Genomic DNA, 72,089 nt, shown 5'->3' with positions numbered 1-72,089 from the left:
CCTTTCATCCAGCTAACAACTTCGGCCATACAGACATTGAACTTGTTTCTTGTGCTGGGGGTTTCATCCAAAAGGGAGAGTATGAGTTGCATGTTGTTGGAGTAGGAGAGGATGTTGATGTTGTGTTCACAGATGACATTCCCCAGGGGAACCATGTATATGTTGAAGAGGGTAGGGCTGAGCAATTAACCTTGAGGCACTCCACAGATGAGTCTGTGGGCTTCTGAGGGGGAAAGTGCCATGATGACAGCCTGTGTTCTATATAATAAAAAAGAGCACATCTAGTGGAGAGTGGGACCTTGGATTCCAATCTCAGGCACCTGATGATGAATGGAGTGTGTGGCTCTGTCATATACTGCCAAGAGGTCCAGGAGAAAGAGGGTTGCTGTTTCTCCTCTGACAAGGATCACGAATATGTCATCTGTGACTGTAATGCGTGCTAGTAATGTACTGCGGTTGTGCCTGAATCCGGACAGCATGGCAGCAAGGAGCTGCTAGTTGCCGAAGTGGTGGTTGAGTCATCTTTGATTAGTTTCTCTAAGACCTTTGTCGGGCATGGATTGAGATGGCTCTGTAGTTGGAAAGCCTTGCTGGGTTACCCGGACCTTTTGATCTAACAAAATTATAGGTATAATACAGTCATCTAATGGGGCTTTCAGCCAGCCATCTTCATCAATTGGTCTGTTAATGTATCATTCACATTTTTGTTCTGCCTGCAACAGCATGAGGCAATAGGTCAGCCCACTTCAGCCATTGCATAACTTGACTGTGAGTGACTGCATTCTACCCTTTCACAAGAAGCACATTCTCAAAGAAGATAGTTCTCACAGTGCCAGGGACTACTATGGCAATTAGTGCTTTTTGAGACAAAAAATACTTTTGCACTTACCCAAGTTTTTTTAGAATAACAAGGGCCCATCATTCTCCTGAACAAAAAATGTTTTGCAAAACTATGACAAAAAAAAACAGGTATTGACAAAGCCAAAATTCTGGCATTCAAACCTGATATGCTGGCTTTGCCAATGCTTCTTCATTCTTGGGGGGCTTAAAATATAAATATATATCATTCTAAATATGTCAAACAATCAGTCATAAAGGTGTGTGTCACAACGCATGGAGATGGAACATAATAAACAGCAAAGACCTGACACAGAGGATCAGGTGGCCTGAGCCTCCCAGTGGGCATGACATTCAAAAGATTGAGATTCCAACCAATCCACATTCCAATTACCTAATAACAACAATAGATGAGCTAATTGGTACCTATTCTGATGTATGCTTTCCTGTTTTCAACTCTTTTTAGATAAGGTTTTGCAAGTTACTTCAAATGAAGTCTGCATATTTGATGGCCTGGGAGGAGTTGACAAAGTTCCACTCCACGGAATTCTGCATAGTTGATAAAAAACTCTGTGGAATTCTGCAGAGGTGGAGTTCCATGTGCCGCAGAGTGGCACCCTCTCCAAATGTGCCAAATCTTGGAAGCACTGAGTAGGGTCACCCCTGCTTAGCTCTTCAGAGATCAGGCACATTCAGGAGAGGGCTGTAGGCAGTGAAAGCTGCCATTTTAGGCCTCTTGTGCACCGACTTGTCCCGTATGCTCTGCACATAGTGCAGGCTGGTGCACAAGAGGGCTGAAACAGCACCTTTCTTTTGCTGCCTCTGACCCTGGCATGAATTCAGGCCAGGACTGTAGGCAGTGAAAGCTGCCAGTGCAGACCACTTGTGCCCCGGCCTTCCCAGTGTAGCTCCACTGGTGTTGCTAGTGGAGATTTTGGGCGAATTCCACACTCCAAGCAGAGCGTGGAGTGCCCACAACTGCATTAGCGCTTCAATGCTCACGCCGGAATGCGCTCTACAAAAATAACTCAATACAATACAATACAATTAGCCATGCCAGCGGAGCAGAGCTCGCCGCCCACACCTACTAAAGACAGGGAGGGAGAAGCAGATAAAGGATTCAGACAGAAAGAAGGAGCTCCGTAAAGAGAAAAAGAGATACAACGGTGGAGGGTACGGAGGAAAATAAATTGAGGCTAAGGGCAATAACCAAGTAGAGAGACTGACAGACATATTGACAGATAGACTCACATGTAAATAGATATGCAGACATGCAGGTAAGGCATGCAATGTAGATAGATAGATAGATAGATAGATAGATAGATAGATAGATAGATAGATAGATAGATAGATAGATAGATAGATAGATAGATCTTCAAAATCCACACCGTTCTACATTCTAGAAATAACTCTAGCTCTGGAACTCCTGCTAATGTTCCACATCAGTAGCCATGCTCTCAGTTACCACACATCTTCCCCTTTAACAAACTAATCCACAAAAAAATATGAATATATCATATAAACATAACATAATCAGATGATGCACAGCATGAAATTACCTATAACAAATTGTTGGCAAACTGCAATATTATTACATCCTAATAATGACATATACCTACTCCATTCATGTTCCACACATTCCCATCTTCTGTTTTGATGGCATACTTGATGGCATACTTGAGTAATTGGATCACCTGCAAAGGTGATGAAAATCTTGCCATATTTCCTACAGGTAATTTAGGTATAGCTACCGCTTTAGTACATCATACAATAATTTCCTTTACATACTTTATTCATTCACTCGTTCACTTAATTTTCTAGGGTTCCATACCATACATTTGTTTTTTCCATTTCTTAGTCATCTTGTTGAATATTTCTAATCAGACTGTCTTCCCCTCTGTATGCCACTAATAAATTCATAAATTATTCTTGCACCCTTGACTAATTAAATCATTTCTATGATGGATGTTATCATAACGATGTTCAGAAGGCCACAGTGCATGCAGGGGCTACTGAAGCCAATGGGGGGGATTTAGGCCTTTTAATCCCGCAGCCAAGTACCCCCTCTACACTTGACTCTCAATGATAATCATGGTTGAGAAGTCCCAGGCTACCTTAGGGGGAGATGTGGATTCAAAATACTGGACACGAACTCCCAACTCAAAATGCGCATGGCAGCAGCAATAAATCAATGTCCAACCAAATACTAATTTATGTGAAAAAATCATTTTATTTATATTGCTACCCATACTAATTTTACAAACAATCATGCAGTCTTCCTTTGAAGTATGGGCTCTAGTGTCTGCTGCTGAGACCCACTCAGTCCTCGTGGTAACTCTCATGGTTATTCCCCATTCACTATTAGTAACATTCCAGGTATTTCCCATTAGTAGACTCTAACTTAAAGTCAATAGAGTTCCATCTCTACCACACATCAACTAGCAGCAAGTTTCCCCGGGAAAAATAGTTTTGAAACAGACTTACCCTTACCGGCAGGAGACAAGCATTCTGAGTTCCTGAATGTGCCCATCCATAGGCACTCACAGTGGCTTCAACCCAGTTCAGAGAAGTCAGAGACACGTAGATTAAGTGGCTGCACTCAGCAGGTGTAGGATATCTTCCTCATGGTGTGCTCCTGCAGTGACCAGAGGTATTGTGTGGCTTCTCCTGTGGGGTAAGTGTTTGTTCACTTCCAATGAGGGGTGGCTACGACAATCCTGTCCTGGGTCCCACGCTTGGGTGACGGTGCTCCCCAGGCATCCTCATGGCTTCCAATAGGGTAGAGCAAGCCGCAGTCCTTGGTACTCCTGATACCCTCCTCCAACATATGGAGTCATCACAACTCACTATCCATGGGCTTCAACCCAGTCAGCATGGTGAAGTTTTCTGCGGTGGCCCATCGTGGCATAAGGGGTCACCACACTGCTACCACATAAGTCTTCAACCCATACTGCACAGCAGTCTTTTGCATAGCTGCCCCTCCTGGCATATGGGGTCTGCATCGCTACCTCCCAAGGCTTCAACTCTCACCACATGACAGTCTTTCACATGGCTATCTTAATGGCAGCCCTCTGCCGGCATTTTAGGGCCACTGACTCAGGCCTGTTCACAGGCAAACACCCGATTGGTCCATCTGCCATTTCCTCACAACTCACACAGAGAGTCCACTCAACAGGGCTGCCCACTGGAGCTCGCTCCCTTCAACACTCTCATCTTCACAGGGCACACTGGTCTTGGCAAGCATGCTCCCGGTTCCAGGGCAGGTGATCTTGAATTTCCTGGGAAATGTCCTGTTACCCAGCAGGGAGACTAGCAGGCCTTGTCCCCCAGTTCTGGTCACAGGAAAGAGTTTTGAAAAGCTTCTCTGCCTCACACAGCCCGTCTGGCTGCTTTGCAGCTGACAATTGTTGGGGTTTCAAAGTCTCCTTCTTATAGTCCATTGCAAAACACCAAATATGATTTAGGGTCTGAGCCTTTAAAGTTTTATGTTGGGTTCTGCTTCTTTTGAAGTGCCTACTCCTCAACTCCCTTTTCCTCTTAAAAAAACAGTCTGTCACATAAGGATTGCCTCTGAAGTTGATGATCCCACAACACAGGCCATAGGAGTGACTAGATTTCACACCTGGATGTCAGCCACAGTGATTTGTGCCTAAGATCAGCAGCCTAGGACTCCAAAGCTGACTTTTTATTATTCTCTTATCAGCCCCATTACCACCCTGTGATGTGCCTAGGTCCCTTCCTTGTGACCTCTCTCTGAATCAAAGAGCATCCTTTGATGTGTGTAGGGGAGGCCTGGCCCCCCCCTCCCCAGTGTGTGTCCCACCAAGCTTACAGGAATACATCAATACATAAATCAGCCTGAGAGATCTCTCTACCTCCTCTCCATGTTTCAACATGCAGGCCTGGGTCTCCCAAAAAGGAACCCAGGTCCCGCACACACACACATACTGCACGGTACTGTATCCTTGATATACTGTACTCACAGGCACACATACATCCAGCACTTGCATTTAATATGCACTCACTGCCCAGCACTGTATCCTTCATGTAGTGTACCACTCAAAGGCACATGCACCTCCTGCACATGCATACACCATGCATGCACTACTCAGTACTGCATTATTCAAGTGTTTCACCCTTCCTATGCACACATACACCCAGCACAGATACACCACTTCTGCGCTGCACAGCACTTCACATCATTCTTATGTACCTGAAGTTGAGATAAACACACAGCAGCGGAGTTTATAAAAAGTGAATTAGCCCATAGGTCTCACTCCAGTGAGACAGGTTTAAAAAGCAGATGTTCACTCCTACCTATCAGTACAATGTATCCTGACCCCACCATGCTCATGCTGCTTAATTCCTGGGGAAGGCAGAAGCCTTCCACCACTATGAGGGTAGCGCTGCCTAACTCGTGGTGAAGGCATTAGCCTTCCAATAACATGAGGGTAGCTCTTAGGTCACCCTATCCAGTCCCGCAATCCATGAGACAGGACTATGTCATGGTGCATGCGCATAATCTGTGTTTTCCTAAAAAAAAAAACATCAGCATTATACATCTAGACATCAGTACAGTTGGGCACTCAGGAAAGGGGTGCATGTCAGTTACCATACAGAGGACTTTTAAATCCCATGTATTCAATCTTTCTAATGCACTATTGGTCTCTGGGTGATGAAGAGCATATTTGTTGTGAAAGATTCCCCTCAACAATAAAAACTATTCCATGGCTTTTGATACTAGTTGCGGACCATTGTCCATGAGAACGGTGCATGGTAAGATGGTTAGATTCTATATTATCAACTTATTTATGTCTGCCCATTTTGAGAAAAAATCCATTAGTATTAAAATATCCCCTTGTGATCCTCATCCATATGAAGGTCAAACTGTGTCTAGAGCTAAATTTTACCATGGTGAACTAGTAACATTAGTGCACATCATCAGAGAAGTCCTCTCTTTCCAAATAATTTCACTTACTGAGCATTCAGCACTCTGGCAAATGATGATTTCAACATGCGTATCCATATTGCATTGCATTTGTTTACCTTATAAGACTGTCTAACTATTCAGTTTCACTATTTTTTTTCATTTTTTTTTCAGTTTTATTGTTAGCTCATTCAATTCTAAAATCTTCAACACTTCTTTGAATCTGTTATCATTTTCTTCTTCAAATCTTCCACATATTAAACTTTCATCCTGATAACATGCACACCACATATCTTATTTAGTCATTTACACATTGGGTTATATTAATACTTTGTTTGCACTGAATTTGCGTCATTTTTATTTACGTAAATTCATTGCAAAATTAACTCCATATTTACATTTTGACACCAGATCCGTCTAGAGTCAAAATATTGGAGTTAAAGCCATTTTTTGGATGTGTGAAACCACCTTGCATCAATGCAATGCAAGGTAGGCGTCCCTGTCCAAAAATGTCTCAAAGCCCCTAGCGCCTTATTTATCCTCCCATGCAAAAACGGTGCACGGGTGGAGGCGGGCCTAAATAACGGCCCTATGCCTGCTTAGCACCATTATTTAACGCCTGGGTCAAGGCAGGCGATAGGGTACCTGTGGACTCATTTCCATGGTCAGACACCATGGAAAGAGCCAACAGGTTTCCATCCCAAACCCCAGGAACACCCCCACCAACACCAGAGGATGAGGGCCCATCCCAGGTAAGTAGAGGTAAGTACTTTGAAAATGTTTTTAAAGTGCCATTGGGGGCCCTGAAATGGTCCGCCCTACATGGCAGTGGGTGCAATGGGCATGTCCAGGGAACCCTTGTCTCCTGTGCTGTCCATTGGGGTGGTTGGCACGACTCTTGTCTTTTATAAGACAGGAGTCATGTGGTATGGATGGTTTTGGGTCAGGAAATGACGCTAGGCTGGTTAAAGGCATTTCTTTTGCCTCTAACCAGCCTAGCGTCTTTTTTTGGTGCAAACCCCCGTTCCCCCATGCCGCCACCCCCACCCGGCTAATGTAATTTTCCCTGACGCTTGCCTTCCATTTGCTCCGGCTTGTGGGATTCCATAAATTTTGGGCCCGGCTGGCTCTCTGGAATGACACAAGCCAGTGCTATACTTTTTGATGCAAAACTGCATTCGCGCAGTTTTGAGTCAAAGAAATATGGGCCATCATTTGTTGAGAGGCTGATGAAAGTGAGACTAAGCCAAAAGGCATTTCTGAAAATTCATGAGAACCAAATGTTGTGATGAAATCAGTTCAACTTTTTGGATACATCATGTAGTCTCACCTCATCGTATGCTGATGCAAGATCTAATGTTGCATCAGAGAGGATATCATCTCAGTAATATTGGTTAATGGTAGGTGATCAACGACTACACATTTATTCAAAGCTCTTAAATCTATATATAATCTCAGGTCACGAAAGGGTCTATGAACCATTACTTATAGTGGGTAACCATTCCTTGCACCATTATACCTTCTTTACACATCTAATTAATCCTTCACACCCTCCTTCACACAAACAAAATACTTCAGGTATAGCATCTGTTTTAAGTTGAATTCTGTGTGAAAACCTTGGAAAATAGTTTAATAAACTTAATTCTTTGTTACTTACCTTGTTCTCAGAACAAAAGTTCACTTTACAAACATTATCACTTTCCATAATCAGATTAGGCTATCTTGTATCAAGTAAAATGAGGCCAAATAAGCACATGTTCTCTGTTTTGTGGAACGTTAACCTTCCAATTACATGTGGATCCATGGAAATCTATTTCTGTATTAGAGTACTCCATTAATTGAATTTGCTTTCCACTGTATCCCCTTGGCATTGCATGGTGTGTTAGCAGTTTTACAGAATATTGAAATGTAACTAATAAACTTTAAGAAACATTAATGTTACATATGCCCTGAAATATATCAGTACTGACACAGATATGCCATTTACTGTAGTAATGTCTTTAAGATGTTTTCTTTTGCCTTGATATTCACTGTGTACTTGAACGCCTTCACCACTACTTACTTATTTCTGTAACATTGAAATCCTTAGTGATGGATCTGCAACATTGTTTTTCTTTTTTCCTGTTTCCACAATATACATGCAATTTTAATTGTTGACCAATCTTCAAAATTAGCATAGTGCCCTTGAGTTACACATCTAAAGCATACTCATTTTGATTATTTTTAATGTAGTTCCCGTCTTCTTCTTTAGTCTTTAGTACTAATTGCAGTATTTGGTTTAAAGTCAAGGAATTCTTCATGAGTTGTCCTGCACAGTTTAACAAATGTTCATTCTTTTAGCTATCTCAGTGACTTCTGTGAGTGGCTGATCATACTTTAGCTAAATCTCTTCACAATTTGTATCTAAATTACAGTGGAGCATAAATTGATATCAAATATACATGATCTCAAAGTTATATGAAGAATCCAGCTTTCTTAGAGATGCCATATACTGCTCTACTGACTCGAAATCTTGTTGAGTATGTTTGTCAAATTGATAATGTTTTATAAAATACTATACCATTTTCGGGAAATAGTGGTAGTCTATTTTTATACATATGCCAAATTAATGTAAATCAGTGGCTTGATTTGCTGTTAAATCTAGTACATTTTAAAAAGTTTCTTGCCCATCAGGGTGGAAACAGTTCACTAGGAAAATTTTCTTTGCAATCAATGAATTATTTCTGCATACTTTGGAGTAATGATCAAAAACATTTTTTCATTATGCTCATTTTATAGGCAGTTCACAAGAGTAGGACAATCAAAAAACAAAGGAGTAGTGGAAGTGTGTATTTTGTTTTATTCCTATTTAATATACCACAGCATAAGTACTACAAAAGTATGAGTAGCACTAAGTAGTTTTGCACAAAACCTAACATTTAATATAGTTTTCCATATTTAAGGTATTTGTGTTACTGTTGCATAACATGCTTGAATAAATAAATATTTGATTATTGCTGGCACTTGAGGCATTAAAATAATGTGTTGAAGCAGGAGGGAGATGCACCCAAAGCACAAAATGTAAAGTGCTGCAGGCTTATTTCAATTTCTATTTATTGATTTGTATTTTATGTTATTGATTTGAGGACTTAACGGTATCAGAGTGCTGTACAAAAGTAAACAAACCACATATTAACTGGAAAAATGTGAGTTATGTATCAAACAAATAAATCAAACATGAAAAGAGAACAAATTCAACTAAGAATAAACAACACCACTACAGTGTCATCTAACTTGCTGCCTGGTCAATTCCAGCATCAAAGTATTCATAGGGAGAGGCTCAGTTGAAAAGACTAAAAGTGGCTATTGATGGAATCTGTTCAACAGAAAAAAAAATTCTACTTTTGCAAAGGAGGTAGATGAGGGGTTGGATCTGATTTCCAAAGGCATTGTGTTACATATTCTTGGGGCTAGACCAGAAAAGGAACGGTTGTAAGTTTTCTTTTTGTTGAATTTCTGTTGTTTCAGCAGTAGGGAGTTATTCTTAAGAAATAACAGGCATCAGACAGTTCGAGCTTATTGGCCAAGTAGTTGGGCATGTTATGGTGAAGAGCCTTGTGAATCATGCAGGGTTTCTTCAGCTGGATCCTTGTTTCAAGCGATAACCATCTTAAAAGTTTTATGTCAGGTGTAATGTGGTCGGGTGTTCTTGATCACGTGATGAGCCTGGCAGCTGAGGTCAAAGCAGCCCTAAGTGGTGGCAATCTTGCTTTAGGGTGACCTGCAAGAGTATCACTTCCATAGTCTGGAAGTGACTAGGGATTGATCTGTCAACTGAAAGTCAACAGATGGTAAGAAGGGTGTGATTTTCCTAAGAGTGCGCAGAAGATAGTTAGTTCCCTTGGGAGTAGACTTGATATGATCTAGTATATTCAGGTGTTTATCCATTGTTATGCCAAGTGCTTTAGTAGAGTCAATAACACAAGGGCACAATTGAAAGCTGTAAGTTGTTTTAGCCATTCTTCTATGGGGGCAGAGTGATTGAGAGGGGCAATCAAGTGGAATTCCGCTTTGAGTGTGTTGCACATCAGGTGGTTGTTGGTTAACTATTGTTGGGTTTTCAGTAAGGTGGAATTGAGAGGTGTGTTATCTTTGGGAGAGGAGCTTTTTCATTTACAATTGTGTATCATCAGCATACATGTGGTATTGAATGTTGGAAAGCTTCAGAATTTCGGTAAAGGGTTCCATGAACAAGTTGAATAGCGTGGGTGGCAGTGTGGAACCTTGAGGGATGCTTATTGAAACCAGAGTGGTGTCAGAGAGGGTACGGTTGGTTTTTAATCTATGAGCTCTATTGTGTAGGAATGAGGCAAACCAGTTTAGGATGGGGCCAGATAGGTCCATCCTATTCTCCAGGAAGCTGATAAAATTTTCATGTTTGACCATATCAAACGCAGATGAACGATCCAGAAAAATAAGCAGTCAAGGTTTGTTCTGATCAAACAATCTAAGAGTGTCATCCATAATGTGAGTTATGGCCATTCCAGTGCTGTGTCCCATTCTGAAACCTGACTTACAGTGGTCAAGGAGATGAAACTCCTCAAGGTGTTTGCAGAGTTGCAGGTGCACTCATTTCTCTAGTAACTTTGCAGGGGTCCGGATGTTGGTAATTGGGTGGAAATTTAATAAGATCGGAAAAGCCTGCATTAGGTTTTTTTAGTATTGGGGTGACTTGTCCTATCAGGAAATAAGCCATGGGAGAGAGATGCATTAACAATCTTAGTCCAAACTGGGAGAATGGAAGATCTAAGCTCCTCAGTGAGATTGGCGGGCAGCGGATCATTAAAGTGATAAGACAGTTTTATTGAAATTATTGTTTTGAGTATATCAGCTTCAACAAGAAGTTTAAAGGTATTCCAAGAAGCATTATTTTTTGTAATAAGCTCAGTTTGACTGGAGCTCACCAGATGCTGTGTTTGGGGGAAACTGGGCTGCACCTGACTATGTAGCTGCTAGAAAGCAAGTTGCAAGTCTAATTCAAAAGTCTTAGTTTTTTTCAGTTAAAAATGTGGAGACTTCATATCCATTAGGCAGTGACCCATAATCCAGTGATTGGTGGTTAGATTTGCGGACAGATTGTTTTTTAATGACTTCGAAAAGTTTTTATTGGCATTGTCAAGTTGGGTCCTTCAGTAGTCTGATTTTGAGCTTTTGATGTGCTTGTTGTAAGTACTTCTTAGTGACCTCATGTGCTTGAGATGAGCAATGGAGAGAGAACTTCTCCATGTTCTCTCAGCAAGTCTAAAGCTGTGCCTTTCCTCATTGAGGTTGCCATTGAACCAGGGATTGGAATGTCTACTAGGTATTATTTTATCTGTTTCAGAGCAATTGTGTCAAGAATGTTAGACATAGGTTGGAAGTAATGATCAGCAAGATCTTTCACATTTGTCAAGTTTGTAGGAGGTTGTTACTCATAGAGGTCAAGTTGGTTAGATTAATATTTCTCATGTGTCTAGACCATTGACTGGGTTTTTGAGGTTGGCCCTGCTTAATCAACACCTTTTTCAAGATCAGGAATGAGATTGGGTGGTGATCTGACCAATCACAGGGTGTTATGGAATCCAATTGTATGACATGAATCTTGGTGATGATTAGGTCGAGGGTGGAACCTCTAGTGTATTTAGGGCCATTACATGACTGGATCAGGCTGAGGTCAGAATGGAAATCTTTGAAGGTGTTCAGTAAGATGTCATTTAAGCCATTCCAGTGAATGTTGAAATTCCTAAGGAAGATCTGGCTGTAGTGTTGGTCAGAGATAGAAGAGATGGTCTCCATACATTGTTCTATGAAAGGCATTAATTTCCAGGGAGGTGATAAATAGTGTGGATTTTGCATACAATCTTGTCATTATTCCATAATTCAAAATTTAGGTATTCACAAGACAGTATTTGCTCAGTTTGTGCTTGTTTCAGGGTGAGCAAAGAGCGCTACATGCATGTTGCCCCTCCCCTGCCTCCTCCAGATCTATCCAATCATAGTTGAAAAGGACTAGGATGTCCAGAATGGGTGATGAGGTGTCATTAAGTTAAGTTTCAGTTAAGATTAGGAGGCCATGGATGAGATTGATGATGTCCTTTGCATGTTTTACTGCTGACCTGAAATTAAGAAGCATAGACTTGGTATGAGATTTGGTTACTAGTGCCTCTTAGTGTGTAGTGGGGACCTGTTATAGATTGAGCTTATTTATGGTTCTATAGATGTGACTGAGTTCTCTGAACGGGTTGGAGTGAATGGTCTGGATAGGGACAGATAAAGGTGATGAATTCTTATAAGTGGTGGAGTATGGTAACCGAAGGGAGTGAATATCTGCATCAGATAAGTGATCTGAAAACTTCTGGCCTCTACAGGAGGGATTGTGATGGGATCAAGCTCTCCAATGTAAGATAGGTGAGCTCTCTTTTAACAATGTCACATGCCCTGAAAAATTGGACGTTCCCCTTAAGGAAGGATTATAATATTTAGAGATTGAGGTACTGTTACTCCAAGCTGCCCAGTTAGGAACCTTGAGTTTCTGGAGTTTTGAGGTGATGTGTAAATGTATCTGGATATCAGCTTTAACTAACTGAAGGTCTTGTTTAAGGTCAGTGTGTTTATCCTTGAGGTGAGGAGGGTCAGTAGTACAGATAGGGTGTAGTGTAACCTGGGGACAGATGCTGTGTGAGGTCCCTCGTGGCTGACTTTGTTCGCAAACCAGAAGTGTTGTAGATGGTGGAGGATATAATAGGAGAAATGGTTGGGCTGTGAGGGCAAGTAACGGGTAGGCTAGAGGAGAAGGGTGCAAGAGGGGTCAAAAGAGTTCTCCTTGATGCACCAGCAATGGCCCTCGTGTCTTGTTGTGAGGTCATTGTTAGATGGATAGGGGTCAATGTGGTTGAGAGAGATGCCCCTAGGGCCGCAGGTAGGGAAGGAGAGGTGGGGCCATTGATCAAGAGAGGACGATTAGAGATGCTGGGGACCTCTGGGATGAGGCTGTTAGTTCTCAGACACTGAGTGTTAGCGTCCAATCTACTATGCGCTAGGGGAATGTGCAGATCGGGAGAGAGGATAATAGGGAAAGGGCAAATAACATCACTAGGAAGAGATGGAGTGGGGCCATCAACAACAGATCTAGTGTTGGGATATGGAGCATTGTCATGAGGAGAGCTAGGTGATAGGATAGAGATAGGATTGGATCATTCCTGTATTTCAATAGCTAAACAAGAGGAGCAACAGTGGATTCTAGAGGTAGAAGGGGCATTGTTCAACACCATATTTTTAATCCTAACAAAGATGTTATCAAACTGCTCATGATTCTGGTCAGAGGATTGGATGAGAACATTCCCATTGTTGTAAAGGGAGATTGTTGCATCTGCCTTGAAGACAGGTGAAAGTATTATGGATAAGTGTAACCCATGTGGTATTTTCTTAGTTGATCTGGAGCAAAGAGGCTATGGCTCTCCTCCATTTGGCTCTTCTGTTGCTAAAGAAGATTTGTTCTTTAACCATGGCTCCTTTTTAACACAAAGGTCTAAATCAGAAATTAGTGTTTCATAGTGTCTTTTGATAAGGTTGTGAAGTTCTTGGCTGCATTCTTAGATAGGTTAGAGGACTAGTTAATCTTGAAATGGTAATAGGTGGTAGCAAGTATAGTGATGTGCCAAAGTCAGAGAGACTAGTAGTTGTGAAAAATCCCAGTTATATGGTTAACAGCATTAATCCTGAGGCATCCTGCTCTCCTAGCACTGATTTGATTCCAGCATTAACCAATAGATTATTGCCAGGAAAATAGGGATTAACCTGCAGTAACAAATGAGCCACTGCCAGAATTATATGTATATATTCTGAAACAGCAGTCAATACTTTTTGATTGAGAATATTATTAAAGTAAAGTTGAGGTTTCCTAGAGAGTAAAAACTGCCTTAATAGAACTGGCAGAGTCCAGCAGTTCAATAATGGTAGACCCTGGACCCATTGTAGGATGACCGCCCCCTTAGACTTACTATCATGACTATGAGCATCAGGGGCCTTGTTTAAAAATAAAGTCCTTCTTCAGTTTCCAATTTATAGCGTGAGATAAAGGTCTGATGTCACTTGATGACTGTCATTTTGACGACAAAGGCCTTCATCTGAGAGAGGGAGAACCCCAAATGGAGGTCTAGACAATGGCATAGGAACAGGAGAGCCTGCAATAGTAAGGATGCAACCTAGTCTGCACAACCAAGGGGGTGCAGGGAGATGAGGATGCAGCCACAACAAAACCGCTGCAAGGGGACAAGTCTGCAACAAAAGCAGGCGTACCTAGGCAGCAGTCAAGATGAAGGGCTCCATGCGCAAATTCTAGATTCCCATTCTGGTCCGGAGAAATCAAGGGGACATTGGGATCATCACCATCGGCGTGACCACCACGAGAACAATGGCTGCTGTGCACAGGACAGGACGAAGCTGACCAAAGTCAGGCAAGACACCAGACAGCACGCCGGGTGCTGGTCGCTGGTGCATTTGAATGTGCAGATTGGGACTCCCACCACCATGCAAGAAAGTTGATATGTTGTAGGCCAGTCAGGGGCAACGGACACCGAAGGAGTCACACCACGGAGACAATCGAGGTCAGGGACAACCATGAAGGGCCCCTGCAGGAGAAGGTTGCGGGATAATCTGGAACTGCAGCACCAGGTGCCTCAAGTTTTAACTGGTCTGTGCACCACCAAGAAAATCTTTTTGTGTACTTATTCTCAGCATGCACAGTGTAGTACTGATACCATCTGAGTTCTTGAAGATTTCTTTTTTCAACAATCAATGGTGTAGGTTTATTGGTGTGCGCATCACTGCAAGGTAAATTAACGTCCCTGACTAAATACTGATAATTTGTGTCAACAAGATAAAATGTAATTATCCTAAACTAAAATGACATGTTTGCGTAAAATGGCACTCTTACGTTGTTACCCTGTTTGAAATAAAATAGGGCTTGAAGCCTTGGAGTACAGAGAACAATTGACAAGGTAATGGCACTCCAAATGGATAAAGGATCAGGCATAGTGCCTGAAACAAAGAACAAGTATATTTCACATGGATGATGATGACACTGAAGTGGTGGTTCATTTCATACATGCTATGCAACCGGGGGACACCCCCGAAAACGAATCCCAAAATGCAGTGTGTAACCTGCTGGTCACCAGGTGCCAGCGTTGATTGACACTGGAGCATCCCTTAACATCATGGCACAGTCAGTAATGCAGACACTTCCTGTGCTGCCCAGCCTGAGACCCCCTCCATGCAGGTATTTGCATATGGATCTACAAATCCACTCCCATTAGCCCGTGTGTTCACAACGGAGATTACTCATGAGTCTCACTCCACTTGTGCCAAAGTGTATGTCACAACAGGGGGTTCAGGAATGTTATTAAGTTGTCAGAAGGTAGAGTGTCTTCAACTGTTCGCCTTTGTCTTCAATGTGCACCAGGAAAGTGTGGATGATCTGGTTGGAGAGTTTGCACCTCTGCTTGAAGGCATAGGGTGCCTAAAAGATTGTTTGATAAAGCCCCATGCTGACAACATAATAAAATGCGTGGCACTAAAACACAGCAGAGTGGCTTTCCACCTGAGACCAAAAGTGGAAGAGGAACTGAACAAGTTGGAACAGGCTGATATCATTGAGAAAGTTGACTGTCCAACTCCATGAGTGTCCCCAATTGTGGTAGTGTGCAAACCCAAACAACCCGGAGAGGTGTGGATTTGCATCAGAATGCACCTACCTAGTTTGGCCATTAAGCAGGAACATCATTTAACGCCCACCGAGGATAACATTGTGGCAAAATGAGTGGATCCAAGCTTTCCTCCAAGATGAATTTGTGAGCCGGATACCACCAGCTGATGCTACAACCAAAGTCTCGAGCCATCACTACGTTTTCCACCCATATGGGCATAAGAAAATACAAGCACCTCATTTTTGAAGTTTCCAGTACAACTTAGGCATTTCAGGACACTATCATGAGCATGCTGGCTGACCTTGAGGGGGTCTCAATGTCAGTGATGACATACTAGTACATGCCCCCATGCTGAAGATCATATTGATAGCCTGAGAGCCACGCTCCAACAACTGTGTGACAATGGTCTCAAGCTTCACAAAGAAAAGTGTGATTTCCTCCAGAAGGAAATACATTCTCTGGCTATCGATTCTCCCAGAATGGAGTACTACCCGACCCAGTAAAAGTCCAAGACATCCAGTCAGCACCGGCACCCATTACAGTTATGGGAGTGAGAAGATTCCAGGCATGGTCACATATTGTGGACAATTCATTTGAAACCCGACTGACATCACAGCACCACTGAGAGAACTATCAAAGGCCAATACAGTCTGTAACTGGGGACCTGGCCTTCCAAGTGATGAAACTAGCATTGTCCTCTGACACCACCCTAATGTATTTTGATCCTGCCAGAGAATCGGAACTATCCATGGATGCAAGTCCTACTGGCCTGGGGGTGGTGTTATCACAAAGACAGAACAATGGGGAATGGGCTCCTGTGGCATATGCCAGCTGTGCGCTGACAGAGAATGAACGTGCAATATTTCCACATTGAAAAGGAGGCCATTGCATTACACTGGTGCTGTCGCCATTTCCACCTATACATATATGGCCAGCCTTTTTTTATGGGTATGGATCACAAACCCCTAATCAATTCTATTGTTCATGAGGTCATCCTCAAAACCCCTGCCAAGGATTGAAAAATGGATTCTGCAGGAATAGCATTTCACAGTTGTCTATCATCCTGGAACCCAGAATCCAGCAGATTATCTGTCATGTCATGCATGACCGGCTACAAAAAAGAAAGAGTTGGACGTGGAAGAAGTGGAAGTATATGTGCCGCTGGTTGTAGAATGTTCCAGACCACTAACCATCTCTCTAACCGAGATTGTCAAGGCCATAGCTGCTGATGATTGTCTCCAGTTGGCCGTGTTGGCTGTAACTTCAGGAAGATGGGGCACCCTCATCAACAAAACGTCCCACTGCATGGAAGAAACAAGGTTGACATTAAACTCCCTACATAACGTCCACACAGAACGGGTGGTGTCTCCTAAAGGCTACCTTATGAGAGGCTCTTGTCATTCCCAGGCCCTAACTGTAATGAGTAGTTGACATTGCTGATTTGGCTCATCAAGGAATTGTCAAACCAAAGTCCCAGCTGAGATGCAAGGTCTGGTTTCCTAGTTTAGGCACTTTGGTTGAATGCATAGTTTGTCAGTGCCCACCATGCCAAGCTACTGGCCTGGCGAAACCGCTGACACCCATCATCACAGAGATTTCACTGTCCCCGTGCCAGAAAGCCAGTGCAGATTTTGGAAGCCTTCCCAGTAGTAGGAATATGTTAGTTGTCATAGATGACTTTTAAAAATATCCAGAAGTTGAGGTTATGGACTTGATGCCCGCAAGTCAAACCATACCCAGGTTGGAGAAGATAATGGCCACCTATGGGCTCCTTAAAGAACTGCGCACAGACAATGACCATCCATTTTCAAGCCAGGAGTTAACAGAATATCTGCAGTCCCAGGGCATTCATTACCAGAAGTTCACAGCATGCAGGCCACAGGCAAATAGAGAAGCAGAACGTTTTATGCACACTGTAAACAAAATGCTCAGAATTGCGTTAGCCAATGAACAAAATATGGAATGTGCTCTCTATGCTAAGGAAATACCACATAACCCATCACTCGATAACACAAGTTATTCCCAACACCCTCAGTTCGAATTGACCAGTGGGTCATGTCTTTCCCCAGATTGAGGGGCTGTCAGCGATACAGAAACAAGTTACTCAAACACTGCAACAGTGCCGAATACAGAATGACCACATGTCGAGAGTCAGCAGAGTGAAACGAAATCCCATCACTGTTGCCAGAGTAAGTTTATGATGCCTTTTGAGATTGAGCCTTGGAAGGTACATTCAATAAGAGAGACAATGATCACTGCTCAAAAGTCTAGAGAGACTATCACATGGAATGTATCCTTTTTCAACCACTCCTGATTGCCTCTGAGCAGCCCCACAATGGATCCCTCCACAATCTTAGGAAATGGAATGGAGAACGATGATGAAGCTCCCCAAACCACCAGAATTGTTTATAACTGTGAGTTTCCCCTAGCAACGAGGAGGTGCTCTTTCTTGGAGCAGGATCCAGATGTGCTGTCCAACTCCAGTAAACACCAAAGGGTGGCGAGGCCAGACAAGATGATGGAAGAAGCCACTCGCCAAGGAACTGAGAAATATTGTCTCTGACCTTGTCCCATGAAATCTTCTCGTCTGAAGGATTTTGTATTAAATTGAATCGTTGTTGTTTTCTTGCATACACTGAAAATATCCATCCTATCTGATTTGTCACTATATTTTATATCTATTTGGGGTAAAAGAGGAATGTTATGTGTTGCCTGTGGGTATATTTTATATCTATTTGGGGTAAAAGAGGAATGTTATGTGGTGCCTGTGGGTGAGCCCGCTGTGCAGTGAGTGGGAGGGGGAGCATGACTTGCCAGCCTTTCGAATATGCACCCCATGGTGCAGGCCATGACATGAGGAGGGAAAAGTAATAAAATTGCCCGGGTCACGCTCCTCGTGGCTTTTTTGTCAATCACCCAACAGCCTGTGAGTCATTTATTTATTGTGCCCCTCCGCACATAATTTAGGGCCCAGATTAGCCCATACAGGAACACAGTCAATTTAACATAATTCTAACAAGGCGATACTTGCTAAAGTGCTAGACTGCTTTATTTCTCAAAACAAAATAAAAAAATAAACAAAAACCTCTGGGGCAATATACTGCAAAACACACAAATAAACCAAAGAGCTTTGCTACTGTTTGACAGCAGGCCCTGCCATGCCTTACGTGGTGCATTCAACTGCTTTTTGGAGCAGGAGGAACATTGCTTCTCATAATCTCGTTTCTGTAAAGCAGCCATAATAGCCACGTTGCTAATAAAAAAAGGCAAGCTTTTTTTTTTAATTGCAAAATGTTACATGAAGTATAGCAAATAGCGCTGTGTGAGATGACAATTAAGTAACTTAAAAGGAAATTTAAAAAATGACTTGTAGGTTGAAAAACAATATATTATGAATTATTAAAGAGTAAAATACTTTTCTGAAGTGAATAATTTTAAGCATTGTCTTCTATATGTAGTTTTCAGCTCTGCCCCTTACCTGCAAAGTTGGGGCATACTGCTATGTGGAATTAGGTGGCTGAAGGATTTTTTCCCAGGCACTTTTTCCTTATGGAAGACGATTTTTAAAGCCTCCAGTGTACATTATGGGAAAAAATGAATAGGTTGCTCAGCTCTGAGTGCCTCTTGTGGAGACACTCTGAGTTGGAAAATGGCCCTTTAAGCTTTCAGTCTTTGCCTCACATGCAGCACTCAGATCATGAAAGCAGCTGCATATTGTCAAAAAGGGAATCATTTTAATTTTCACAAAGTTGGTACTCTTTGACCAGGCTCTTTTTGCAGGGTTATCCCCAAACGGTTTGCCTTCTTCCTCCTATTTTTTTCTGACCCGTTTTTGGTGGCTTTAGGACTCTGTGCACTTTACCCACATGAGTAGCCCTGCAAACAAGCCTCAGGCCTGCCATTACAGAATCTATGTATGCCATTTTAAACTGTCGTTTCAACCTGGTAAGTGCACCCACTTGCCTGGCCCAACCCTTCCCTTTTACTACATGTAAGTCACCCCTAAAGTAGGCCCAAAGCAGTCACAAGGGCAGGGTGCAGTGTATTTGAAAGGTAGGATAAGGCTTGATGGTGAAATACTGCTAAATTCGTTTTTCACTATTGGAAGGCCTATCTCTGCCTTAGGGTAGCATGGGGATTACCTTGAAGTATCTCTTAAGTGTAATATATAATTGTGAGCAGATTGAGATATGTAGTTTGGGTCTCTGAACTCACAATTTAAAAATGCATCTTTTGGTGAAGTTGTTTTTTCTGAACTGTGAGTTTGAAAACACCACTTTTAGAAAGTGGGCATTTTCTTACTTAACCAATCTGTTCCTCTGCCTGTCTGCTGAATACACGTCTGGTTCAGGATGACAGTTGGACTGTTTGTGGATTCACTCTAGACTGAAACACAGAAGGAGCTGATGGGTATCCTTTATGTCCTGATGGCCCATCGTGAGGCTGATGGGTCTTCCTGAGGTATAGTGGTGGGAGGAGCTGACACTTGTACTTGAATAGGGCTGTGCCTGTCCTCAAACAAAGCTGTCTGTAACCCCATTGAGTGTCTCTGGGGCTTAGGCAGGAAAAGGCAGGGTCTTGTGCACTGCCAAGACATCTCTTTGAAGTTTGTCTACTTCAAAGACAGAAATGGGTATATCTACTGGACCTCTGACACTACATAGCTAGAATTCTTCTGCACTGAGGAAATTCTGCTAGGTAGAAGAGCTGGATCCTGTAGGAGGCACTGCCACTCTACCTGTTACTTTGGTGAACTGGCCTACTGCTTTCTGCTTCTGTCCTGGAAGTGAAAGGACTGGACTTGTGTTTCTATATCCTGCTTACAAACATTCTCCAAGGGCCTGGACTGAGCTTGCCTCCTGTTAGGAAGTCTCAGGGACATCAATGCCTTTACGTGGCAGTGCCTGGGCTCTCTTGCTGAGAGTTCAGACTTGCCAAGTGATGCCTAAACCAGCTCCTGGGCCCCTGGGAGTGAGTTCTGGTGCAACATGGAAGAAACTAGTTACATCAACTTCCAGAACACCTTTGGAACCGGCGTCGCTCTCTGAATTCATGCCGCTGCCTGCACCAGAGCTGTGGTCCCGCACTGAGTGCAACAACCCTGACTTACAATGCAGGCCCAACACCACTGCAGCACCTCTGAAGTCGCACCACAGAATGATTCCAGAGTGATGTATCACCGATGTCCATGGCACCCGACTCCGCCGCAGCACCTGTGGCCCCATGGTGTGATCTTGACACTGCAAAGTTGATCCATTGTGACCCGACCTGCAGGATTCATCGATTCCCACCTTGTCGTAAGGAAGCAATGACATGCCACTAATGCCACATCATTTCCCCCTGCAGACGTAAGGAACTGATGCCTCCCCGCCCCTGCCTAGCAGTAAGAAACCAATGCCTCACTTCCCCGGTGTCAGTAAGGAACCAATGCTGCAACAGCTCCAGCAACGTCTCACCTCCCTGACTCCGTGCAATGTCTTTGTTTCCTCATAATTTTCCAAGACACTGGAACCAGTGTGTACACAAATTTGTGGCCGTGCTCTCTTGCTGGTGACACCAGAATGTCAGAAGCGACTTCAAGCCATTTTCATAGCCCAAGTTGGAGATGTGTTTCTGAGCACTTTAGTACATTTAATCTTTGAAAATTCATATCTTTACTTGTGTATGTTGCATTTTTGTCATTTTGGTCTTGTTTTTCTCAGATAAATAATGCCTATTCTTCTAAACTGGTGTGTGGTAAGTTTGTGGTGTTTTTATTGTGTTACTGTGTGTGTGTGTGTGTGTACAAATACTTTGCACATTGCCTCTGAGATAAGCCAGACTACTTGTACCAAGCTACCAAAGGGGTGAGCAGAGGTTATCTTAGCTGGGTCACTCCCTCACCCTGACTAGAGTGAGGGTCCCTACTTGAACTGGGTGTAAACCAATGCCAGATAGAAACCCCATTTCTAACAGGGACTCACCAAACTTGTAATTCAACCCTGCCCTGTTTAGAGCTGGGGAACCCCAGGGTCTCCCTATCTGAAGCCTGAACTGTTGTGCGGTTGGAAACCCTGGACCTGATGACTCATCCACACAATTTAGCCTCTAGGTCATTATAAATGTAACCATTGCATATTTAGGGCGAGCAGCTCTCACTGCATACTCTGAGGTAGCAAGATCAATTAATGACAACCTGCAGAGTTAGAGAACTCCCTTTGGAAATCTATTCAATAAAAACCAAAAAATACAGATTAGTGCTAAAAGAAACAAAGCACTCACTTGGAAATCTAGTTTGCGTGCAATGCACTGACAGTGTGATCCCTGCCAGGCAGGTAGGCATTTCAAAAAGGGAGCCCTGTGCCACTGGAGGGTTGGTGGGCTGTCTGCTGAGGTCCACATAACCTCATACGTGTTGGTGCTAGGATACTTTTTTACTGTTTTTTATTACATTTATATACAGACAACAAAACAAATCTGAACATTTGTCAAAGAATCCATTTGGTACAAACCACTAAAACACTCTGAGGAAGAATCACCCTCCCCAGTGTTCATTATTTCTACTATTTATAGCATTTACCGTTCCACAAAGACTCTTCACTGTAGGCCCCTGAAAAGCTATAAAATAAGTGTAGTTAGCAGAGCTAATTATAACTTGTGCCACCGCCATGCGCATCTTATGGCCTCACATATTCCATCAATATTCCCTCCACCGTGCACATCTTATGACCTCACATATTCCATCACTCATGACATGTTCTATGACATAATTTATGACACCACTGATAACATCTCAAAAGACATAACTGATGACATCATGCAATAAGTGTGTTATTTGTTTTATGGTTTACACAGTGACAAGTAATTACCACATTACTTCTCTGCCTAATTTTGCCCGTGTCCAGCTAATGGGTGTAAGTGTTTACAAAGCGCACATGCTGCTAATGCATCATAGGTGAGTAGAAGTATTGAACACGTTATAAATATTTGTTTTGAAGAGTAACTCAGTATGCAGGTTACAGGTGACAACTTATGTCCAGTATGTGGTATACACGTTTTTATGGTTATGCAGAAAAGTTTTCCATCAGGGCAAAAATTCCATGTACTTTACTAAATATTATAAGCAGCCGTGAGCTATTAGACAGAATCGTAACAGTATGCCAATTTCTATGTAACATAGAAGACTGTGTGCACCAGGTACTGACATATACACATGTGCTTGATTTGCTTCAGAATATGGACTATGTGTAAAGTTCTCTCCACAGTATGAAGGCAGAAGGTAGCAGGACCTTTAGCACCTTCAGACCTTGGTTATTTTAAGTGAACAGTCTCTGGACAGGTTTTGAGTGTTCACTGTTCTTAGTAGGTACTTTTTAATACTCTGTGAGGGTTTCACAGTCTGCAAACAGTATGGTACAGAGTAAGGGCCAGATGTAGCAAAGTTTTGCGAGTCGCAAATGGCCCGAATCGCTATTTGCTACCCCGCAAAATCCGAAATGGGATGCAAAAATCCCATTTCCGATCACCAAATAGCGATGCGACCCAGCACCGACTCTCAAAAATTGCGACCTGATTTTGCGACCCGCAATCTGGAAGTCACAAATTGCGAGCCGCAAACCATATGCAAAAGCCAGTGGCAAATTGCGACTAGTCGCAAAAAGCCCGTTTTGCACACCCAGATTACCACTGATTCAGAGCAGGTGGTAACCAGAACCAAAATATAAAAAGAGACCCAGAAGGCATCTGGGCTATTCAAAATTTCTGAACTGTACGTGATTGCATGGAGGAGGAGAGTCTAGGCTGCCCAGCAGAGGAGGAGGAGGAGGCAGAGACAGGAGAGGATATACCGAACCAGGCAGACACTATTTCAACAAACTGAGGACGAGATTTATGAAAATATAGACTGAGCAGTGCTGTCATCTTAGAGATTATTGAACTGCTGAAACCTCAGCTTGAACGACAGACAATGCGCAGCAGCGCCTTCCCCACACATGTGCAAGTGCTATGCCCACTGCACCTCTTGGCCTCGGGTAGCTATCAGGGGGTGATTGCAGTGGCAAGTGGGGTATCACAAAGTGCCCTCTCATGATTCTTCAGATGTTTCCTAGATACCATACTCGCACACATGTCCAGATATATATACCTTCCCAGGAATGAGGCACAAATCAACAGCACCAAGTTGGACTTCTACAGAATTGCCAACTTCCCCCATGTAATAGAGTGTGTGGATGGGACACATATACAAATTTGCCCACCTGCAAATCTGGAATATGTGTTCCGCAATAGGAAATGTACCCACTCACTAAACATCCAGTGGTATGTGACGCCCATAATGTCATTACTGACATTGTAGCTAAATATCAAGGGAGTACACATGACTCATACATATTCAGGCACAGTGGAATACACCAACGCCTAGAACGTGGGGAGTTTGGAGACGGATATCAATTAGGTATTGGTGACTACACTCTGAAGCCGTACATACAGGTCACTGTGTAACCCTGTGATGCCCTTGCTAAATTTGCCTTTTTTGTCAAACAGGTGACAGTGCATATGCCCTGAGACCATGGATTCTCACCCCATTCCTAACACCTGGCAATCAGAACGAGAGGCGATATAACATTGCACATCAGTGGACCACAACTGTTGTTGAGAGGATTTTGGCTTGTTAAAGGCAAGATTCCGATGCCTCCTCAAGAGTGGAGGTGCAATCCAGTATGCCCCAGAAACAGCATGCAAGATAGTTTCCGCCTGTGCCATCCTACACAACATTGCCACCAGACGTGGGCTACATCTCACCCCTGAAGACACAGACACAGAGGATGAGGAGAAAGAGCTACCACACCGACAGCCTGGGATAGAAGCATCGCAAATGAGGGCAGACAGAGACGGAACCACATTGCAACCCAATACTTTGGCAGGTACGTGGCAACCGTGAGCACTCTCACTAATGTCAGACACACATAGCCCAGTTGTGTAGTCAAACAAACAAAACCTTTTTATTGCTAAACTATAATGTCATTAGAAATGTGCAGTATGCCACAGTCTGGTATTGGAAACAGTCAAATCAGACACATCAATTGCATGCGCCTCAGTACTAGCACATGTCAGCGGCTCACAGCCTCCTCCGACTGCGGCCCCCATGGCTCACTCCAGGTGGGTCCCCTGAGCCCTAACGTGCACTACTACTGCACAGCACACACGCATCAGTGGCAGACACACTGCTGATTGTAGAGCCCTCCTCGCTGTCCTACGGGGTATCCCCTGTGCCCCTTGCAGCCTGTCTACTCTCCATTATGTCAACGGCATGGCTGATGCGGCTAAGTCCCCGTGCCACATCACCAGCAAAATGACCCAGTTCTATCTTCAGGCTGACAGTGCGCCTTGACAGGTAGGTGGTGTTAGTAGCGAGGCGCCCAATAGATGCTGCAAGTCTGTCTAACCGGGCTGCAGTGTTGCGCTCCCTGTGCCGTGCCTGTGCCCTGTCAGCCACCAGTTCCCTGACCAATAAGTCGATGGACTGTGTCAGGTTCCCCAGATGTGTGTTCATAGCTTGGAACTGATTGTCCACATTAGCCAGCCCATGGGTCATAGTGGTCTGCAGTCTTGTTAGGTTCCTATTAATTGACCTCAACTGTCTTTTTTGCAGGCGCTGACCCTGTACTAAGGATGCCTCAAGTCCCGCAAACTCAACATCTGCAATATCCTCACTGTGCACATACTGAACTCTGCGGCAACATCTGCGCACTGCGCCTGCTGCTGGCTGTGTGTGCCTCTCCATAGGCCATGGCCCTGGTGCTACCACTGCTGCCTCCATATCCAGTGCAGGATCTTCCATGGACTCCGGTGGCATTTCCATGGGTGGTGGTGTCCTGCTGTGCCCTGCTGTGTCAGTGGCAGCCTCCTCCTGTGGGTCTGGCCCCTGTTCCTCTCCCTGCACATGTTCGCTGATGGGGGGTCCTTGTGGGAGACCTGTGGGACATAGGGGATACACTGTCAGTCTCGCACATCTGTTTTATGCCTCATAATAAAGATTTGCCTATATTTGGACTAACGTACTACATTGCCCCTAATGCACTATTCTAGAGGTTGCTAGACTGGAATGGAGCTAGTCTGGAGGTGCCTGCTGCTGTGTACTGGGATTGTGTGTATAGTGCATTTGTGGGTGTCAAAGCATATATCATGGTACTCACTTTTTGATGTTCCAGGTGCCGAACTGTCCACATCTCTTATGCCCAGTACAGCCTACGGCTCCAGTGTTGTCTCCACCTTGGTTTTCAGGGCTGTAGGTGGTGGAACGGTGAATGAGCCTCCTCCAGTGCCCTTCATCTCCCTCATGTGCTCCGAAAGCCTCTCCTTGGTCCTGCAGCCTCTCCTTGGTCCTTTTCCTAATTTCATCCAGGGTGCAGTGGCTTACCCCAATGGCATTAATTTTGTCCTGGATGTCTTGCCATATTTATTTTTTTTGAGTGTCATTTCTGCCTTGCCAAAGAGTTGGTTACTGAGCACTCCTCAGTAAGTACCTCCAACTCCTTGTCAGAGAACTTTTCTCTTTCTGCCAGCACTGGGTGACTCCTTCTCCATTGTTGCTGCAGATCCTCTCACCTGGATGTGGCTCTGCAGTTTGGGCTGGGTGTGCTTCTCCCTCCTCCCAGTTCTATTTGGTGACTTCCTGGTTCTTATGTTATCACTGAGAGCCAGGAAGTGGGTATTCAAACTGCTTTGTTCCACCTGCAGGCAATTTGCGAGTTAGTCGCAATTTGCGACACAGGAACACACCCTTTGTGCAATTTGCGGCCTCGCTTTTAGCGTGGTCGCAAATTGCGACCTCGCTAAAAACGGAGGTTGCAAATTGCGGTGCAACACCTCTGCGACTCGCAATTTGGAATGGCGAGTCTTTCTCGCATTTGGTTTTGGAGTCAGAAATATCGATTTGCATGGAGTCACTATTTCCGAGTCGCAATTTTTTACCTACCTACATCTGGGCCTAAACTCTCTCCATAGAGTAAACACTGTTTGCACCATACACTTTTATAGTCATATCAACTTCATTTCTTAAGGACTGTTTGGTGACTGTGAGTGGTTCGATATAGATAAAGGTTGTCTGTAATAGAGCATTAGCTTTGCAACAGAAATTGGGTTTCTGGTGGAACTTGGTTTTCTCTGAACAGTTGTATACATATTGAACACTGTGTGCTGTAAGAGTTACCCTCCTATCTGTGGTTGATAGTCAACATGAACTCAGCTACCCAGGAAGTCTATGGTTTAGGGTCAATGTTGTACCTAACACAAGCTTGGTTCACCTGGCAGGTTTGTATATATGATGGCATTAATAATTAATCAATATTATTATGATCTATTTTGTACTTATTTTCAGATTTCTAATGCCATTATTAGTTTCTACAGCAATGTGTTCAAAAGACGCTTGGATGATGTTATCAGTAATGTCATCAGAGATGTCACCAATGATGTCATTTGAGATGTCATCAATTATGTCATAAATTATGCCATAGAACATGTCATGCGTGATTTAATATGTGAAGGTCATAAGCAGTGCATGGTGGGTGCAATTTTAACGTGTGTATTTTTTTGTTCTTGTATTTTTTTAGTTCAAACATTAATTCTATCACTGAGATATGCACCTTACTATAACGTCACTTTAAGCCTTGTTTTTTTCAATGAATTTCTAAGGTTTTTTTGTTAAACAAAAACAGATCTTTTTTCAGACCTACCTATAACATTACTTTTTTCAGTGAAATTCTAGGTTTTTTTTAATGTAAAGGAATATTTTACTACCATACGTAAAGTCAAATCCCCCATGCACGGTTGGCCATGACCTGCAGCAAACCCCCCACAGTCAGCCAATCCCATTCTGTGCATGGTCTTTGGACGTGCACAGCAGGAGTTTGCAACAGGGTCTGGCAGCCAACCCCACCACAGGCAGCCTTAATAGGCCTGGCGACCACTTCACCTGGGACCAAATACAATAAAAAAGGGGAGGGGGCCACGTGGCACAACTCGCAAAGCCTTCTAGGGCCCCTGAGATCCCATCCCCCAGAGGCAAAATTTAAGGGGAGGGGGAGGGGGAGTGAAAGGTTTGTCTAATTGTGTTTAGCAGCTTTGGTGGTAGCTTTGATGGTAATACTTCTTAAAGAAGTCTATGGAAAATGTATGAGGAGTTTACATTTTGGGAGCCCTTTTTTCTCACCCGAACCCCGCTTGACGGATCACTCAGAAACTTTCAATGCACAAACTAGGCAAAAAAGAGCACTGTTTTGGAATTATTTTATGGAGATTTGTCAAACGGTGCCAAAGTAATTAGCAACACAAAAATGCACTTCCTATGGAAACACTAATCTAGCCAGTGGAGACCGCCAAGGGGTAAACTATATATATAGAAGATAAAAAAGAAAACAATAAAAAAAATCAGAGTTATCACTACATACAATGATAAGTCAAGAAAGGTGGCAGATATACTCCCTAAGAACTGGGAAGTAAAAAAAAAAATAACATACTATTGTTAGCCATATAGGTGACAAACCCAGTAATACATATCGGAGAAGAAGCAACATCAAAGACATGTTAATAAGGAGCAACGTGCAAAAAAGACACAGTAGACCTAGTTGGGAGGAGAACGCAAGGGATTTGTCCCTTGTACAGATGCAAGGCGTACAAATACATCTCCATCAGGACCACATATAATGTCATTTTCCATGACAAACAATTTTAAATTAGAAAACAAATAACAGACTACGTGGTGTGTTGTAGTGAGTGTCACCATCCAAAAAGGTATTAGAAGTACAATTTTCCAAGTAAAGAATCATATCTAGAGCACACAAGAGCCATCCCTAATAATGTTCTCATATACCCAGTAGCACAACAGTTTCATGATAAACATGAGGGGGATCGGACCCAAATTACTTTTTTGGTTTAGATGAATTCAGGAAACACCAGTGAGAGAGAGATCACGGTCTTGAATTACAAAGATTAGAGTCAGATGACATCATTAGTTTGGAAACAGTTTAACTGGGTGGACTTCATAGTAGCAAAGAACTAATAGTGCATCTGAGGAGCAATCTCCAAACTATGACTCTCCCATGTATCAGTTGTTCAAATCATTGTGTGTGTTTTTCAAGGCTTTTTAAAGTGTTTTTTTGTTTATGTTTTTATCATTATTTTTTCAGTTCCACACATAGTCAAACATCATATACAATATTTATGTCCTTTCTTTCTTAAGTAGGAATATGGCCCACTTGGGCTCCAGTCTGTGGACAGGTTTCCCCACGGGAGAGTATGTTTTGTGGGTGTGGAAACAAATAGTTATGGGAAGCCTCTCATTGTATCTTTTTTAAACTATCTTTATTACTTTTTATATTTTGTTAATTCAATTGGCAACAAAACACACATTTTGCTTACGGTAACCTCACACCGTTATAAAGGAAGGAAGTCATAGACAGCACAATTGCATGTGACCAATCAGTCACTCCATACATGTACATTGAGAATTCCCCCCCATTTGGCGAAACTCCATGGTAAGAGGGAGCAAAATGCTTGATCCAGCAAAGACAAAACACTTGCCAGCAGAGGGCTCAAAGTACAATGTTTGTTTAAGTGTGATGTGTAAGTGTACTGTGAAACAGATGTCACAATTGCATTCAGATTCAAACTTGAGCTTTATCAAGTAACCATAGCAATGAAATAACACCCCCAACCCCAGCCTGTGTGCCTATGTGTGGCCAATTCCCTTTGCAGGAGCACACCACTTTCAGTGCATGTATGAACATTCAGTACCATACTTCACAAAATTTGCCAAAGTCCCCCTCATTATACCCTGACGGACATCCCAGAAGCGGGTCCAACACCTGGCCATCTAGTGTACCACCCTAGGTAAGGGGCCCACTCAAAATTGGCAAGAGGGGAAAACCCTGCCAACACAGTCTCTCCCAAAGTGAAGGCTAAGCGCTCAAGGGGGGAGGGCATCAGTACAGGCCTCGATTTGTTCCAGGTAAGTGCTACAACATTCCAATGGATTCAGTCCCTCTCTCCCTGTGTGCACAATCGCTTGTGCACCGATAGCTCAGCAGGCACTGAATGGAGCATGTCTGCCCACCAATGTTTCAGTAGGGGTGCAGTGTAGACGTCCAAGCCACAGTGATACATCGTTTAGCTAAGATGAGTCCTAAGTTACTGGAATCTCAGCAGACCCTTGTGCTTCCCTGGTGATATGCCCCATATCAGGCAAGTATCTAAGTGGGTCCAGAGGAAATACATTATTTGGCATAGCTGAAACCACCTGTAACACCCACTTCCAAAAGGAAGCAAATTAGTATGCAGAATCACACCATGTGAAGGAAGTCAGCATCAGCAGATCTGCACCTTGGACATATGTTAGAAGCACCAGGGAACATCTTGCTTATCCTGTATGGGGTGAGAGATGCATGATGCAGGAAGTTGAAACCATGCATTTCATGTCCCCTGTTTGACCGATTGTAAACTTCGGTCCTACTGTTTGTCTGTGAAATTAGTCACGAGCACAAATGTCCACCAATCTTGTAGTTGTGCATGTTCTTCAGTTGGTCTGCTTTGCAAAACAGAGTATAAATGTGTGATGGCCCTCATAACATTCCCCCTGTTACTGCTGCTTCAAGAGGTGCCTTCGTGGGAGGTTGCATCACATTCCGCAGAACTGTTCTGGACCTAGTCCATGATCTAACATCAAAGACACAGAAGCCCTCCTTGCACACCACGTCTGCCAAGGTTGTGATTCCTGCCACTTCCCAATCCAGGACCCGATGCATGGCCCTAAAGCCTGCTCATTCTGGCCTGGCCCAAATCGGTAGACTGGGTGCATAGGGCGCCCAGCACTGCCCATCTCTAGTATAGCATTTCCAGATGTATAGTGCCGTACATAGCAGCATACTACTGGCGTCTCCCTGTCAACTAAAAAATGCCAGTGCATCCTAGAGATGGTTCTCCTGCAATCCACCTAATAGGCCACTGCAGTTGTGCTGCAGTACAGTACCATACGTAATCCGGGGCTCTGAGGCCACCTTCACGCAAGGGAGAAAATAGTTTATGTAGAGCAACCGGTCTCCTGCCAGTGCCACAAATCAATTCCATCAACACTCTAAGAAGAAGGTCTTATGGGTAATCCATAGTAGGGCTGCAAAGAAATAGCAAAGTCTTGGCAGGACCAAGGGTAGTTTGGTCCAAAAAGGGAGGGAGAGGTAATTCACAATCTCTGCCTTCCCTATCTTCCCCTCTAGAAAATCATGCAGGTGGTAATACACCTGCCCTCTAAGATATTTAATGGAGTCAAACTGTCAGTTCAGTTCCGTACGCTGCATTGTAATCCGATGGACCTCAGGAATAGCAGCAGCAGGAATAAACAGGATTTATCTCAATTAAAAGTGAGGCCAGACATGACTCCGAATGTAGTCAGCAGAGCCATGACCTCTGGCAATACCGTTGAATCAGCTCTCAAATAAATCAACATGTCATCTGCGTAGAGGGACACTATTTGGGGATGCCTAAGCACCACAAGACCCCACTATGGTGCCTGATCCCGAAGCATACACCCCAAGGGCTCCATGGTCAAGGCAAACAGTAGCGGTGAGAGATGGCAGCTCTGTCGCGTACCACTAGCCTAATGAAAAGAAGATATTATGTCCCCTGTGTGCACCCTGGCAGTCGGATTAGTGTACAGTAATGCTACCAAGCCCATGAATGGAGGGCCGAACTCCATGTGTGTCAGAACTGCCATCAAGTAAGGCGAACCAAAGGTGTCAAATGCCTTCTCTGTGTCAAGCGAGGTGACCCAACCCTCTGTACTTTTGCACCTTGCCCAGTCCATTACATGGGACAGCCACCACAAGTTAATAAAGGTGTTGCACCTGGGTATAAAGCTGTATTGGTCAGACTGGACTAAGGAGGGGACTATTGTAGTAGGATGGTTAGCCAAGACCTTCCCAAAAACCTTGTAATACAGATTCAGTAGAGACAGGGATTGCTTGGATGTCACTTTTAGGGGATCTTGCCCTTGTTGGGGCAGGACTACAATCACCGCTTCCCTCATAGAAGTCAGTAAGGTCCCTTTGGCCAATGTACATTCATACACCTGAAGGAGGAGCAGGCAAATTGAAAAATGTAATGGGCATAAAATTCAATAGGGAACCCATCACTACCTGGAACTTTCCCTCTGGCAAAATGGGTTATCGCTTCTTGTACCTCTTCCAATGTAAGTGGACTGTCTAATTCCTGGTGCTGGAGGGAGTCAACTGAAAAAGTATGGACACATGTCAAATATGTAGTAAGCGGATCTCAAAGGGTTCTCTGTACAGACCCCAGTAATAATTCTCAAATTCCCAATTGATATCCTCCTGCATGTTGAGTAGCTGCCATGACTGCTGTTGGATTGTGGTGATCGGAAGTATGGACGATTCCCACCGTAACAACCACGCCAGTGGATGACTCGCCTTATCTCCGTGTTCATGTTGTTGCTGTCTGTATACCTTAAAATCAAATTTGGACAACCGACTGATCAATTGCCGGTATTCCTTTTGCAAGACAGAGAGAGATGGAAATTGGTCACAGTTCATTAGGCATGTGCGCTCCAACTCTCCCAAATGACCCTCCATTGCAGCCACTTCTTCATTCACCCCCTTATGCACTCCATCCACTGTTATCATACATAAGTCATATAACACAACTTTGAATGCATCCCATTTGACTAAAGCTTCTGATGCCATCCCCTGGTTGTACAGGAAGTAAGCATCATGGGCCTCACCAATCTGAGAGCGAAATCCCGTGTTGGCCAAGGCATCAGTGTGTAAGTGCCAAGTTGGAATCCTGGGTCTGGGTCTCCCCCAATTCAGTGAAACCAATAAGGGATTGTGATCCGACAGGGTCTTGCCCAAGTGCTCCACTCATGTGCACATTGTAATCATCTCGAAAGGAGCAAAGACCATATCTAGTCTGGAATGTAGCTTGTGTACCATTGAGTAATGGGACTATTCCCTGTCGTTGGGTTGCATGAACGCCAAATGTCCCTACTTGTAAATCGTTAACCCACGTTTTCAGATTTTATGAACAGAGCAAAGGTGTGCCCCTGGAAGGGCGGAGTACATCTGTCTGTTGCCAGGTCAAGTACCCCATTCTAATCCCCTCACCAAGGTGTATGTGCTGCTCAATCTCTGAGCGAGACAGGTGTTCGGGTCATATATAATGCAGAATGCCCCATAGCTGGGGTGTAAACTGCTACCAGTGTTAAGGGTATTTCATTAAGTATCGCTTCCACCATAACATAGTAGCCCTCAGTGTCCATCTTAGTGTGTGACAACATAAAGGGCACACTCGGGGCGACCCATATCAATACACCTATTGCGTAATTAGAATGTGTGGTACCATAGACCCAGCCCTGCCATCGTCTACCCAGTCTAGCAAGTTCCAGAGCTGTAAAGTGCAATGTGGGCCCCCGTGTCTTCAGGTAAGCATATATCCTGTGGCGCTTAGCATAAGAAAATATACCTCTCACATTCCACGTAAAAAAACTGTATTCTGGGAGGGTCAATGCAAAGTACACTCGTAAATGTACATGAACCACAAAAGAGAAACTGGTCAGATGAATCTAGCACACAGCACCACACATATGCGTTCCCAATCCCCAACATTGTCTCAAACTCACTTCATAAAGCTATTGCACAACTATGCAGCAACAGGCCAGAAACCCCAAAATCTGTGTGAACCAAATCGTGAGAAAATCCAGCACATCATAGGGGGAAACACGTGGTGATCATGGATTGTTACTTTCAGGAAATTGTTCAGCATATCCTGTAGCACAGGAAACAAAGGTAAGCCGCTTCCCACCCACCACTCGCCTTCAAGTAGGCTCCCTCATTTGAAAAGCAGATCAACCACTCCAGTGGGTTCTCACAGAAATAATAAAAAGATACGGGCACAAGAGAGTCAACCAATGTAATCAGCAATCATCAGAGTAACCACAGGACCCCAGTGTATCTGGTAAGTCATCCAGCAAGGAACTGTTCATGGACAGAGAGTCTGCAGCATCTATGTCCCCAGGACTGCTTCCTAAGCTGGGGGGCCAAGCCCAATGCAGCCACCACCTGTGAACTTTCCTGTGTGGCCTGGCCATGGGATGGGCGGGAACAGTATTTACAATTGGAGCAACATCGATTCCGAGCAGAATGCCAACCATCCTCTGCATCCTCTGCATCCTGCCGAACTGAGGAAGGGTGCTCCCCTTTGGACTCGAACCAGTACCATGCCTCACGGACAGATTGAAATAGAGGCACCTGGTTGCCATCCACCATAAGGAGGCTAGCTGGAAAGTATTTGATCCCCAATTGTTGGAACTGGGATTTGAGTTGGAGTTTGAGCTTCTCCTTGTAGTAGGAGGCCCTACGCTTCTGGACCTCAGATGTATGGTCCAGGAAGATAGTAACTGTCTGGTTCTCCACTTGCCATGGGTCTTTGGTGCAAGCATCCTGAAGGATCTTATTGCATTTCTAGTAGTTGAAAAGGCGGGCCCCACCAGACGTGGAGGCACCACTTGTGACAGTGGTCAGGCCAGTACTCGATGAGCTCGCTCAACTGAAAAGAAAATATATGTCCTGCCACCCAGACTGTGTTCATCAGCCATTGTTCTAGCTACAGGTCTATGCTTGGGCCTTCAGTCTTCTCATTCAGGCCCAACATGCGGATGTTGTTCCATCTCAACCATCACTCTAAATCTTCGGCCCTATGCTTCAATATGTCTACCTCTCATTGCAGAGTGCAGCCTTTGTTTTCGATACAACAGGTAACATCTCCTTTATGGTCATATTGTGGGTGGTTTCTCTGGTCTTCAGTTTATTATGTTCTTCACACATGTGGTCCATGTTGATGATCAAAGTGCCTAGTTTAAGTTCCAGTGTCACTTTTATATGCTGCACAGATGCCAACAGTTCTGCAAACTTGGCATTAGTGTCTTGTAGCATCTGAGCGCCATTGGGGCAACCCTGTCAGGGGTGTACCCATCTTGGATGAGGCATAGGCCTGGTGGGCAGCCCCTGGTTTGGAGCCCTTAGGATGCACCATAATGACAGAAAAGGTGGTGGCATGTACAATTAACCCCCTCTCCACGCCATGGTAGCGGAAGGAAACAGGTATCTCAGAAGTGCTTTGTCAAATGTATTCCAGTAATAAACACGTGCACCTCCCACATGCCGCTCCCCAGAAAAGGAGCCCTCACCTATGCCGTAGTTGGGCACAGACTTCCAGCCGCTTGCAGGATGGGCTTGTACCTCCTCGACCTTGTAGGAGGAGGTGGGCTTTCGATGGTAATGCCAAAGAAGAAAGGGGGCCACAGGAGATAACCAAACATGATGACCAGGCTACAGAGTCCCATCCACCACTCAGTAGTGCCAGGAAACATCCCCTCAGTGTCCACACAGAAAAAGGGGGGGCGCCGACCGATGTAAGACTTCTCCCAAGCAGTGAGGCAGATCAATATGGAACCTGCACCTGAGCCACAAGGGTGGGACCTGCGAATCCGCCCCACAGTGCTCAGGTCAGATCATTTTAGTTGAAGTGGTGAGGGGTCAGCTCACTGCACCAGAGCAGGGCCTCCTTCGTCCCCTCCATACATGCAGCCAGGTCTCACAGTAGCAACATGCTTTGTGCTAGTGCCCTCCTTTCGTAGTGCAAGACCAGGGCACACAGCTCAACAGATGCAAGCAATGGTGACAGTAGTCATTATGGTGGGCATTGAAGATTAGAGAGGGGCTGGGTAGCACTATGGCCCGTGCCACCCGTCAGTCGATTAAACAACCCTCATGGGAATAGAACCAGCCACCTCCATTTATATTTAATAGTGATATATGTTTAAGGCTAATGGTTTATTTTCAATTTATTGGTTACATTTTCTTCTCTTATGTAAGGCATGATAGTGCCCAATAGGGCTTTAATCAGTGGATCGATGTGTCCGAATGGCTTCTATGTGTATGGTAGGACTGCAACAAAGAAATTAGATAAATGTGTGTATATACAGACACATAACATTTCCTTTTCCTTCTCGTGATAGTGGTTTACCTGTATTCAGATTTAAATATTGCTTTTTTATCTTGATGTTATCTCCTTTTTGTCAGTATTGTATATTTCTATTTGCTTTTTGTCAGTCTGTTTGTAAAGCACTCTGATCCCTGTTGGGCTCTGTCTATGCTACACAAAACTACAAAATCTAAAAACATGCACTTTTTTAGAATAAACAATCATTCACATTTCTTATACCAGTGGGGCATTGAATTCTACATTTCTTCATCACCTGAAAGCTTTAATTAGCTGGTCTGGTAGAATGGTTTTGAATTTAAGATTGAGTTTCAGTGCTCCACTGGCATATTTCCACATGTTTAACAGTACCCCATCCTCTTTAGTGACATGTGTATTTCTAAAAACGTTGAGAGGGAGAGAATGTATAAGTATTTGTATGACATTGCAGCACAGTTTGGTATTTCATACTAGGATAATCTGAACATTTCCATTGCGGATCAGAGTCTGATTTAGTTTTGGAGAGTTATGCTGTTAGTTGCATGCAGGTCTAAGTTCTTATTCACTGTGACTTTTGGTGACTGGTTGAGACTGGACTTCTATTCCACATTCCTCATTTGATATGGATGCATATTGCCCAGCAAATAGCAGGTGCTATTGGATTAAAGTATGACTGATTTTGCCTAAGCAACATAGTGACTAAGTTGGAAAGTGAAGATGAGTAAGTGCCTCATTGTCACACGTTTGTGCTAATGCAGAATAACATTTTTGAACCCATATTTGCCATTTTCATGGAGTGTGATAAGTAGCTGGTGTACAATTTGCTCCCACTTAGGAGTTGCAGTCTTTAGAATTAGGAACAAGGGCAACTGCACATGATTTCTCCCAGTTTGAGGTGTGCAAGGCATTAATTTGCATTCCAAACCCCAATTTGTGCAAGATTTTCCTTGGCATAAACTAAGGGGCACATTTATAATCCCCTAGTGCCACTTTCGTCACATTAACGTCATTATTTTTGACATTAATGTGGCCCAAGGAGGCCGAAATCCCCGTGCCGTATTTACAGAGTGTCGCAATTCATGCACTGCACCACTCTGTAACCCTTCGCTCTACATTATGCCTGCTCCGTTAGGGGAGGGGGCAAAAAATGGCGCAAGGAAATCTGCTAGATTTCCTTGCGCCATTTTTTATGGCACTGCTCAGAGCAGGCGTTAAATGGGGGCTTCCATTCTTTAGAATATGTACTCTGCAGGAGTAGCGCAGCTTGGCACTACTCCTGCAGAGTCCATCAATAGCTTCACATTGATTACCGCTATTGTCCACTACCCTGCACCATGGTGCACTGCATTTCAAATATGGCACACATATGGTGGAAGTAGGGGGGCACTAAGGGATACAGGGAATGTGGCGCTGTACTCGGCGCAGCACATTTACAATAAATCTGCCCCATAGGGTGCAAACCCATATCTCACATGGTTTGACCGGAGCTGTAAATCCTGTTCGGGAACAAATGAAAATATGCAGATGAATCTTTATCAGCTGCCCTCTGGTACTCAGTGCCCGAGTGAGCTAATCACTAAAAGCCCATAGGCATGTGTGAACCCATTACAGTGTTAGTGATAAGACAGAATGCAAACAAGAGAGACTTAGAATAAGTAAAAGGCAAAAGAAAAGCTATTTTGAACAAGTTTAGTACCAAGATCACATAAGCATCCCAGCGGTACCTAATTTGAATTTGTGGTGGTCAGTGAGCACTGCTGCCACTTATTTATGGGGATCAATACACTTTAAGTTGGTCCTGCAGGTAGTGGTCCTGAAAAATATTTTACTAGTTTAGCCGAGAACAAAAATTCTGATTTAGATCTTGAAGGATGAGTTACTCCGTCACAACTGTGACAGATAACCATAACCCGTCCTTCAAAATGTAAATCCTATTATATCCTATCTGATTTATATTTCGGCGGGTGGGATACCTGTTACCTTTGTCATGGAGTAACGCATCCGCTAAGATCTAAATCAGGCCCTAAGTTTTCAAAATTTTCTAGGGGCTAACTCTTTGTTAACGAAGGCAGGATCACTGTAATGTCCATGCTGGCAAGAAGCAGTGCCAGTTGGGTAGGGGGTCTGTGTCAGTGGAAGAAGTGGTTGATATATATATATATATGAAACGACAAAGTGCCGGCATGCACTGGGGCTGAAACAGCAGTGATTTGAGCAGGGTTCTGGTTGCCCCTAATATTGTAAACACATCTTCCACACAGAAAATAAATGCTCAAATTTCCTGTAGCTGTGAAGATAATCTATATTTAGACCTCTGCCGATGCGTTTCATTCTCAACGGACCTTTTTCACAGGTAACTTGAGAAAAGTGACCAACACAAATATAAATAAATGTAATAGAAATATTGAAAGAACTCATCCAGTGTCAATACCATGGGCACCATCTTGGAACAATATTAGTATTAGTAAAACATACTGAATACATATTGAAACACCTTCTGTGCTACAAAAAATACTGAATTGAACATGATATTAAAAGTCCTCAATGATACAATTATTAGACACAGTCCACTAATTTGATATCATAGGCAAACTTATTTTTTTTATTTTCTGCCCCCTTTCCCCAAACATAAAAGTTTAGAAGGCCGGTTTAGAAATGTATATATTAAAATTCAATTATAAATAGGTAAAGCTTAATGCTATGGTTAAGAGATGTGAAATCCCCATTTCATGTACACGTACTTGTATTGTGTCTAATTCCTCACCTTCATAATGTACTGCTCTCTTGCTCCTCATCTAGGTTTGTAGTATCTACACACATCCATTATTAAATATATTTATGCCTTGGCAATGAAAAGAAAAGTGGCCCAATAACTCATTTTAATTTTAAGAACTATACACATAAATAAACTTTCAAACATTTATTACTACAGTCCAGAAGTCACCCACGCAAGAAAGTGATTGTTTACTGTCCCATTGATTGTTTGGTCAATTAGATCACACACAGATACAACTTTCCCTGTGGTCATGGTGCCTCAATGGTATAGCTTTAACTTACTGCACAAAGATAACCCATTGAATTTTGGTTTTGTTTAAATACATTTTGCTAAATCAAATATACATGAACAAATGCCATACAATGAACCACATATGAAGCGGTCCAGAGTATAATAAGCTAACCTTTGCCTCTTGTGCGTCAAGGATGCAATGCCCCACCCACAATGGTAACGGCATGTGTGTGTACATTACTTACTGGTGGTTGGCCAACCACCCAACCCTGCGCCATGCACACCCTCTCGCCATGTGTGGTGGGATTGTCCCCATAGCCATTCAACCCAACGTTAGGGGTTTCCACAGGGCCTGTCTCTTTGGGTGTGCAAATAGGTGTGAGAGGGTGTCTTTGAATGTGAGAGTGGGTGTGTGAGTCTCTGTGTGTGAGAGTGGGTGTGAGCGTGTCTGTGAGTTGGTGTGTGAATATCTGTGTGGGTCTGTGAGTGCATGTGTGAGGGTGATGAGTGGGTCTGTTAGTGGGTGAGTGAATGTCTGAGTTGGTCTGTGAGTGGGTACATGAGTATGTAAGTGGGTCTGTGAGTGGGTGCATGAGTGGCTAAGTGGGTCTGTGAGTGGGTGTGTGAGTCTCTGAGTAGGTCTCTGAGTGGGTGCATGAGTGTGTGATTGAGTGTCTGATTGTGCCTGTGAGTGGGTGTGTGGGTGTGTCGGTAGCTGTGTGAGTGACTTGGTCACAAAGAAACCTCACCTGCCCTTTTATCCAACAAATATCTACTCAAGTGGAGTTCTTTCTGCCTCCTTAGGTAAATGTTCAGTATGTATTCTACACTATAGCAGAAATATCATCAGTGACCTTGTGTGCATGTTAGCAACATGATTGTTCCTGTTGCGTCTTGCTCCAGAATTCTGTGATAACATGAATCCTCCTATAGAAAGGCCAACAAGACTATAAAGATGTAAATCTCCACTAAACTGAGGTCCTTCCTCTTATCTATATGATATAAGTGCTTCTTTGTTTTGTGGAGATGTCCTCATATTCCTTGGCATCAAGAATGTGTCACCAAAATCGGCAGGAAATGCACTGGGGGGTCCTTTGGTAAGCTGTCCATCATCCTGGCAAAAGGAAGGGGAAAATGTAAGCATACTACTAAGATGGACAGCGCGGGACCAAGTGGGCGCAGCTTCCAGGTGATTTGCACATTTTTATACTCACAGAAATTTGAAAGGAGAACCATGGACTCTGCTTTCTCCAGGAGAGGACAAGAAAGAACCCACAGTCATATACACATTGTGCTCAAATAGATCAGCGAAGCATTGAAGCATTTACTTCCACAAAGGATTTCAGATTGTTTTTCAACAAGGAATCGCTGAGTAAGCATTCTTTATAGAGGAGGGGGGCCGTGCGGCCTCCCTCCCTCTACTAATCACAGCCCAAGGATCCCGCCCCTCAAGGCCCAGCTTTCATTGATTAGCAGAGGGGGCCGTGTGGACCCCTCTCCCTGGGGTGATTTCGGCCCCCATCCCCCAGAAGCCAGTCTTTGTTCAATAAAGGGGGTGCATCCTCCCTCCTCAGGCAGATTTCAGCCCCAGCGACCTCATCTCCCGTGGCCCAGCCATGTCTACTGGCTAAAGTCCCCCATGGTCCCAGCCAGGTCCCTAGCCTCCAGCAGGAGCCAGCATTGCTATTGCAGACAGGGAGCGGCTAAACATACAGCTCCCTGTCACTACATGTCCTGTATATGTCCCTTGCGACAGGTATGTACACATCCCTTGTCATTGGGTAGGAACGGAGTGTGGAATAATGTGTCTTTCCACAACATGACAGCCAGCTTACATGACCAATACTTCATGATTGTCATGTGTCACATAGGGTTCACAACATTGTGAGATGTGTCCAGATTGTTGTTTGTCTCCCTGCCTAGAGACCGCAAAAATGCAGTGATGAGGAATGCACCAGTTTACCGGCCCCTAGTAGATATTGAAACCATGGAAGAGCGTCACATCATCATGACCTATCTATGGAACTGTGGCCCTCATTACAACCCTGGTGGTCGGTGATAAAACGGCAGTAATATCGCAAACAAGCTGGTGGTAAAAAAAATGGAATTATGACCACGGCGGAAACTGCCAACACAGACAGCCACTTCAACACACCGACCGCCACGGAGGTAGCAACAAGCACCGCAGCGGTAAACGCCAACAGCCAGGCAGAAGACAATGTACCGCCCACTCTATTATGACAGGCTTATCCGCCACCTTTTCCGGGGCGGTACCAATGACATCAAGAGCACGGCAGAAACAGAACACAGAAGTCAAAGGACTCACCTCTGGACACTCAGGGAACAACCACGACGCCATGGAGCCCGAACTGCAGATCTTCCCCATGCTGGTCTACCTCCTCCTACACCAGGAATACCAACACCGGCGACGACAACCATGGTGAGTACTGCCGACTAGCACACAGGGGAGGGGGAGGAAAAAGAGAGTGACACACACACGCAACATGCAACACCCCCACCCCCAACACCATAGACACAAACAGATGCAGTAACATTACATATTCACCCCCTACCCCTCAGGAATAATGCAAGGACAAAAGGAATTGATTAAAGTGAGTGTATTAAGATAAAAATCCAGAAAAACGTCCTCTAAATTCAAAGTCCTTAATGTCCGTGAGCCACAGGGCCACATCACATAGGCCAATGCCCCATTTGACTCCTGTATCAACCCGGAGAGAATACTGCTGGGGCATCAGGTCGAAAATACACAGGCACCTCAGGGGGACAGGGAAGGGGGAGGTACCTCAGCCAGAAGATGGTACAACACCATTTGTCCTGGAGGGGGCAACATGCCCTGTGCGATGTCCTGGGGAGTGCAAAGCCACAGTCTCTCTAGTGGGCGGTTTGCCCACTGCTTGGTCCTGGGGAGTGCAAAGCCACAGTCTCTCTAGTGGGTGGTTTGCCACCTGCTTGGTCCTGGGGAGTGCAAGGCCACAGTCTCTTAAGTGGGTGGTTTGCCCACTGGTTCTGGAGGGAGCATTGTGCCCTGTATGCTTCATCCTGGCAAGGATGCGGTGAGTGGATGCCTTCTTCCACTGGTTCTGGAGGGGGCCTTGTGCCTAGTGTGCTTCATCCTGGCAAGGATGCAGTGAGTAGATGCCTTCTTCTGCTGGTTCTGGAGGGAGCATTGTGTCCTGTGTGCTTCATCCTGGCAAGGATGCTGCAAGTGGATGCCTTCTTCCACTGGTTCTGGAGGGGGCATTGTGCCCTGTGATGCAGATCTTTGGGAGTGCAAGGTCACAGTCTCTCACCTGGGTGTCACACCCACAGGATTTGCAGGGGCCAAGAAACACTACAGTCTATGGAGGCAGGACTACACATTGCCCGCCGGCGGTGAAGATTGCTCAGTTGTAGCAGTGGCGGGCTGGTGTTGGTGCTGGCAGTTGTGGGGGGAGGCTCCTGCCCTTCCCCTGCAGCTTCGGACCGCTGCCCATTGGGGCTGCTGGTGGTGCTAGAAGGGTGGGAGGCTCCTGCCCATCCCCTGCAGCCTTGGACAGCTGCCCACTGGGGCTGCTAGTGGTGCTAGCAGTGGTGGGGGAGGCTTCTGCCCTTCATCTGCAGCCCCGGACAGTTGCCCATTGAGGCTGCTGCTGCTGGCAGTGGTGCTGGTGGCGGTGCAGGTGGCAGTGCTAATGGCAGTGCAGGTGGCGGTGCTGATGGCAGTGCTGGTGTCGGTGCTGCCAGTGGTGGGGGGAGGCTCCTGCCCTTCCCCTGAAGCCTCCGCCGGCTGCCCACTGGGGCTGCTGCTCCAGGTGGCAGTGCAGGTGGTGGGGCTGATGGCGGTGCTGGTGTCGGTGCTGCCAGTGGTGGGGGGAGGCTCCTGCCCTTTCCCTGAAGCCTTTGACGGCTGCCCACTGGGGCTGCTGCTGCTGGTGGCGGTGCTGTTGGCGGTGCTGGTGGCGGTGCAGGTGGCGGTGCTGATGGTGGTGCTGGTGTTGGTGCTGCCAGTGGTGGGGGGGGGAGGCTCCAGCCCTACCCCTGAAGCCTCAGACGGAAGAAGCGCCATGGTTGGTTTTGTGGGCTCAGATTCTGTCACAGCATCAGGCCTGCTGTCCCTCCTGCCTGCAGGGGCAGGCCCTTTGCCCTTGCCGTGTGGTGGTGCTTCCTTACCCTTGCTGTATGGTGGTGGCTCCTTGCACTTGCTGTGTGGTGGTGCCTCCTTGCCGTGTGGTGGTGCCTCCTTGCCGTCTGGTGGTGCCTCCTTGCCCTTGCCCCTGCCGTGTGGTGGTGCCTCCTTGCCCTTACCGTGTGGTGGTGCCTCCTTGCCCTTACCTTTGCCCTGTGGTTGTGCCACCTTGCCCTTCCCCTTGGCAGCTGGTGCAGGCACACTGCCAGTGCTGATGGGTGTCTCCTTGGAGCCTCTCACACTGCCAAAACTAGAGTGGCCGTGGACTAGGTGGCTGAGCTGCTGGCCTGGGTTCTGCCCACCCTGGCAAGATGTGAAGGACGGGGGGAGGTCAACGGTGGAGAGGAAACGCTTCTCAGATACACTGGGTGGGATGAGGGCGAAGGTTTGGGAGTGGAGGTAGAAGGAGTGGTTGAAGGAGGTGTCTGTCTGCTGTGTTTGGGTGCAGGTGCCTGGGCTGGATGCTGTTGTGAGGTGGATGGCTGTTGTGTGTCTGAGTGCTTGTGTTTGTGTACTTTGGGATGAAGGCGCACAGACACAGTGGGAGAGGACACAGGGGATATGTGCATGGATGTGGGGGTGGAGACTACCAGTGAGGGGCGTGTATTGATAGATGTTATGGTGATGGAGGTAGTGGGGGTGGATGTGGTGCATGCAGGTGTGAGTGGAGACGCTTCTGGGAGGGAGGTGGAAGACGAGTAGGAGGGGACACAGTGGAGGCAGTGGATGTTGTTATGTCAGCATCTGGATGCTGCTTGTGTTTGCCTGAGCTACTCCTGTGTGTTGTCTTGGGTGCATGCTGGTCTGAATGTGTGCTTGGGATAGGTTGGGGGTCAGGGGCATGGGACTGGGCAGAGGAAGTTGGAAGGGGGAGGCTAGAGACAGAAACAATGGCTGTCATCAGGGACGAGGACAGAGCCTGGAATGATCTCTGTTGGGCCACCACGCCAGAGTGAATGCCCTCCAGGAATGCATTTGTATGTTGCAAATGCCCTGCCAGGCCCTAGATGGCATTCACTATGGTTGACTGCCCAACAGAGATGGATCGCAGGAGGTCAATAGCCTCCTAACTCAGGGCAGCAGGGCTAACTGAGGCAGGGCCTGAGGTGCCTGGGGCAAAGGAGATGGCCACCCTCCTGGGTGAGCGGGCACGGGAAACTCGCTCAGGGGCTGCTGGGAGGGCGGTGCTGGTACAGGGGTGGCGGCTGTACCTGTAGTTGGGGTGGCCACAGAGCTGTCCGCCACCACTAGGGAGCTTACATCGGAGGAGGTATCCTTCGTCTGTCTGATGCACTCACCCTCGGTGGATTCGTCTCCTGGGCCCTGTGGATGCAGCTCCCACCATCGCCGGTGCCTCTGCTCCTCCGCCAGATGATGCTAATGCACAGAAGGACAGGATGACAAAACAAAAAGGGGGTGAAGAGACAGAGGATACACTTGGTCAATGGCAGCAACAACATCACAGTTGGCATACACAACACACAGGGGACTGCCCTATGCACTAGGCAATGCACTACCAGTCACAATGCTAATCACCAGGCCATGGACAGTAATCCCTAATGCCAGTTGCAGCATACCTGAGACCCACAGAGCCTGCCCATTAGCGGATGCCCACTAGCTTGTTTGGAGGTGGAGTTCATCAGGCCCTGCCCAACATGGAACCTACCCTGCAATGTCCGGCCTGGCCTAGGGGCACCAACAGGTGCACATCCCCCACCCGTAGACCACCCAACACACACAAGTAGTATATTGAGAAATGTACTCACCCTCTTGTGGCTGCTGTGATGGCCTTAAGCGCCCATCCAGCTCTGGATAGGCCACCACCAGTATGCAGAACATCAGAGGGGTCAGGGTTCGACTGGCACCCCTTCCTCGTTGGGAGGCCATCCCCAGCTGGGCCTCTGCCGTCTTCCTCGCCCAGCGTTTCAGGTCCTCCCACCATTTGCAACAGTGGGTGCTCCGCCTGCCGTAGACCGCCAGGTTCCGCACTTCCTTGGTGATGGCATGCCATCCATATACCCTTTTTTTGATAGGCACTGACCTGCAGAGAAATAAACATAGAAAAATGTATCAGTCATCCCTTCCGGCCTGTTACACTCATGTTCCACCATAGCCCTCACATCCCCTTATGCACAGACATTGCCCTCCATACATGCAGCACACTGCCCAGGACCCCTCATCCACCCTCCCTTACTCGAGGCCCTCACATACAGCACTCCATGCATTCATGCCCCATGCATCGTGCTCACAGTGTACTCACCTGTTGGTGTGGAGGCCCATACAGCATTCAGTACTGGGGTAGGACCCCATTCACTAGTCTCTCCAACTCCGCAGCGGTGAAGGCAGGGACCCTTTCCACAGTGACACGAGCCATGGTCGGTTCCAGACACAGGTCACAGCAGCACTTGCAATGTAGGTCCACTCCTGTTGAAAGTCAGGTGGCAAGTGAGTGAAGAGATGGAAAATGGCGGTGACGTCCGCGGCGGTGCGTACCGTCACCGCCGGCGTACATCACCATTGGCTACTGTAACCCATAGGGCCCAATGTTAAACAATGAGGAGATGCAGGGCGGTACTCAACCACCTCCCGCAACGGCGCACAATGTCAGCGGCATTACCTCATTTACACCTGTCCATCCAAACAGGACAGGCAGCCGCCATTTCAGTGGGGGGCAGGCCATGGCACCTAACTGCTTCACAGCACACATAGGCACATTTTGGGGCTAAAAATCAACATGCTGTTTCTATAACAACATGCAATGCACTGTACATTTAGGAAATGTTGAAAACTGACCAGATGCTCACCATTTTGCCACCTAGATTACAACCACTGCAGGTGAATAGGAGATGGAGGCTTCCCCCCATGACAAGGCCCGTGGTGGACTAGGCAACAATGGAAGACAGGCACATTATCCTCAACTACAGACTTGATAGGGGCCACAATCCAAGAGCTGTGTGCCCAATTGGAGCCAGACCTAATCTCAGCTATCCGTCACCCCACTGGGATCCCCCCTCTTGAGCAAGTCCTATCTATGCTCTATTTATTGGCAACTGGCTCCTTCCAAGTGACAGTAGGTTTGGCAGGTGGAATGTCACAGCCAATGTTCTCAAACGTGCTGACCAGAGTGGTGTCTGCCCTCATGAAGCACATGCGCAGCTATATCGTTTTCCCCCAGGTGGAGGATTTGGCTACAGTGAAAGCTGATGTCTATGCAATGGGACATATCCCCAACATAATTGGGGCAATAGATGGTACACATATTGCCTTTGTCCCCCCCCCCCCCGGAGAAATGAACAGGTTTTCAGAAATTGAAAGAGCTTTCACTCTATGAATGTGCAGATAGTGTGCCTGGCGGACAAGTACATCTCCCACCTCAATGCAAAGTATCCTGGGTCTGTGCATGATTCCTTTATCCTGAGGAATAGCAGCATCCCATATGTGATGGCTCAACTCCAGAGGCACCGGGTGTGGCTAATAGGTGAACCAATGGTCCCCACCCAGTGGATGTTGGAATATGGGGCCAGATGTAGGTAGGTATCTGATTGCGACTTGCAATTTGTGAGTCATAGCGACTCGCAAATTGCAACTCGCAATCCGAGATGCAGAAAGGTGTCTCAGACACCTTCTGCGACTCGCTATGGGGTCGCAGTTTGCGACCCCATAGCGAGTCTAGGCACTAACGGGGATGGTGGCCTGCTGGAGACAGCAGACCACCATGTCCGTGACTGCTTTTTTAATAAAGCAGTTATTTTTTTCTCTTTGCAGCCCGTTTTCCTTAAAGGAAAACGAGCTGCAAAAAGAAAAAATTCCGAAACCATTTGGTTTCGGTTTTTTCAGAGTAGGCAGTGGTCCATAGGACCACTGCCTGCTCTGAAAAAATATTTTTGTGGGCATTCACAAAGGGGAAGGGGTCCCATGTGGACCCCTTCTCTTTTGCGAATGAGCTACCATCCACTTCAAGTGGATGGTAACTGCGAGTTGATTTGCGACCGCTTTCCTTAAAGGAAAACGAGCTGCAAAAAGAAAAAATTCCGAAACCATTTGGTTTCGATTTTTTCCGAGTAGGCAGTGGTCCATAGGACCACTGCCTGCTCTGAAAAAATATTTTTGTGGGCATTCACAAAGGGGAAGGGGTCCCATGGGGACCCCTTCCCTTTTGCGAATGAGCTACCATCCACTTCAAGTGGATGGTAACTGCGAATTGGTTTGCGACCGCTTTCGCGGTCTCAAAGCAACTCTACATCGCGATGCGGTCGCAAATAGGAAGGGAACACCCCTTCCTATTTGCGAGTCGGATTCACATTTTGCGAGTCAGAAATGTGATTCTGCATCGCGTTCAGCCTTTTGCGCCTCGCAAACTGCGTTTTTTGCCGTTTGCGAGGCTCAAAAGGCTTCCTACATCTGGCCCATGGTGCAGGGTTGGCCCTAAGGGTTAGTGTCTGGCTAACAGGTCTCCCTCGGTATTTGCAGGTGACTCTGGTTACCCCAAACTCTCATGGCTACTGACTCCAGTGAGGATTGCCAGGACAAGGGCCGAGGAAAGTTGCAATGAGGCACATGGGTGAACAAGAAGAATTATAGAGCAAACCTTTGGCCTCCTGAAGGTCAGGTTTCGGTGCCACCATCTAACTGATGGTTCCTTGTGCTACTCACCCAAGAAGGTGTGCCAGATCATTGTGGCATGCTGTAGGTTGCATAACCTTGCCTTGAGACACCAGGTGCCTTTTCTGCTGCAGGATGAGGATGGAGATGGGTGTGTGGCAGCAGTGGAGCCTGTGAACAGTGACGAAGATGAGGCAGAGCATGAGAACAGCAATCATTCAACAGTACTTCCAGTGACACACAGGTAAGACACTGTAACTTCACCTACCATTGCAGTTTTGTGTTGTAAGTTTTCACTGGCAGGCTGATGTTCTGATTACTATGGCCAATTACTGTACCCTTTAACATGTCTATTCACAGATATCTGTGCCCCACTCTGGCTCCTGGTGTATTGACAGCAGCAAACTGCAGGTCATACCTAAGTATACATGACTGTACTGTTGAATTGCAATGTCTACAGATTGTGAAACGAATACATAGCTCATTCACTTGACAGACTCAATACTTGTATTTTTTACAAGGATGTTTATTCATGTGCTAATAAGAGGATGGGATATTGCTATAGGGTGGGGGTGGTGGAGGAGAGTCCAGGATAGAGTCCAGACTATTTGTATCAAAGATGCATTGTCCAAGGGGGCATAGGAAGAGGAGCAATGGCAGTTCAAGGTGGACAGGGTGACAGAGTGTGACACAAGGGTGAGAATCAGGAGAGTCTTATTTCCTGGTGGGGGTCTTGGCAAAAGTCTCTGGCTTCTGCCTGGATCGCAGGGACCATTTGCATGGTGGTTCTCCTTCTGCAAGGGGTGAGATGCTGGTGGCCTGTTGTTTCTGTGGCGAGGCCTCCTGTCCACTAGCGTCAGCAGAGGTGGAGGGCTGTTCATCGGTGTGGCTAGTGTCAGGGGCCCGTTTATGTGCCACTGCCTCCCTCATGGTGTTGGCCATGTCTGCCAGCACCCCTGCAATGGTGACCAGGGTGGTGTGGATGTCCCTCAGGTCCTCCCTGATCTCGAGGTACTGTCCCTCCTGCAGCCGCGGGATCTCCTGCAACTTGGACAGTATGTGGCCCATCATCTCCTGGGAATGGTGGTATGCTCCCAGGATGTTGGTGAATGCCTTGTGGGGAGTCCGTTCCCTGGGCCTGTCCTCCCCCTGCCGCACAGCAGTCCTCCCAGCTTCCCTGTTGTCCTGTGCCTCTGTCTACTGAACCGTGTGCCTACTGCCACTAACCCCAGGTCCCTGATCGTCCTGTGTTTGTGGGGTTGCCTTTGGTTCCTGTAGTGGTGGACACACTGCTGATTGACGTCTTCTGGGGACAAAGGTATGGGCCCGCTGGGTGGGGGCTGTGGTGTTTCTTGAGTGCGGAGGCTCTGTGGTGGTATGGGATTGTGCCTGGGTAACCAACTGTCTGGAGGTCCCTGATGGGCCAGGTAGCTCATCCTGATCCAGTCATGCAGAGCTGCTGTCATCACTGTGGGCCTCTTCTATGGGGGACTGGATGTTGCTGGCACCTCCTCTCCGGTGACATTGGGTGTGGGACCTGTGGGGATGTAAATGCAGTGTTATTGTTTCTGCGTGTGACATGTTGTGCATGGGTGTGTTGCCCTGTATGGTTGTGATTCTCCTGGCAGCTTTGCCTTCTGTGAGTAGTTATTTTGTGGCCTAGGTGATTCTGTCTAATGTGCATGCTTTAGTGATGGGTGTCCATACAGACCTGTGAGTGATGTCTATGCATTGGTGGTGCATGGCATTGGGATGGGAGGGATGTAATGGAGGGGTGTATGTGAGGTGGTGAGGTGATGGGGATGAGGGTGGGGTGGGGTTTTGTGATGGCAGACAGGTAGGGGGGTGATAGTAATAGAGATTTGACTTACCAGAGTCCAGTCCTCCAGCTACTCCTGCCAGGCCCTCAGGATGCAGTATTGCCAAGACTTGCTCCTCCCTTGTTGTTAGTTATGGGGGAGGAGGTGGGAGTCCTCCTCCAGTTCTCTATACTGCTATCTGGTGTCTTGCTACCACGGAACGCACCTTCCCGCGTAGGTCGTTCCACCTCTTCCTGATGTCATCCCTTGTTCTTGGGTGCTGTCCCACAGCATTGACTCTGTCCACGATTCTCCGCCATAGCTCCATCTTCCTAGCGATTGATGTCTGCTGCACCTGTGATCGGAATAGCTGTGGCTCTACCCTGATGATTTCCTCCACCAAGACCCTGAGCTCCTCCTCTGAGAACCTGGGGTGTCTTTGTGGTACGATGGGTGTAGTGTTTCTAGTGTGTGTGTGGGTATGTGGGGTGATGTGTTGGGGTGTGTGCTGTGAGGTGCGTAGATGGTGTATGGGTGATGGTGTTCTTTGGCTCTGGTTCTGTGGGTGCTCTTGGTGTCTCTCTCTCTCTGTTGTCAGAAAGGGTTGTGGCTAGTGTGTGTGTGTGTGTGTATGTGTTTTATTTTGGTGTGGGTGTGGTGTGTTTATGTGTGTAGTTTCAATTGTCCAATGTGGTGTTGTTTTGCATGTGTGTGTGTATTTTTAGCGCAGCAGTATGTACCGCCAATGGTTTACTGCGGTTGAATGTCCGCCGTGGTGATTCGTGGGTCATAATGCTGTGGGCGTAGTTCTGTTGGCGTAACGTGTGAGTTTTGTTCCCTCCAGTTTATCACTGACCTTTGGGCTGGCAGACTTGTGTGTGTGGCTGCATAATGACGGATTGCTATGTGTATGTCATAATATGGGTAGCAGTATACCGCCTCAGTCACGGTATGTTGGTGGCAGTCGGCATGGCGGTAAGCAGGACTTACTGCCAATGTCATAATGAGGGCCTGTATGTCTATCAGGAAATGTGTTGTCCGGTTGGAGCCAAACCTCCAGCCCGCTTTGAGAAATCCCCATGCCATCCCTCCAACAGTCCAGGTGTTGGCAGACCTGCATTTTCTGGCTAGTGGCTCGTTTCACGTGATGTGGGACTGGTTGTAGGGATGTCAAAGCTCAAGTTCAGTAAGGTGTTAAAGGATGTGCTGGATGCCCTACTCAAGCATGTGAACAGGTACATAAGGTTCCCACAACGGTTCCCACAACGTGCTGAATTGCTCACTGTGAAAGCAGCCTTCTACAATATATCACATGTCCAACATGTAATAGGGGCTATTGATGGGACTCACATCACCTTGGTACCTCCGACGGACAATTAACAGGTCTACAGAAACCAGAAGAGAACACGTTAGCTCAATGTATATGTGGGGTGTCTTGCAGATGAGTACATAGCACATGTAACAGCAAAATTCCCTGGTTCAGTACATGATTGCTACATCCTAAGGAACAGCAGTGTCCCTGCATTGATGTTACAGTTATGGGGAGAAAGGGCCTGGCTAATAGGTATGTGTACTGCTCTCCATGTCAGACATTTGATATCCCTCCCTACACAGGGCCTACAATTGTTGCCTATTGTCATATCTCCTTTTCCACACAGGTGACTCCGGATACCCCAACTTGCCCTGGCTCCTGACACCTGTTAGACAACCAACTACAGGAGGGGAGAACAGGTACAATGAGGCACATGGCTGGATGAGGTGGGTGATTAAGAAGACTTTCGGCCTCTTGAAAGTTAGCTTTCATTGCCTTCATGTGTCCGGTGGTGCCCTACAATACTAACCAGTAAAAGTCTGCAAGAACGTGGTTGCATGCTCCATATTCTGTCCCTTAGAAGGCACGTCCCACTGCTGGAGCAGGGGGACTGTTAGAAATGGGGTCTTTGGTTGACAGTCAGGTTACCCCTTGTTCAAGAAGGACCCTCCTCTAGTCAGGGGAAAAGAGAATCACCCTCAGCTAACCCCTGCTTACCCCCTTGGTAGCTTGGCAGAGCAGTAGGCTTAACTTCAGGGTGCTATGTGTAAAGTATTTGTACCAACACACACAGTAACTTAGTGAAAACATTACAAAATGACACAACACCAGTTTAGAAAAATAGGAAATATTTATCTAAACAAAACAAGACCAAAACGACAACAATCCACAATACACAAGTCAAGTTATTAATAAAAATGCAAAAAGATTCTTTAAGTAGTTTTACACACACACTAGCGCTGCTAGCGTGAAAATGTACCTGGTGCGTGTCAAAAATAACCCCGCACGGGCAAGTGTGCATCAAAAAGGGCTTGCGAGGCGTTGATTCCACTCACGAGCGGGACCGTGCGTCGTTTCTCCTTTCCCGGGTCGGCACGTTGTTTCTTCTCTCCACAGGAGAGTGATGCGTCGATCCGGTCAGCACTCTCAGGTCTGGGCAGGCCTTGCGTTGTTTTTCCACGCACAGCGGTACTTGAGTCGGAAATCCAGCTGCACGATGATCCGAAAACCCCGCAGTGCGGGTTGTGATCTCCCAGCCTGTCACTGATGCTGCACGTCGTTTCTCCTGCTTCGTGCGTCGATTCTTCTGTCACGTTTCCTGCGAGCATCGTTTCTCAGCTGCGGAGCCTGCGGCACATCGTTTCTTCAGCTGCAGATCAGAGCTGTGTCAATCTTTTCCCCGCACGGCGCTCTGTGTGTGGATTTCCTTGTCTTTATGCTGCCATCTTCTCCTTTCAGGGTACCAGGAACTGGATGGGCACCACAGGGCAGAGTAGGAGTTTCTACAGAGACTCCAGGTGCTGGCAGTGAGAAGTCTTTGCTGTCCCTGAGACTTCAAACAACAGGAGGCAAGCTCTAAATCAAGCCCTTGGAGATTTATTTACAAGATGGACGGCACACAAAGTCCAGTCTTTGCCCTCTTACTCTGGCAGAAGCAGCAACTGTAGGATAGCTCCACAAAGCACAGTCACAGATAGGGCAGCATTTATCCTCAGCTCTTCAGCTCTTCTCCAGGCAGAGGTTCCTCTTGATGGCCAGAAGTGATCTAAAGTTTGTTGTTTTGGGTGCCCTTCTTATACCCAATTTCTCCTTTGAAGTAGGCCTACTTCAAAGTAAAGTCTCTTTTAAATGTGAAATCCTGCCTTGTCCTGGCCAGGCCCCAGACACTCGCCTGGGAGTTGGAGACTGTATTGTGTGAGGGCAGGCACAGCCCTTTCAGGTGTGAGTGGCCACTCCTTCCCTCCCTCCTAGTACAGATGGCTCATCAGGATATTCAGGCTACACCCCAGCTCCTTTTGTGTCACTGTCTAGTGTGAGGTGCAACCAGCCCAACTGTCAAACCGACCCAGACAGGCAATCCACAAACAGGCAGAGTCACAGAAATGGTATAAGCAAGAAAATGCCCACTTTCTCAAAGTAGCATTTTCAAACACACAATCTTAAAATCAACTTTACGAAAAGATGTATTTTTACATTGTGAGCTCAGAGACCCCAAACTCCCCATACCCATCCGCTCCCAAAGGGAATCTACACTTTAATCAGATTTAAAGGTAGCCCCCATGTTAACCTATGAGAGGGACAGGTCTTGCAACAGTGAAAAACAAATTTAGCAATATGTCAGGACATATAAACCACATTACTATTTGTCCTACCTTAACCGTACACTGCACCCTGCCCTTGGGGCTACCTAGGGCCTACTTTAGGGGTGTCTGACATGTAAGAAAAGGGAAGGTTTAGGCCTGGCAAGTGGGTACACTTGCCAAGTCGAATTTACAGGTAAAACTGCACACCTAGACACTGCAGTGGCAGGTCTGAGACATGATTACAGAGCTACTTATGCGGGTGGCAAAACCAGTGCTGCAGGCCTACTAGTAGCATTTGATTTACAGGTCCTGGGCACCTCTAGTGCACTTTACTAGGGACTTACTAGTAAATCAAATATGACAATCATGGATAAACCAATTACATCCAATTTACACAGAGAGCATATGCACTTTAGCACTGGTTAGCAGTGGTAAAGTGCTCAGAGTTCAAAAGCCAACAGGCCAGCAAAAATAGGAGGCAGGAGGCAAAAAGATTGGGGATGGCCCTGCATAAGCAAAAAAGTCCAACAGGGACATTGATGCTGGAGCAGTGGTTGAGGCCGGTGACTCTGATACTGAGGAGGAGGCAGACAAGGAGGAGGCACATGACAACAGGACTGACCTGATTTGTCTCTACTTTTGATGATAAATACGATTGTGTGATTTGGATTTTATATGCACTTGGACTATGTATTGGTAAAGTTAGTCTGTACTCAGATTTTGGATGCATGAAGGTGTGTGTGGAGACTACTGCCTTCCACCTTGGTACCCAACCCTGAAAGGTAACTGACTTACCATGAGGGGTAGTGGAAATGCATTGCTGCCAATGACTTGTGAAATGTTGGTGCCATAACGAAACATCCTCATGGTTGTACCAAAGGTTTTGGATCCTAAGTCTGACTGTTTGGGTAAATGTAAGGGACACTTATCACACTTGTCCTGCTATATAGGCCTATCATGCTGCATTGTCAGCTGCTGTGCGGCAACTACCGGTTCCTCACTATGCAAGGAAGTGATCAGTAGAGGATGTCACCTATGAGAATTTTTTACTTTATACACATGTGTGTGAGTGACAATGCAGGCCCTTACATAAGTGGTATCATAGCTACTGGGGCAATCACCCTGTGTTTGTGTTCTACTGCCATTAATGTATGGATATGGACAACCTGCCTTAATACATTGAGCCTTATTCCATGTAATTTTCCCTCTTCAGGTCACATGTCTGTTTGCAAGCTGATTACTGATATGCCTATTCGCACCCTTGCCATTAGATTTTACTACAATATGGATGTACGCACACACCTGCTGGAGATTCCTACTACATCTGTCACTTTGAAATTCTTGTAGTGCCAATATGTGTATTTGTTTGTTGTTTGTAAACAGAAATGCCACTTTACACAATGAAGACACACGCACCATTACTTGTGCTAATTTGTGTTAATTGAGTGCTTCCCACACATTCCAGAAGATCGGGGAGTTTGTTTAGGTGAAGATCAGAGTGGGTGGTCCAGCTGTATGTTTCACAGGTCCTATATCCATTAGCCTTAGGATGATGGGAACTTGGCATTGGACATCCAACAGGGTGTAACAGTGGCACACAAGGGTGACAGTTCAGGAGAAGGATCACTTCCTGGTTGGGGGATTACTCTTTGCCTCAGGTCCTGCAGGATGTCTGGATTGCAGACCTCTTTTACAGAGTGTCCCTCAGCTGCAATGGTTGGCGTGGTGGTGGCCTAAGGGTCCTCCTGCTGGGTCCATTCCAGCAGCAGGTACTGATGTAGAAGGCAGTGGTGTTGTGTGACTACTGGATGGGGGCCTGCTGTTGGGTGGAGGACGTACACAGGATGGAGTTGAGTTCTTTGAACTTCCCTAACATGGAGACCATGGTGGCATTGAGTAGCTGACACTGCTGCATGGCCTCCTGGTGGTATGCTTCCTGGAGCCTTTGGGTCTCCTGCAAGGTGGTGAGTATCTAGCCCATCTTGTCCTGGGATTGCTGGTAGGCTCCCAGGACTCTGGAGACAGCCTCCTGACTCGTCCTTTGGCCCATGATTGCCCTCCCACTGGCCCTTACCCTCTGTGCCTGTGCCCCTGGTGCAGTGTGCCCCCTCCCACTGACACCAGGACTGTGATTTTCTTGGATTGCAATGTTGACTCATGCCCCTGTACTGTGGGGCACAATGATGTTTGATGTGACCTTGGGACACAGGTTTTGGAAGGTGGGCTCTGTTGTGCAATAGATGCCACAGGGGAGGTGGTTTCAGTTGTGGGCAGGGAGAGGCTGGTGGTGGTGGACTGACCGCTCATGCCTGATGGGCCAGGTACATCATCCCTATCCAGATATCCAGGGGATTCCTCCTCTATTGGACCTGCTTCCAGGGCTGGGCTTTCTGTCACTGGCATCCTCTACTGTGTGGCAGCACTTGAGAGACCTGTAGAATGAGAGGTGTGGTGTCACATGATGAGATTGTACAAGTGGTACACATGGTTGCATGCCATCATTGTCTGGATTTGCAGGACAGTAATAGCAATAACAGTTACTAGACTACTGCTTGTGTTTGCATCCGTAGAATGTTGTAATGGTCCGATTTTGATCAATAGTTGGTATTGGTATTGCTACTGTCATTACCATGTACTGATGTGCATTCCAATTAAGTGTTGGTGAAGGGGGGGGGTGACATGGTTTTACGTGCAGGTGCACACATGTGAAGTGGATTTAGCAGTCATGCAAGGGTAGGGAGTGTTGCATTGTGGTAGTTGTAGTACTTGCTGCAGTGAGGGGAATCCATGCGCTAGGTGGACCTGTGAGGGAATGGTGTTAGTAGGGAGTTGTGGCATGCAAGGGTGGGTATTGGGTCCATGGTGAGTTTGTGCACCTTAGGGTGGTGTGAGGGGGTGGGAGGGAGGTGGGGGTACATGCTGTGCAGGGGTACGTGTTGGCCAGGGAGTGTAGTTGACCTACTAGTGTCCAGTCCACTATGTATTCCCATCAGCACCTCTGGGTGTAGGATGGTCAAGACCTTCTTCTCCCATGATGATAATTCTGGGGGAGGTGGTGGGAGCCCACCACCAGTCTTCACGACAGCAATTTGATGTTGTGATGCCATGGCCCGTACCTTCCCCCGTAGGTAGTTCCTCCTCTTCCTAATGTCATCCCTTGTGCGTGGATGGTTTCCCACTGCGTTCACCCTGATGATGATCCTCTGCCATAAGTCAGTTTTCCGGGCTATGGATGTCTGCTGGACCTGTGCTCCAAACAATTGCGCCTCTACTCTGACGTTTTCATTGACCATGACTGTCAAGATGGGGCCACTCACCTGAAAAGCAGGATGTCTGCAGGTGCGATGTTATGCCCCGACCTCCTGGAACACCTCTCTGCACTTCCTGGTGGACACAGAAACCCCGGCAGGTGTCCCAAAAGGAAAGGGGGAGTGGAAGAGAAAGAGACAAAACACTGCCACGTCTTGCCGGTCCAGCCAGGCACCCTGTATCTTCAGTTGGGGCAGGTCATTGTTGACAGAGTGATAGTAGAGTTAGTTCAATCAACTTCCTTGAAACTGAATCTCTCTTTCCAATATGGGCACAGGAGCGGTAGAAGAACACCGGGATGCTCCAGCACTTTTCTTGGATAATAATAACTGTTGGCACAATTACTAACACTGCATTACCAAAAACCCAAACTGAATACCATAACAATAAGTACTGCAACACTAGGGCTGGCTTCACAGAGACTCACTGTTGCACACTACAATTAGAACTGTGGTTGCACTTATCATGCACAAAAAAGACAAACAAGGGCATTAATTATATCACGTATAACTTTCCTGCATGCCTAGGGTTAAACTAAAAGGAACAAAAACAATCCAAGAAATACAAATGTCCACTCTGGGTTTAAACAGTTAGGGTGGCACAGTTTGGTTTGGTTTTACTGTTTGTGTGAAAGACCCTTCAAAAGTAAATTCCTCAAACCTGAAACACAGGCATGAATCACACAATTTAAATCCAAGAGTTATGCTATTAGAGAAAGAAAAGTCCAGTAAAAGCTCTTTTATAATTGCACTGTCACTTTTTGTAGTACTTGAGCTCAAGCAGATTTCCTGAAGTACATTTAGGCAAGTAACTACAATAATAATGTAGAATGTTCAGAAATGCATTTGTCTCTTCAAGATAAGCACTCTGCCAAAATACAAGGTCTGAAATACACCAGCTGTTTTAGGAAAGTGCAGCGCTCAAAGAACAAACTCCCTGGAGAATACTAGTCACTTAGCTGCAGTCATTTCCGGAGTGCTGGAGGAATGCCTGGTATCTGCTGGTACAGGAACGAAGAAAAGAATTGCCCAAAAAGTCCTGAATACGAGGATGACAGCAGGGGCAGCACTGCCAAATCAGATGCTGAGATCAGGAAGCAAAACAAATCCAAGCAGGGAGGCATGCTTCACTCTGCTATTCATAGCGAATCAGGAAAGCAGTTGAGTTTCCACATGTGGATGAGTCACCACACCCAATTAGAAGCACATGTCTGCACTACACCCAATTAGAAGCACATGTCTACACCTGCTCACATTAGCAAACAAGCATTGGTAAAACAAGCATTGATAAAACCAATTGTGTAACACAGCACATTATGTTCACTTAGAAACATGAAGGTTTAACCAAGAACAGAGATATGCTTTCACCCTAATCCCTGGGGATGCTGACAGATAACACAAGAGGTACCTTGGGAATTCATGACAATGACTCTCAGCTCCTCGTCTGTGAATAGTGGTATTTTTGTCATGCAATGGCGGATGTGCAGCGGGTGGTGGGGTGTGTGATGTGCAAGGATGTTGGGTGTGATGTTGGTGTGAGTTTGAGTGATAGGATGTGTTTGTGAGCAGTGGTGATGTGCGTGTTGTGTTGCTCTTGATTTTGTGTGTTGTGTGATGAGTTTTCAGTGTGATGGTGCCTGTGATATCTAGGTGCAATGCCTTCTGTCAGTGTGCTCTTGCCTCGTTATGTCAGACTTTCTGGGTGCAAAGGATTCTGGGCATGTGTGGAGGTGTCTTTAGTGGTGTTGTCGTCAAGTGTTTGTGGTGTGTGTATGTGTATGTGTATCAGATGTGGGGTATTGGTATTGTCCAATGTGGTGCAGTGTTCTGGTGGTGATGCTTTTTTGTCCATGGCGGTTCAGACCGCCAATGGATTGCTGCCATGCTACGACTGTGGTGCTGATTTGTGATTTGGAGGGCGGGATGTTGTCGGCGTGGTGGTGCTGGTGGTGCAGACACCTCGTTCAAGTCATGGTTCAGGCCGACGGTGTTGTTTTTTTGGTATTTTTGTTTTGGCAGTGTTGTGTAGGTGACTCGTAATACAGCGGTCTTCAGACCACGATCACTTGCGGTCTTTCGGCACCAGCTTCCATGGCGGTCTTCGGTAAAGTCCGCCGAAGTCAGAATGACTATCAGAATGTAGAATGTACATTAATTAATGTTTTATTTTATTTTTTTTACATTTTTTGGGGATCTGCCGATTTTGCACAGATCCTGAGATTGTCGCATGTCCTAACTCTATGATTTTGTGGCGATGTTGGAAGATTTGGAAAAAAGTCTGAGAAGTCTGATCCATGAATTTTCTGATTTAAAAATAAATGTTTTATGCATATGTGAGCCTCCAAATTAATATTTTCTATAAGGTTGCTCATGTTTGAGAGATGTTAGATGGTTGTTGTTACTTCTTACTGCAAAAATAAGGCATTTTAATACTACAGTGAATCTGTGGTATAGAGTCAAAATCTGCAAAGTCGGAGATTGTGAAAAAATAAATCTGCCTTTCTATTGGTTCATATGAACCAAACCCAACCTTCCAAAATCTACAGCAACTCTGCCAGTTTTTGATTGTCTGCTGCTGAAGGAAGTTGCACTATTACAGTTTCAGTGGAAAAATGGCAGAAGCTCCTTATCCCAGCAGGTCTGAAGCCCCAGAGAATGTGGAGGAAGTGGAAGAAAAGAAAGCAACATATGGATATGGTGTTCTGTTTCTAGTGAGGAGAAGAAAGCGTGCACCAGGTTTGTTTAATGTAACCTGTTTGGGAAGCAGCTTTCAAGGGTTACATTAAAAAAATATAGTTATGGTACTTCCACAATGTGGAAGCATTTCAAAATCTATCACAAGCCTGCCTATCTTCGCAGCATGTGAGAGAGAGACAGTGATACATCACATCCTCAACCTTCCACATCAACTGCTAGATAAGCTCCTCCAAATATCTCCATTGCACCTACATGCAAATAATTGAAGGAGGTTGAAATTTATTGTGGCAAGTGCCAAGAACTTGTCATAAAGAAAAACAAAGATATTATGACAATGCTGGAAAACGTTAGGAGCCCCAGTTGTTGAGCTGTTTTCTTTATTATAGTGTTACAAACACTAGTTTTTAAATATGCAACAGTTTTGCATGTAGTTTTATTGTTGTCAGATTTTCCCTTTTTAAGGTTTGTTTTGAATACAAAAAAATTTAAAAGGTTTCCTGTCAAAAATGTTTTAGAAAATTTTTATTTTTAGAACTGCCATATTGCCTACAAAGAGTTGTGTCTGTGTTTTTATTTTTGAGTGGATACAGTACTGTATGTGTAAATGTATGTGTTGGTGTGTGAGTTTGTGTATCAGTGTATGTATTAGTGGATGTCTGGCTGTGTTGGTGGATGCATCAGCGTGTCCCGGTGTGTTTGAGTGTATGCATCAGTGTGTGTGTGTCTCAGTGTAAGCATTAGTGTGCCCATAGATATGTCAGTATACTCATCAGTGTGTGCATGGGTGTGTCTGACTTTTCATTAATGTGTGCCTTGATGCATGAGTATATGCAACAGTGTGGACTTGAGAGTGCCAGTGTGTATATCTGTGTGTGTCTGGGTGTGTCAGTCTATGCTTCAGTGTCTGCCTGGGTGTGTCAGTATATGCATTAGTGTGTACTTAGGTGTGTCATTGTGTACATATCAGTATGTGTCTGGGTGTGAAAGTGTATGCAACAGTGTGTCCTTAGGTGTCTCAGTGCATGCATCAGTTTGTGCCTGGGTGTGTCAATGTATGCATCAGTGTCCGCATAGCTGTATTAGTATGGGCATCAATGTGTGTCTATGTGTGTCAGTGTATGCATCAGTGTGTCCCTAGGTGTGCTAGTGTCACTATCAGTGTGTACCTGGCTATATCACTGTATGCATGACCGTGTTCCTAGGTGTGTCACTGTATAAAACTGTGTGTGCTACTATATGCATCAATGTGTGCCTGGGTGTCTCAATGTATGTATAAGTGAGTGTGTGGCTGTGCAAGTGTATGCACCAGTTTCTGCCTAGGTGTCTCGGTGTATGCATGAGTATGTGCCTGGGTGAGTCAGTGTATTCATCAGTTTGTGCCTGGGTGTATCAGTGTATGCATCAGTGTGTGCCTGGGTGGGTTAGTGTATGCATAAGTGTGTCTTGATGTGTTACTACATGCTAGAGTGTCTTCTTGGGTCACTCGCTGTATGCATAAATGTGTGCCTGGGTGTATCAATGAATGCGTGTGCTCGGACGTGTCAGTGTGTGCATCAGCGTATGCATGGGTGTGTAAGTGTGTCCATCAGTGTATGACTAGTTGCGCCAGTGTATGCATCAGAGTGTCTTTGGGTGTGTGAGGAACAAGTCCTTGAATTGGATTGGCTCTCAAATGGAACCTGGCGGTGTCGGAGCCCTCTTTGATAATATAAAAATGGTGAGGAGAGTAAAATGGATAGGAAGTAGCCGGAAAACACTCAAGGGAGATTGCGCAGTTCTCACCTTCTAATTGCCAGCCCTAGTAGAAAGCATTTTCCGTAAGCACGGTGCAGGGCCAGTCACTCCATACGCTATATCAGTACTCTCGCTGGGTTATTTTTACCAACCTATTCCCGGAAGTTATGCAGCTAGATTTCAGACACGTGGTCCTGGGGAAATTATTAAGCCCCATCCAATTCCTACTCACAACAGATATCAAGCCCTGTCAGCCCTTGAAGAACTGGATTGACCGTGTACTGAGAATATAGAGTTGCATAAAAAGGAGGCACCCGTAATAAACACTAATGAGGGGCGGATAAGGAATGTTGAGCCACTTAGGACATATGCACCCACAGTAGCACAAACATTGTAAATTTTAATTTACAGGAAAAGAGCACATTGAATATAGAAATAAGTCTACTATTTTGGAATGTGGCAGGCTTATGCAGTAAGCTTAATTCTACAGAATGGGCGACCTTCATTGAAGACTTTCCCTTCTTATGCCTATAGGAGACGTGGCTTTTGGACTCTATCCAAATTAATGGATATAGAACATATCATACACCGGCCATTCCCTTAAGACACGGAAGGCCTAAAGGGGGTTAAGCATATACATTTCAAATAAGCTGCCACTGATTAACCTGCCCATGCCATTTTCCAACCCATATTATCAAATGATTGTGTGTGACCTAGAGAAGCTGATCCAATTAGAGGTTGTTAACTTTTATAATAATGCCCCTAAAGGCGAGGTCCCTACCATCCTAGGCCAGCTAGGAGATGATCTAGCGAAAGCCTGTGTAAGCAACAGAAGAGAAAGGGTCATAATATGGGGTGGTGATTTTAATATCCATCTCTGCAGGGAACCTTCAGAAAAGATATGTGGCCTAAAAGAAGAAGTTATAGGGCCTCGAGTAAATTTTGCACATGATTGTCAAGGAGATGCTACGAATGAACTGGTGTATAAATTTGACTTGCTTTTTATAAATGAGATACACAGTAATGAGCAGCAATTCAAGACCACTTCCAATGGCACAGTGATTGATTTTGAATTAATAACAAGTCATTTTGCACATAGCCTGTCTAACTATTTATTACATGGTATAGCTTTAATGATCATTACCCACAGAGCTTACAGATCTCCGTTCGATCAGACAAACAATGCCAAAATGACAATGATGATGTAGTAAACGATATTGAATTAGCCTCACGTAACGGGTATTAATTACGCTGGTCCCAAAAAGAACAGAAAGGCCTCCTTAACCAACTAATCAGAGATCACTCCTTGGATTTTGGGGTATGCCTCAATGAAGATGTGGATCCCCTGAAATGCATTAGTGCCTTTACATCGATTTCTTGAGGTGCAAAAAGAGCCCTCACCAATAACAGAGGGAAGCTGGGGCAATGGAAAAATAATGGTTTGATTGTGCATGTACCAAGGCAGATTAAAGATTAAAGAAGGCCTTGGGCACTCCAAACAGATACCCAAATGAGGTTCCCAAACTTAGACACAAATATAAAGTAGCAATTAACAGAAGGAAAGATTGCCTGAAAGACGAAACCTGGGAATCACTCAATAACGCCAGTCTCAAAAATGATAACATCCTATTTTGAAAGATAACACATTTACCAATGCTAGGGGCAAAAGAGAATCCTAGAATGGAGATTGCTATAATGGAAGGAGAATGGATTGGTCATTTTTCTGACAGATATGGCCCTGTAAGCGAGGTAGATCCAAATGAGCCCTTAACTGGTGATGTTACTAGAACCCGTTGCCCGTTTGATCTTAACCCCATTATTTAGCTTGGAGGAAGTCATAGGGGCCATTAATGCAAGTAAAGCTGGAAAGGCCCCAGGCCCCGATGGTGTCCCAGTGGACCTCTCTAAGGTCAACATCAAGCTACGGGGTCCTCTGTTGACCCAGGTCCTGAGGGCCTGCTGTATTTCAGGATTTATACCATCTTGGGTGGAGTACATTATTATTTCCAATATTTACAAAGGGCGACCGTCTCAATCCATCATGTTATAGATCCATCTCACTTCTTGATTTATTACCCAAATAGCCGGCTGCATTATTCTGAACAGATTACAAGACTGGGCAGAATCAAATAACATCTTGCCAGAACTACAATATGGATTCCGTCCAGGGATTGGAACAGTGGAACAGGCCCTGAATCTAAGCGTTATAATCGGGAAATATACAAAGATAAGGGAAGGTAATCTTTAGCTTGCCTTCATTGACCTGACCTCAGCTTTTGATTGTGTAGTTCACAATACCTTGTGGAGCATTTTGAATGATATAGGGGTAGACCAGACCATCTATTCAGGAAGTAAAGCTAAGGTGATATATATGGGGGAAGATGGAAATGTTCTAGACCCTTTTGTATACACAGAGGAGTACATCAAGGTTGTATTTTACCACTTTTTTTATTTCCATTATATATAAATAAGCTGGAGACAGAATTGGTAAATAAGTGTAAAGATCTCCCACAAATCGGACATTGTCTGATCCCGGTCTTACTCTATGCAAATGATGCCGTCCTTATGGCACGGACTCCATTAGCTCTCCAGCGACTCTTGACAACGTGTGTCAGCTATATGACCAATTTGGGTCTAAAAGTTAATTGTTCTAAAACTTATATTTTGAAATGTGACAGAAAGACACTTAAGAGCCATGATATTACTATGCAGGGCAGGAAAATTAATTCTACATCAACATTCTCAGATTTGGGAATCCTGTTTGACAAGGATGGCACTTGGTCACGGTGTATAAACGTTAGGAAATTACACTTTATTAAGGCCAATAGGGCTCTGAAGAACCTTTCGAAATGTCTAAGGACCATCACACCACAGAATATGTTAAAAGTATGCAGAGCAAAATGTATCCCCACTGCCATTTACGGGGCAGGAATTTGGGGACACTCTAAATAAAATATCCTCCAAATAGCGGAAAATGATTTCTTGAGAGCTCTGTTACTGTACCAAAGGGTACTCCCTCATTTGTTTGGCATACAAAACTGAGGGTTACTTACTTAGCTGATTTAATAATGGTACAGCCCATTTTATTATGGCAGAAAATATGAACCTCAGAACATGCAGGTTTAAACCGGGCTGTTCTTCGGGGCTGTTTTGCTTCTAAACTCTCCCTAAGAGTCCCATGGTTGAAGTATATTAACAATTTTTTTAAAGACCTGGGGCACACTGGATACTATGAAAATCCAGAACTGCAGGTTGTAATATGTAGGAAAGGCCTGAAGAACTCGTGCGTTAAGCACTTAGCGGATCTGAGGTGTTCAGGGGAAGCCCAAAAACATAACGTCATGCGTAATAAACTTATGCTGACTGCAGATGGCATGCAGTTTTACTTAATGCATGTAACGAGTATGAGACATCATTTTGTCCTCACTCGTCTAAGATTAGACACATTTCACCATTTGGTAACTTTCCATTCCATGAACAATAGGAGTGTGACATTAAAGACATGTCCTTGCGATTCTGTCTCAACACAAAGTACAATACATGTGGTGTTATTCAGCAAATTATATGATATGTTGAGAAAACAATATATAATCCTTCTATTAAGAATTTTTCACATACGCTAATTCCATCCTGTGTACCTTTGTCTCCAGTCACTCCTGACCATCGAAATATGCTGTGCTCTGGCAAATTTTTTAGGTTCTGTTTTAATTGCTAGAAAGCACTTAAATGAGATTATAACTTGAATCTGTTGAATACTTTATTCTAATTACCACAGATATTGTATTTAGAATAATTAGTCAGCGGCTTGAGCTGACTAGATCATTTGCCTGGGTAGTTATGATAAATTTTCCATAATCCTCAACAACAAAAAATTTAGTATGCCCCTTCGGGGACAGAACCTACACATAGTATGGGGGTTCTGGATTAATAAAGTATTTTGTTGGTACCATTTTACATCATATGTTTTACTTAGAAATACGTATGTAATGGACCGAACCCAAAGGGGTTTTATATAAATAGTCAGGCGGGAACACATTCTCCATATAATCGTAGTGAACTTGCATTTAGGACAACTCGTATTTTAGTCAATCTTCTGAGATTATGGAATTTTATTCCTTGTTTTAGAGATATGAATTACCTGCTTTAACTTTAATTGTATTCTATTTGGTACTGAGCGTTTTACTCAAAATGAGATCTGTTGCTGTCCATATGCTATAGAAAATGAGAATATTTTAGACTAAAAAGCTATTTATTATGAAATGTGTTGTATGTATTATGTCTTTATGGTCTTTTGTGACCGAATAAAGAATCTTGATGATGGGTGTGTAAGTCGGTGCAATAGTGTGTGTCTGGGTATATCAGTGTATGCATCAGTGAATGCCTGGGTGTGTCAATGTGTGCATCAGAGTCTGTCTTGATGTCTCAGTGTATGCATACTTGTGTGTCTAGGTGTATTGCTATACGTATTGGTGTGTTCCAGCGTGTGAGTGGGTGTTATCAGTGTGTGAGTGGGTGCATCATTGTGTCATTTGGTGTGTCAGTGTATGTGGCAGTATGTCCCTGGGTATGTCAGTGTGTGCTTCAGTGTGTCAGTTTGTACATCAGTGTATGGATATGTGTGTCACTGTATGCATCTGTGTGTGCTTGGGTGTGTCAGTGTATGCATCAGAGTGAGTCTGGGTGTATCAGTGTATGCATCTTTGTGCAGTCTGGTGTTTGATTGTATGCATCAGTGTATGCATGGCTGTGTCAGTATATCCATCAGTGTGTCCCTAGGTGTGCCAGTGTATGCATCAGTGTGTCTCTATGTGTGCTAGTGTGAGCATAAGTGTGTACCTGGATATGTCACTGTATGCATGACCGTGTCTGTAGGTGTGTCATTGTATGCATCTGTGTATGCTTAGGTGTGTCAGTGTAAGCATACGTGTGTGCCTGGGTGTATGAGTGTATGCATCAGCGTGTGCTTGGATGCGTCAGTGTGTGCATCAGTGTATGCATTAGTGTATCAGTGTTTCTATCAGTGTTTTGCTAGTTGTTTGTATGCATCAGTGTGTACTAGGTGTGTCAGTTTGTTCATCAATGTGTGTCTGGGTGTCTCAGTGTATGCATCAGTGTGTATGTAGATGCATCAGTGTGTGCATCAGTGTGTGTCTTGATGTGTCAGTGTGTGTTTAGTGTCTGATTGGGTGTTGCAGTGTATGTATTAGGGTGTACTTGACTGTGTCAGTGTTTTAATCATTGTTTGGTTGGTTGAGTGAGCATCTGCGTCTGTGCGTGCCTAGGTATGCAGTGCTAGAAATGGGGTCTTTGGTTGGCAGTCAGGTTACCCCCTGTCCAAGCAAGGACCCTCACTCTAGTCAGGGTAAGGGAGAATCACCCTCAGTTAACTCCCGCTCAGCACCTTGGTAGCTTGGCACGAGCAGGTAGGGTTAACTTCAGAAGCATTATGTAAAGTATTTTTATCAACACTACAAAATGATACAACACAGGTTTAGAAAAATAGGGAATAATTGTATAAACAAAACAAGACCAAAACAACAAAAATCCAACATACAGAAGTCAAGTTAGGAATTTTCAAAGAATAAGAGTCTTCAATCCTTTAGAAAACAGTGAGAACATTGTTAGGTTACTAAAGTACCTGGGTAGCATCAAAATAATACCGCACGGGCGAGTGTGTGTCTGAAAAGGCCAGCGATGTGTCGATTTCTCACTCGCAAGCGAGAACGTGCGTCAGTCCTCCTCCGGTCGGGTCGGCATGCGTTGTTTCTCCTCTCCTGCAAGAGAGCGATGCATCGATCCGGACAGTCACCTCGGGTCCGGGCAGGTTTTGCGCTGTTTTTCCAGCAATGTTGCATTGAAAATTAGATCTCACAGTATCACAAAACCTCGCTGCATGGTGTTTGCGTCATTATCAGCTTCAGTTAGGGATGTTGCGCAATGTTTCTCCAGCAGTGTTGCATTGATCTTTCAGCCGCGATGCAGGTGTCGTTTATCAGCCATGTCACGGAAGGTGCGTCGAAAATGTCCCCGAACTTCGGTCTGTGTGTGGATTTTCAGTCTGTGTCTGCCAGCTTCACCTTTCACGGGCCCAGGAACTGGATAGGGCACCACTTGGCAGGGCAGGAGTATCAACAGAGAGTTCAGGTGCTGGCAGGAGAAGTCTTTCATGGCCCTGAGACTTCAACAACAGGCGGCAAGCTCAGTTCAAGCCCTGGGAGATTCTTCAAAAGCAGGAATGCTCAACAAAGTTCGGGGTCTTTGTCCCCTTTCACAGGCAGAAGCAGCAACTGCAGGATAGCTCCGCAAAGCACATTCACAGGCCGGGCAGAACTTCTCCTCAGCTCTTCTCCTTGGCAGAGGTTCCTCTTGATTCCAGACGTGATCTAATTTTCAGAAGTTTTGGGTGCTCTTCTTATACCCCTTTCTGTCTTTGAAGTATGTGTACTTCAAAGGTAAGTCTCTCTTGTTTGTCAGATCCAGCCTTGCCCAGGCCAGGCCCCACACACACACCGGGGGGTTGGAGCCTGCATTGTGTGAGGGCAGGCCCAGCCCTTACAGGTGTGAGTGACCACTCCTCCCCTCCTTCAAGCACAGATGGCTCATCAAGATGTGAAGGCTACACCCCAGCTACCTTTGTATCACTATCTAGAGAGAGGTGCAACCAGCCCAACTGTCAAACTAACCCACACTGGGAATCCACAAACAGGCAGAGCCACAGAATGGTTTAAGCAAGAAAATGCCTACTTTCTAAAAGTGGCATTTTCAAATGCACAATCTTAAAACCAACTTTTCTAAAAGATGTATTTTAAAATTATGAGTTCAGAGACCCCAAACTCCACATGCCTATCTGCTCCCAAAGGGAATCTGCACTGTAATCATATTTAAAGGCAGCCCCCATGTTAAACTATGAGAGAGATAGGCCTTGCAGCAGTGAAAACTGGATTTGGCAGTATTTCACTGTCAGGACATATAAAATACATTAGTATGTATCCTACGTTAAACCTACACTGCACCCTGCCCATGAGGCTACCTAGGGCCTACCTTAGAGGTGTCTTACATGTACGAAAAGGGAAGGTTTAGGCCTGGCAAGTGGGTACACTTGCCAATTCTAATCGGCTGTTAAAACTGCACTCACAGGCACTGCAATGGCAAGTCTGAGCCATGTTTACAGAGATGCTAAGGTGGGTGGCACAACCAGTGCTGCAGGCCCACTAGTAGCATTTGATTTACAGGCCCTGGCACCTCTAGTGCACTTTACTAGGGACTTACCAGTAAATCAAATATGCCAATCATGGAAAGCCTATTACACATACATTTTACACAGGAGCACTTGCACTTTAGCAGTGGGTAGCAGTGGTAAAGTGCCCAGAGTAACAAAAACACCAAAAACAGAGTCCAGCACACATCAACAACCTGGGAAACAGGCAAAAGGTTTGGGGAGACCACGCCAAGGATGCCAAGTCTAACAGTCAGATTAGATATGTATATGTAAGCTACGGTGGATTTATTTGATATATGTTGCTGTTATACTGTTATTAACTGTTTGTACAAAATAATATGTATGAATGAAAGAAGATAAAAATATTACCTGAACTAAAGGAAAAAATACATCCTTTAATCTGTGCTGAAAGAGAGAAAATATAAATAAAAGTTAAAGTTTCATAACATATTTTTATATAATAAACCTTCACAATCTGTAATAGAAAAATTGTTAATACAAAATCACAACAAATGTATATAATTGTATAAGAGTTATATCTATTATTCAAAAATGTTATGTTCCCTTTTTCCACTGTTCTCAGCTTCCATACTTTTGCACTGTAGAGGAAGTGTGTATAGATGCTCATCACTCAACAGTGGGGAGAAAACAGTCATATAGACTGTAAAAACTGTACATACATAGCAAATTATTTCAAATTAACTTTACTAGGGATCACACTCACTAAAAATACTTATCAAACTGTTTTACATATATTTCGTAAATAACATAATGTATATTTTATTTCTAGAATAAAATTGAGGTGTATGAATCATAGTGGTAGCTAAAATAGTATATAAAGACATCACCCTTGGTAGGCCACATGATGTCATTAAGGGCCAGATGTAGCAAACACTTTGCGACTCGCAAACGGCGAAAATTGCCGTTTGCGAGTCGCAAATGCGTGTTTGCTATGTAGAAATGCATTTTGCGAGTCCGAACCGACTCGCAAAATGCATTTCCGAGTCGCAAATAGGAAGGGGTGTTCCCTTCCTATTTGCGAGTCGCAGTGGTAGGCAATTCCATTTGCGACCGCATACGCGGTCTCAAATGGAGTCGCAGTTACCATCCACTTGAAGTGGATGGTAACCCACTCGTAAACGGGAAGGGGTCCCCATGGGACCCCTTCCCCTTTGTGACTGGACCCAAAAATATTTTTTCAGAGCAGGCAGTGGTCCAAGGGACCACTGCCTGCCCTGAAAAAATCCGAAACAAAAGGTTTCGTTTTTTTTTTCTAAGTGCAGCTCGTTTTCCTTTAAGGAAAACGGGCTACACTTGGAAAAAAAAAACCTGCTTTATTTAAAAGCAGTCACGGACATGGAGGTCTGCTGTTCCCAGCAGGCCTCCATCCCCGTGAGAGCCCAGAGTCGCTATGGGGGTGCAAATTGCGACCCACCTCATTAATATTAATGAGGTGGGTCTTTGCGACCCCATAGCGACTCGCAGAAGGTGTCTGAGACACCTTTCTGCATACCAAATTGCGACTTGCAATTTGCGAGTCGCAGGGACTCGCAAATTGCAAGTCACAATTTGGTATATTGCTACATCTGGCCCTAAATCTCTTCCATCAAACAAGAGTAGATTACATGCATGGTGTAAATTCTCTCATAATGTTTTGAGCTGTTCTTCATACATACGTTTAGCAGTATACATTGTGTTGTTCAGTACATCTTTGTCCTTGTTTGCAGTTTCTGGTGTATGGTTTTAATTTACTATTACCTCTGTTGTTTTCAAGATTTGAAATCCGTGGTGAAGATATCACCCATGGTAGTCCATATGATGTATTTTTCTTAATAGAAATGTAGCATTCCGTTTTCTTATGCAGTAATCCTTGTTAGAACTTTGGTTTTAGAAACAAAAGGTAAGAATTTTGAAGTTTATAGGGTAATCTCTGTTTGAAGGTAAGGTTGCTATCATTACATTCCGTCCATCCAGTTGTATGTTTTTAATAGATGGTGTAATGTCCAGATGTAACATTCAGTCCTTCATGATAAAATAATGGCTATACAGGTATATGTTTGTCCACAAACAGAGATTTGTCCATCTTTAGAAATTAGTAATTTAGTTCCATCTGCACTGCAATGCTGTAGCATTAAGATGATATACTTGACAGTTTTTCTTATGTTCAAAGATGATAGTAGATCTGACTTACATTTTGTGCAGGTATTACTCTGTGGTACATCTTTAAACAATTTGTCAAAACTGATAGTTTTAGAGGCTAGTATAGTCATGTAGATACATGATTATGAATCTATTTCCGTTTTTGAAGAAAAGGAAAAATATATACAATCATGCTTTCATGAGTACCTTGTTCCAAATAGGTCATCAATAGGTACCATCTTTTCATCTAAGATACTGAGTAGGCCATTAAGAATAATTGTGCATCTTCTTGAGTGTTCTGAGCGAAGTGTACAGATCCAGTGCACAGATCTGGAAGACCTCTAATAAAAGATGCAGAACATGTTTTTGTTCTATCACTGTAGAACCATTATAACAAGCAAAAGAGAACAGAGCACAATCTTTTATCCTTTATCTGTTTAAGTAAATAAACCAGAGTAGGTAAGGAGAATAGTGAATTAAGAACTACATTGACATAGCAATTGACTCCAGAGATGTTTGAGAACTGGAAACCTACAATTTCACTACCTTTTTCAATATTCTTTTTCACCAATACTTCTTTTCTTTTTTCATCTTTTTCTCTGGAACGACACTATGAATCTTTGAAATCTTTCATTTCGATAAGATTGTAGGCTTGTTGTAAACTGGGTACTGCCCTAGAGGGGGAGTATAAAAGCTTCTCAAACGGTTGTACTCCACTACACAACTGGAATCAGCATTCACTTTATTGTCATTAAACTCTATGAGACACAAACCAGACAAAGTTCTAACGCATGACAACGCTACAGAAGACATACCTTCCTTAAATACAGTGCTACCTATATTAATAAATGTTGCATCTACACTTAGACCTAGAGACGTATGTATTGTTACAGAGTATGCTAGAGATATTGGAAACTGCTTTCTGTGAGCATACAAGTCTTTTACAAGCAAGGAACCTTGCTATTTGTTTTACACTATCAAGATCATCACATTCAATTACTAGATATTGAAGCTCATTTCTGTTTGGATACAAAATGAAATCAATTATTTTACCCATGGCTCCATTAACTAATCCTTCTTCAACATGTCAATTACTCCACAAAATCACCCTACAGTTCTCACAAACACGTAACCACTTTTGAATTCTGCAGTTTTGGAAACTGACTTTTCCAAATAACAGAGTTTTGATTGTAGTTTTTCACTCAATAGTATTGTCACTGCTTGATGTTCCATTTTCTCAATTGATATTAACTCCGATATTTGTTCTTTCACACAAGAAATTTTTAATGTTGGATAAATTTGAATGTTAGCTGTGCTGCAGACGATTGGGAAGGAAATATGTTTTTTATAAATCGGGTTTCAAAGTGACATTTCCCTTTTTTTGGCATTATTCCTACTCTAATGTCCTTCAGAATGCTTCCATATTCCATATTGCATATCAGATGATTGACGCATGTTTCTTATTAGTTCTTTGTACTGAAAATTCAACCAAATGGTCACATTTCCAATGCGTCCTAAAGAATTACAAGTTTCTTCATGTAAGAGTGTCTTAAACACAGGCTGTCCTTTCACGGAGGTAAGTTGAATAATTCACCAAAACAATTAGATGCTTTCCTCCAAAATGTATGTCACACTCTGTCTTCAATATCTGTTGCATTCTTAAACGAAAAAAAAGCAAGCATTACGCTTTAGGCCACGCTCGCCTCATCAATGATTAAAAACGAAGTTCTTCAAGACTCTAGAAGCTTCATGACAACGACAACCTTCTCCAGATAACTTTTGGTCCTCCAATTTGTTTTTGTGTTCAACAGCCCAAAGGTCAGTGATAAACTGGCGGTACCAAAACCCACACCATTACGCCAACAGAAATGCGCCCACAGCATCATGACCCACGAATCACTGCGGCGGTCATTCAACCATGGTAAACCATTGGCGGTACAAACCGCTGCGCTCAAAATACACACACACTAACAAAACAACACCACAATTCATACTAAACACACCTGACACATATACACACAACACCCCCACACCCCCACACCACTATAAAACACACACCCACACTACCCACAACCCTTTACGACCCAAAGAATTTTACAACTGAGAGAGAGAGAGACAAGCAAGGAACACCCACTGAATCTGAGCCACAAAACACCATCACTCATACACCATCCACGCACCTCACAGCACACACCGCAACACATCACCCCACACACCCTCACACACACCACTCACATTACACCCATGGCACTACAAGGACACCCCAGATTCTCTG

Source organism: Pleurodeles waltl, chromosome 1_2, assembly GCF_031143425.1.
Source record: "Pleurodeles waltl isolate 20211129_DDA chromosome 1_2, aPleWal1.hap1.20221129, whole genome shotgun sequence".
Classification (NCBI taxonomy): domain Eukaryota; kingdom Metazoa; phylum Chordata; class Amphibia; order Caudata; family Salamandridae; genus Pleurodeles; species Pleurodeles waltl.
This window is presented reverse-complemented; position numbering follows the sequence as displayed.